At 37.3% G+C, this 72,089-nt stretch overlaps 1 protein-coding gene and 1 long non-coding RNA gene across 2 annotated transcripts; both read right to left on the minus strand.

The window, feature by feature from the left end:
* Positions 1-38,730: 38,730 nt before the first annotated feature.
* Positions 38,731-39,448, minus strand: LOC131611864 (uncharacterized). Its single transcript, XR_009287213.1, has 3 exons — positions 39,354-39,448; positions 39,157-39,259; positions 38,731-39,023 (listed from the first exon to the last, which is right to left on the minus strand). It is a non-coding gene; the product is annotated as an uncharacterized LOC131611864 (long non-coding RNA).
* A 7,161-nt stretch (positions 39,449-46,609) lies between these two features.
* Positions 46,610-56,265, minus strand: LOC131614123 (uncharacterized). Its single transcript, XM_058885750.1, has 4 exons — positions 56,075-56,265; positions 55,439-55,649; positions 54,620-54,937; positions 46,610-46,792 (listed from the first exon to the last, which is right to left on the minus strand). Exons 1-4 carry the CDS (start codon positions 56,263-56,265, stop codon positions 46,610-46,612), a joined length of 903 nt encoding a protein of 300 aa, XP_058741733.1.
* Between the last annotated feature and the right edge of the window lie 15,824 nt (positions 56,266-72,089).

A 72,089-nucleotide genomic window follows, 5' to 3' on the forward strand; every position in this document is an offset into this window, starting at 1 on the left:
GCGGAATGCTGTTAACAGATGGCCTGCGGGCATGGTTACCAGTAGGGGCTTAATGCTCGGTAATGGAATGAGCCTGAGTGGCAAGAGGTCATCAGTGGGAGCTGCGTGCTCGATGACGACAGCCTGCGGGCTTCCTGAGTGGAATAAAGTCCCAGCATAATGCTTGGCAGGTGTATTTGTCATAATGACAAGGAGGATTTTTACTCCGGATTTGGTACCACATGCATACGCATAGTCGAGTCTCATTCATCATCTTCGGTCTTTATAATTTATGTTATCATCCATGTACCGCATTATTTATATATTGATTGTGGTTGACTTATTGGATTATCTTGTTATATGACTCTTAATGATATTGTTGGAATTACTATATTGATCATGCTTTCATTATGAATTGTATTCTCACCCTTCTGCCTTAATGTTACCTACTCGTGGGTAATGTGCAGGTGATCCGCAAGTGTAGGTGCTCTCTTTGTAGTCGTCCGTTTTGGTGTCGTCCGCTCGTGATACGTAACACCTAAGGGGGGGGGATCGAACACTTATTTTGTAGATAATGCTTATAGGATCCTTTTGATGTATATTTGATCCTTTTTATGTATTCGTATTATGTATTTTGGATACCTTCTCATGCGATGTATTTTGGAAGGATGTTGTGGATATTTTGTTTACCGATGCATTTATACAAGTATGAATACATTCAGGTGTTTATGTGTATCCGTCCTCTTGATTATTTGTGTTACGCATCTTTTGCGAGTATGTTATGTTTGTTTATGTGGTTACTTAAGTGTAACGCCCTAATTGTTTTTATGAATTTAATTTTTATACTCTGATATTTGTACCTATATGCCTGGGTAGAATTGGGGTGTTACAGTGGCGACTCTGTGAATTTTCAAAAATGCGAAAGCATAAGCGATAAAAAAGAGTCAGTTCACGTATCTCTCCCGCTCAGAGGTATGGCCCGAAAAAAACGGAGGTCCACAGAACTGGCGACTCTGCTGGGGAGTCACTTTCAAAAACAAAATGTTTTCTAAAGGGGTTACCTTAAGAGAATAGATTACTTCGATGTTTTCAATTGTTTGACTTGATTTCTCTATTTTTCAAAGGTTTGTTTGGGTATTTTGCTTGTGTGAAAGATTCTAACCCGAATCTCGAGATACCTTAAGTATATGACAATAGACCAAGGAAACTGTACGACATGTACCGATACGGTTGATCTGGTAGTCATCGTTAGTGCGATACTTTGGTTTATACTGATGTCCCTTGAAAACGATCAAGGAGTATATTAGGCTTCTGAAATGTCATTAAACACTAATTTGTCTTAGAACCTTTTTAGTTGAACTTGACTTATGGCTTATTAAGTGGCTAACTTTGAAATTGATCGAAGTTAGTTATCCTCGAGGAATATTTTGATCGGCCGCTCGAGCGCCATATTGAGATGTTACTTCCAAGGATCATAGAACCCGAATACTATTCTAGGACAGGTTTTAACCAACTCAACTTCAGTGGGGAGGGTATCACCTATCAGCTCCATGCAAGCCTTTAAACCTAAGGCTATTGTTTGATTTGTTTTTGTGTGCCACATGTTTGCATCATAAGCATATCATTTTCTCACAAAACACTTCAAGGATCAAAGAGTTTACCTTTGTTTTTGCAGGTAATGGCTCCCGCCACCCGAGATTACATCCGAATCAACATCTCAACGGTACCATCTGAACTAAAAGACTTAGTGTCAGAATTCCCCAGGAATGTTCAATTCACCGAAAGGCATGGTCACCTACTCCATTTGGTTACCTCAAAATTTGAAGAAGACATGATACGGGTCCTGTTCCAGTTCTTTGACCCTGAACATCATTGCTTTACCTTTCTAGATTACCAGTTAGTACCCACTTTGGCAGAATTCTCTGAACTAATTGGATTACCTGTTCGAAATCAATTACCTTTCACTGGTTTAGAAAGGATTCCAAAACCTGAAGTCATTGCTGCTGCTTTACATCTGCGAAAATCAGAAATCGAGTCCAATTGGGAAACAAAGAGTGGAGTTAAGGGTTTGCTTGCCAAGTTCTTATTGGAAAAGGCTCGACTACTGCTAGAAAACAAAAGTTATCCAGCTTTTGAGGAGGTTATGGCCCTTTTGATCTATGGTTTGGTTTTATTCCCAAATCCCGACCAGTTCATAAGTGTACACATCATCAACCTTTTCCTAATCCGTAACCCGGTACCAACATTGCTGGGAGACATTCTACATTCTCTACACACTCGTACAATGAAGAAACGAGGAACTCTCATGTGCTGTATACCACTACCGGCTAGGTGGTTTACATTTCATCTTCCCCGATCAGTGTTGAGAAATGAACAAAGAATGCAATGGTCTCGCGGGATTATGTCTTTGTCTCATTCAGATATCCGGTGGAACAACTTCTTTCAAAGAGACATTACTATCATTGATCATTGTGGAGAGTACCCTAATGTGCCACAACTGACACTATGCATGTGGTACCAATAAACCGTGGAATTAATCCACCTAACCGATCTACGCCTCATCGAGTTACGGCCCACCGACACAATTTCCACACAATGGGAAATATGTCCACCAACGATCCAAACATCACCGGGATCCAACATCAATGCATATGAATGAATGAAACACATATAACATACTTAAAACACACCGAATCACGATGAACAACTCATCTCAACACCACATCACCGAATAAGTATGTACATGTTTTCAACATCATTCAAATAATCATGCATCCATCACAATCATAATAACAAATCACAACCAATTCATCATCACATCAAACACATTGTCACACCTATCTCATATGCACACAATGTTCAATTCTCATCAAGTAATTAAATCTAGTTTTTAAGGAAATAAAGTCGGCTATTACCAATATTCATTATCCATCTTATAAAACATTTAATTACTTGCACAACACCCAAAACGGCACTAAGAAATGATTCACGGATCAAAAGATACGTTATTTTGAAGTTTGGAAAAATTCACACACAGCAAGGTTCGCTCAGCGGAGCAAGACAGAAGCGAAATCCTTCAGACCCCCGCTCAGCGGACCTCAAGCGACGTCAAACAGGAGCGAACTACATTGGGACCTCCGCTCAGCAGACCTCAAGCGACGTCAAACAGGAGCGAACTACATTGGGACCTCCGCTCAGCGGACCCCCCTCCGCTCAGCGGACCTGCGATTTCAGCAAACCCCTAGTCTGCGACAGACCCTGCGATTTCACTCCCTTTTCACCCAAAAACGAATCCAGACATCACATACAGGCATATAATCATCATACATTCAATTATACACCATAAAACATCATCCAAACTCATTATTAACCAATTAGTTCACACAATTATCATCAATTCAATCCAATTATAACACCCTAACCTAACAATCCCAATATCTAATTGAACCAAACCATACATCAATCTACCTATCACCTAAGATCACATAAGAGATACTAAAAGGAAGAGTCCCCCCTTACCTCGATGAATTTCTTGAATGCTCTCCTTCCGGTTTCACGTTCTTGCTTCTTTCTCTTCTCTTGCTCTTTTCACGTGTTCTTCTTTTCTCCCCAAATGGTTCCTTTTTCTTATTTTATGAAAAATAAAATAAAATAAAATAACCACAACTTAGTAAAAGGCCTAACTAATTAGCACCCCTCTTTTACTATCACCACACCATAAGCCCAATAGCTCTTACTCCCTCATTTTCCAATTAAATCCAATTTAAATTCTAAAATTCCAATTATTTAATTTAAATCCAAATTAAATTAATAAACTGAAATTATGGGTGTTACAACTCTCCCCCACTAAAAGAGTTTTCGTCCTCGAAAACATACCTTAGACGAAAAGTTCCGGGTAAGAGTCCTTCATCTGGCTCTCTAACTCCCATGTAACATTTCCACCGGCTGGTCCTCCCCAAACCACTTTCACCGTTGCTATATCTTTACCTCGCAACTGCTTCACTTTACGATCTTCAATCCTCATAGGTAACGTCTCTACAGTCAGATTATCTCGCACCTCTATATCATCTACTTGAATCTCATGGGACGGATCCGCAATGTATTTCCTCAACTGAGATACGTGGAACACATCATGCAAATTAGCGAGTGCAGGCGGTAAAGCAACCTGATAAGCAACCTTTCCAATCTTCTTAGTAATCTGAAATGGACCAATGAAGCGCGGAGTTAACTTCTTCGACTTCAAAGCTTTCCCAATGCCAGTCATCGGAGTAACCCGCATGAATACATGATCTCCTTCCTTAAATTCAATATCCTTCCTTCTTTTGTCATGGTAACTCTTCTGACGACTCTAAGAAGCTCTCATCTTTTCCTGAATCATCTTGATCTTTTCTGTAGTTTGTTGCACAATCTCCGGTCCAACCACCGTATTTTCTCCAGATTCGTACCAACACAAAGGTGTTCTACATCTCCTACCATACAATGCTTCAAACGGAGCCATACCAATACTCGAATGATAACTATTGTTGTAGGTAAACTCAACCAAAGGTAAATAACTATCCCAAGCACCACCTTTTTCTAATACACAAGCTCGTAGCAAATCCTCTAACGATTGAATCGTCCTCTCCGTCTGACCATCTGTCTGCGGGTGATAAGCAGAACTCAACCTCAACTTAGTACCTAAGGCTTCCTGCAATCCTGCCCAAAACTTAGAAGTAAATCTCGGATCTCTATCCGACACAATACTAGCTGGAACACCATGCAAACTCACTATCTTCTCAACATACAACTGAGCCAACTTCTCCATCGGATAATCCATTCTTATTGGAATAAAGTGAGCAGATTTCGTCAACCGGTCTACAATAACCCAGATAGAATCACAATTCCTGCTCGTTCTAGGTAAACCAGATACAAAGTCCATAGAAATTCCATCCCACTTCCAATCCGGAACAAACAACGGTTCCATCAATCCAGACGGTTTCTGATGCTCAATTTTCGACTTCTGACAAATTAGGCAAGCATAAACAAACTCAGCAATTTCCTTCTTCATTCCAGGCCACCAAAATAACTTCTTCAAATCATGATACATCTTGGTAGCACCAGGATGAATACTCAATCCACTTCGGTGTCCTTCTTCCAGAATACTCTTTCTGATCTCAGCAACATTGGGTACACACACTCGGTCTCCAAACCTTATGACACCATTCTCGTCAATTCGGAATTCACCTCCTCGACCTTGGTTAATCAATGTCAACTTATCTACCAATCCAACGTCAGATTTCTGTCCGTTTCTAATTTCTTCAAGGATACTATTAGTTAACTTTAACATTCCCAACTTAACGCTATTAGAAGTACTTTCGCATACTAAACTCAAATCTCGGAATTGTTCAATTAAATCCAAATCTCACACCATTAGCATAGACATATGCAATGACTTCCTGCTCAATGCATCAGCAACAACATTTGCTTTACCAGGATGGTAATTCAAACCGAAATCATAGTCCTTCAAAAATTCTAACCATCTTCTCGGTCTCATATTGAGCTCTTTCTGATTGAAGAGATACTTCAGACTCTTATGATCGCTGAATACCTCAAATCGAGAACCATAGAGATAATGTCTCCACAACTTCAACACAAACACCACGGCCGCCAATTCCAAATCATGAGTTGGATAATTCCTTTCATGGATTTTCAACTGTCTTGAAGCATAGGCCACTACATGCTTATCTTGCATCAAAACACCACCTAAACCCATCAGTGAAGCATCACAGTACACATTAAAAGACTTCGCTGGATTAGGCAAAATTAAGATCGGAGAACTCGTCAACCTCTTCTTCAACTCTTGAAAACCTTTTTCACATTCTGAATCCCATACAAATACTTGTCCTTTTCTTGTTAACTTAGTCATTGGTAATGCCAACTTCAAAAATCCCTCAATGAACTTTCTATAGTAACCTGCCAGACCAAGAAAACTACGAATCTCTGAAGCATTCTTCGGCGTCTCCCACTGAGATACTGCTTCTACCTTCATAGGATCCACTGCGATACCGTCCTTCGTAATTACATGGCCAAGAAAACTTACTTCCTCCAACCAGAATTCACATTTAGACAATTTCGCATACAATTTCTTCTCCTTCAATAACTCCAACACCACTCTTAAATGATCTGCATGTTCTTCATCACTCTTCGAGTAAATCAGAATGTCGTCAATGAACACTACCACGAACTTGTCAAGATACGGGTGAAATATCCTGTTCATATACTCCATGAAAACACCAGGTGCATTAGTAACACCAAATGGCATAACAAAATATTCATAGTGTCCATACCTCGTTCGGAATGCCGTCTTCTGAATATCTTCTGCCTTCACACGAATTTGGTGATATCCAGACCTCAGATCAATCTTGCTAAACACACAAGCTCCAACCAACTGGTCCATCAAGTCGTCAATCCTCGGCAAAGCGTATCGATTCTTGATTGTCACTTTGTTTAGTTGTCTATAATCAACACATAGCCTCATTGAACCTTCTTTCTTCTTAACCAACAGTACCGGCGCACCCCACGGTGACACGCTAGGACGAATAAACTTCTTCTCCAACAATTCTTCTAACTGTTTCTTCAGTTCGGCCAATTCTGATGCCGACATGCGATACGGTGCCATCGACACAGGACTAGTTCCAGGAATCAATTCTATAGCGAACTCCACTTCTCTTTCAGGTGGCAACTCACTAACATCTTCTGGAAACACTTCCGGATACTCATTCACTACCCGTAGCTCACCAGTGCTATTGCCCCCTTTCACTTCCATCGAGGAGCACAACATAAACACCACCGCTCCATCATTGATAGCCAAATTCATCTGTTTGACTGACATAGTCAAATCCTCAACACTAACCTCTTCAGGAAAGATAACCGTCTTCGTAAAACAATTGATATGAACTCGGTTAAATTGCAACCAGTTCATCCCTAAAATGACGTCAAGTCCTTCAAGAGGAAGGCATACTAAATCCATTCCAAACTTCCTACCAAATATGTCAACAGGACAGTTCAAACAAGCACAAGAAGTAGTTACTGAACCCGACGCAGGAGTGTCAATAACCATACTTCCATGAATAACAGATATTTCTAATCCCAATCGTTTAGCACAATCCAATGAAATGAACGAATGAGTCGCTCCAGTATCTATAATAGCAACTAAAAAAGGTGTGTCATGGATAAAACACGTACCTTTAATTAGACGATCTTTTGGAGCAGTCTCTGACCCAGACAAGGCAAAGACTTTTCCACCAACCTGATCTTTCTTCGGTTTAGTGCAGTGCGGACTGATGTGACCCTCTTCGCCGCAATTGTAGTAAGTCACAATCTTCATCCTACAATCTGAAGCAATATGACCCGCCTTACCACACTTGAAGCATTTCTTATCTCCACTCTTGCACTCATTCCTTCTATGCCCGGTCTCACCACAGTTGTAGCACCTAACGGGAGCACCAGAATCTTCCCCACTAGGCCTCTTCCAATCCCCAGCTCTAGGATTTCCTCTACCATATGGCTTACCTCTATCCATAGGCTTCTTACCTTTCTTGTCAACCAACTCGCGAGAGTGAGATGACTTCAGCTTAAGGTTATCCTCTTCAAAGATCCTACTACAGTCCACCAAATCGACAAATCGCCGAATTCTCTGGTACCTGATCCCTTGCTTGATCTCATCACGAAGACCATTCTCAAACTTGATGCACTTTGAGAATTCACTAGCCTCGTCATTGTTGTAGTGAACGTAGTACTTCGCCAACTCGACAAATTTCGAAGCATACTCTGGTACCGTCATATTACCCTGAGTCAGCTCCAAAAATTCAAGCTCTTTCCTGCCTCGAACGTCTTCAGGAAAATACCTCCTCAGAAACTCTCTCTTGAACACAGCCCAGGAAACAGCTACACCATCAGCATCCAATTCAGCCCTGGTAGCCATCCACCAGTCATCAGCTTCTTCGGACAACATATGAGTACCATACCTCACTTTCAGGTTCTCAGCACAATCGATGACTCTGAAAATCCTCTCGATCTCCTTAAGCCATTTCTGAGCACCTTCAGGATCATGTGTGCCCTTGAACAACGGAGGATTGTTCCGCTGGAAACTGTTCAGCTGCCTGTCAGCACCAATACCAGCCCCATTGACATTCCCTCCCAGTACACCAGCAATCATGCCCAGAGCCTCAGCAATTGCATCGTCGTTTCTTCCTCCTCTTCCAGCCATTGTTCTGCTAAGTATAAAACAATATTCATTAGAACAAGATGTATCGATAGTGTCAACCTTACACTATTCGCATACGAGGGATTAACTGACACTAAGACTCTGACTCAAACGACCGACTATGCTTTGATACCACTATTGTAACAGCCTTCTAAACCCCACGACAATTTTTAAACAATTATATCAAAGTAAAACATAAACACAAGGGTGCCACAATTATATAAAATAAATAAACCAATCATGGTCAAGTCATGCTTCATCAGGAAATGGTTCACCAAATCGTAATTATGTTTATCACAGCGGAATAAGAAACATTATCAAATACATCCAATGGAATCATAATCCAACACCAATAAAGTAGATTAATTTCATAAAAACTCTATAACTATCGTTCCCCAGTGTTACAGATCAGAGCATGACCGACACGACCCAACATAAATGGATAAACTCTATGAGTCATCCTCACCAAGCACTAATGCCGCTACTCCTCAATCTGAAAATGACAACATGTAAGGGTGAGTCTCATTCTCAATTAGTAAATATTATGCAATTCATAAGCAACAAGCATCATAATATACCGTTCACCCAATTATACATATTCAGATTCACATCCATTATTAATTCATGCAATAATAGGTTACAACACACACTACATAAATCCATACAATCATATTATGACAGAATGCATATGACACAACTGACACTATGCATGTGGTACCAATAAACCGTGGAATTAATCCACCTAACCGATCTACGCCTCATCGAGATACGGCCCACCGACACAATTTCCACACAATGGGAAATATGTCGACCAACGATCCAAACATCACCGGGATCCAACATCAATGCATATGAATGAATGAAACACATATAACATACTTAAAACACACCGAATCACGATGAACAACTCATCTCAACACCACATCACCGAATAAGTATGTACATGTTTTCAACATCATTCAGATAGTCATGCATCCATCACAATCATAATAACAAATCACAACCAATTCATCATCACATCAAACACATTGTCACACCTATCTCATATGCACATAATGTTCAATTCTCATCAAGTAATTAAATCTAGTTTTTAAGGAAATAAAGTCGGCTATTACCAATATTCATTATCCATCTTATAAAACATTTAATTACTTGTACAACGCCCAAAACGGCACTAAGAAATGATTCACGGATCAAAAGATACGTTATTTTGAAGTTTGGAAAAATTCACACACAGCAAGGTTCGCTCAGCGGAGCAAGACAGAAGCGAAATCCTTCAGACCCCCGCTCAGCGGACCTCAAGCGACGTCAAACAGGAGCGAACTACGTTGGGACCTCCGCTCAGCGGACCCCCCTCCGCTCAGCGGACCTGCGATTTCAGCAAACCCCAAGTCTGCGACAGACCCTGCGATTTCACTCCCTTTTCACCCAAAAAAGAATCCAGACATCACATACAGGCATATAATCATCATACATTCAATTATACACCATAAAACATCATCCAAACTCATTATTAACCAATTAGTTCACACAATTATCATCAATTCAATCCAATTATAACACCCTAACCTAACAATCCCAATATCTAATTGAACCAAACCATACATCAATCTACCTATCACCTAAGATCACATAAGATATACTAAAAGGAAGAGTCCCCCCTTACCTCGATGAATTTCTTGAATGTTCTCCTTCCGGTTTCACGTTCTTGCCTCTTTCTCTTCTCTTGCTCTTTTCACGTGTTCTTCTTTTCTCCCCAAATGGTTCCTTTTTCTTATTTTATGAAAAATAAAATAAAATAAATTAACCACAACTTAGTAAAAGGCCTAACTAATTAGCACCCCTCTTTTACTATCACCACACCATAAGCCCAATAGCTCTTACTCCCTCATTTTCCAATTAAATCCAATTTAAATTCTAAAATTCCAATTATTTAATTTAAATCCAAATTAAATTAATAAACTGAAATTATGGGTGTTACACCTCTACATATCAGCCAGTAGATTTACAGAGACTAGAATATGAAGGTCCAAAAGGCGCCTCCCCACCATGGACTCCCAAGGACCTATCTCATACAAGCAGAGCTAAGTTTCTTCAAATTCTCTTTTATTTTTCTTTTACTTTCATTTATTTATGTGTTTTGTTTATTAATATTTGTTCTAAAAATCTTTTAAAATGTCCTTTTTTTCACAAGATCATTATTTTAATAATATTTATTTAATTAATTTATTCTAATAATAATAATAATAATTTTTTTTAGTTATTTATTTAATTTTAATTAATTTTATTCATTGATTAAAAAGTAACATTAGGGTTAGGATATCTAATCGAAACTTTACTTTCACTGATTTAATTAATTAGGTTTAAAAAACCAATAATTAATTAAATTTGATTTTATTTATTCTATTAACCATGATAATTTGTGCCCTAATCAGGGTTTACGAGGATCCTTCCTACATTGAAATTTCCTCTTTTCTTTGTGCAATTTCAGGGTTAGCACCAGGGTTTTCTCCGACTACGAACCATATTAGATCAAAGCTAAGTCCCCGATTCTATCTCTTTTTACAATTATTTTTGCCTTTAATTTAATTTCAATTATTTTTGCCTTTTAATTGCAATTATTTATTTTTTCCTTTCTAATCAATGAACTGGCCATACACTCACCCCTTTGTGTTTGTTTTCCCTTTTCCCAATTTTTAGGGTTAGCCAACCGTGAAAGCTCAATAGTCGGTAATCCTAAAACCTATCTGATTTATTTTCCTCAATTATTATTTATGTTAAACCTATTGCACTGCTGGTCCTCGGGTTTCTTTTCCCTTTCCCCAAAATATTTTTTTAGCTGCTTCCTGATGTATTATTTGGCCTTGAAGGCACTTAACCTGTCATTATATTATTGTGTGGTTAGTAATCCTAGGGAGTGGTAACTTTGAACTGAATTTAGAATAACTAATTATAAGATAATTTTTGAATTAATCACGTGATTGTTGCACCCACACACCTTTTATGGTACCTCTCTTGTTGCCTGTTGCCTGTTGCCTGTTGCCTGTTGCCTTGTGTTTTTTGCAGAATAACCTTGTCCCTCGAGTACGAGGATACCTTAGCAATGTTGCCCTCAGTTCATTCTCAAGGTCATAAGTCCCTAATGATGCTGCCTTCGATTCGCCAAATATGACCTCGCCCCTCGAAGTTGCCTACGAAGTGCTGAGGTATCCTCTGGTTGCCTAACGAAGATGGCTATTCTGATCCTTCCCTTAGACTACCTGCCCCTCTATGGCATGGGACAGTCTTATGGCGAACGATAATTCGACGACCCTTCAACCTCCAAATCGAAAGACTTCCTGCCCTCTTATGGTATGGATAGACCCTTTCACCCTGAAAGGCTAAAGAACATTTTTCATCTAACCAGGTAATTTGCTCCTAATTGCCTTGCTCTGGTTTAAAATCTCTTTCTACCCTTTTCTCAAAAATCTTCAAAAAGCTACGCTTATTTACAAGCTGAAGTCTTATTTCATTTCTACACTTTTGAAAACAAAAAGAGCAAAGCAATTAAGAGCCCGTGGAAAGCCATGGATGCAAAGGGTGCCTTACACCTTCCCTTTGCATAAATTACCCCCCGAACTCAAAATTTCTTTTAAAGGTTTTTTTCTGTTCTTTTAGCCTTTCTGATATTTGGATAAAATAAAAGTCGGTGGCGACTCTTGCTTACCGCGAAATTTCAATAAAGTCAGTTCACCGTATTACAGAACTGGCGATTCTACTGGGGATTTTTTGATTAAAAAGAGGGGTTACCTTAAAAGTTTAGGATTCACTTAAAATGTTTTCTATTGTTTGCTTTGTTTACTTTACTTTTCAGGGCTGTTTTGGTTATTTTGTTGTGTGAAAGATCCTAACCCGGATCTAAGTACCTTAGGTAAATGGCATGAGATCAAGGAGACTGCACAGTGTATACTGATGTGGTTGATCTAATTCCCATCGTTAGTGTGACATATTGGTTTGTCCTGGTGTTCCTTGGGATCTGACCTGAGGAAATGCTTGGCTGCCGCGTGGTGTCATTAAGCACTAATTTTCCCTTAGAACCTTAGTCGAACTTGACTTTGGCCTATTAGAAAGTAGCGAGATGGTTGGCTTTGGTTCCGACTGAAGTTGGTTGATACTCGAAGCTACACTCATATGGACTGGACTTTCAGGACCTTTTCGGTTGGCGATTCGATTGCCGAACTGAGATAAGCGCCTTCGAGAAAGGTCAATGATATGAGCTCCTTAGAACCCGATCTTTATATAGGACAGGTTTGAACCCACTAAACTTCAGGGGGAGGGTATGCACCTTTGGACTACATGCAAGCCTAACCTTAAGACAAAATTGCGTGACTTGTTTGTGTTTGTTATCTACTTGACATCATAAGCATCATAGCATAATGACTAACCGTTCGAGGACCAAAGAATTCATGTTTGTTCTATTTTGTAGGTCATGGAGACTAGAAACACCATTCGAGTTAACTTTGTGAAGATACCTTCTGAGCTGAAAGAATTGGTATTAGAGATTCCTGGAGGTTCCCGATTCACTGAAAGACATAGTCTCTTGCCCAGTTTGGTTACTTCAGGTTTTGACGAAGAGATTATGAGTGTACTGTTTCAATTCTTCGATCCCGAGCATCATTGTTTTACTTTTCCAGATTATCAGTTGGTACCTACTATGGAGGAGTTCTCCGACATGCTTGGACTCTCTATCCGAGATCAGATTCCGTTCACTGGTTTGGAAGAAATTCCAAAATTGGAAGTTATCGCTTCTGCTTTACATCTTAAGAAGTCTGATATTGAAGGTCATTGGGAAACTAGAAGTGGAGTCAAAGGATTCCTCGCTAAGTTCTTATTCGGAAAAGCTCGCATGTTTTTGAAGTCCATGAGTTATCAAGCCTTCGAAGACATATTAGCTTTACTCATTTATGGTTTAGTGCTATTTCCTAATCCTGATCAATTCATAGATGTACATGCCATAAAGATATTTCTGACACGCAATCCGGTGCCTACTTTGCTTGGAGACATCCTACACTCTCTTCACACTCGTACTATGAAGAAAAGAGGGACTTTTATGTGTTGCATACCTTTGCTATCTAAGTGGTTTATTTCGCACTTTCCTCGCTCAGTAATAAGGAATGACCAAGGGCTGAAATGGCATAAGAGGATAATGTCACTTTCTCACTCTGATATCCGTTAGCTTTCCTTGTCCAAGGAGGATGTTACTATCATCGACCATTGTGGACAATATCCTAATGTGCCTATACTTGGCATACGAGGGGGTATTACTTATAATCCTTGCTTGGCCCTACGTCAGTATGGTTACGCTCGAGGAGATGGTCCTCATCAGATGCTTATACAAGGGGTTGTGTTTGATTATGAAGATGATACTCAGAATCACCGCCGGAAATTTATACGAGCATGGGATATGGTGAACATAATTGATAGCAAGAGCTTGGGGCAAAGGAACTCCATTCCTTTAGGACCTTACCTCAGATGGGTACGCACTCGTGCTCAGCGCCTCCTCATGCCTTATCCATATGTTCGACCTGTGATTGTGGAACCTGATTGTGAGGAAAAATTTCCTCAAGTCATTGCTCATCCAGACATGCCTACTGACATCAAAGAGTTAAAGAGATCCTGGATTCAACTAAAAGAAGAAAGAGATACTTTTGAAGCTCAATTCCGTGCTAAAGAGAGGAAAGTATTAGAGCTCACAAAACTACTTCATGTGGAGCAAGGCATCAACAACTTCATTGGTTCAAAAAGGAAGCGTCCATGGGAGACTTGAAGACTTTTTATCTTTATTATTATTTTATATTATTCCTAGTTTTATGATTTTATATTATTTCTAGTTTTATGCTTTCATTATTGTAAAAGAGAATAATAAAACAATTTACAATTTTTTCCTTAAGCATTATTAATAAAGTTTCTTTTGTTTGGTTTTAAACAAATGTGAATTCCAAGGTCCTCGAAAACATTGCATATGCATAATCATATCATTCATAAAACATTGCATCACAGGTCTTCATAAAACAGGTGTCTCATCTTTCCGCTGTTTATTTCAGTGAGAAAATGGATCTCGAACAATCTGTCAAGAATCTCCAAGCTCAGAATGCCGAACTTCAAGCTTTGATCCTTAACTTAGCCAAGGGGCAAGAAGAATTGAAGACGCTTCTGATCAAGAAAGAGAGGGGTCAACATATGCAGCAAGACGGCCAAGACAAATGGAAATCCAAACCCAAGCGATCATTCGCTCCGTTGCACATTGTCGCTACCGCGAAAAATGGATCAGAGTCGCCACTAATATATTTATCCCATCGAGGGAAAGGAATACTAGGAAACCTAACTCAGAACAAGAACAAGGTCTTTCGACCAGAGAACAGGGTACGGGAGTCGGTTACGCAAGGGGAAGGTGCTAGCACCCCTCACGCCCATCGTACTCGATGGTATCCACCTATGTTTGTTTCTATCTAAAGGGTGTATATCTATGTCTAAAACCTAAATGCGAATGAATGCAAAAGAAACACGGGGAAAAGAAGGAATTATTTACATGTGTGCTCGCTTAGGCCCCGCGACCCAATGCCTCCGTATCCCTTTCAGGAATCGAAGCGACCGTAGTTCGGCTCAAGATTTTCTATGTTTTGGTGTTTTTTAGGTGAACAGAGGTTAAAGTCGCACTCCACGATGCTCGACCTTTGGAGACTTATACGCCTAATTATGGAATGGATTCAACATGTTCTTAAGAATGCCACGAGGGCGAGAGACAGAAGAGAGTTTTGGTGTTTCGAATGGATCCCTTAAGCAAGGGAGATTCGAGTTACCCTTTGGTTTATGTTTTTTAGAAATTGGGAACTTACGCTCGGATGGTTCCCTTAAGCAAGGGAGATCCAAGCACTCGAATGATTCCCTTAAGCAAGAGAGATTCAAGCTTCCATCCCCTATTTAATGATTTTCACTTTTTTATTAATGTTTTTTTTAAGTGTTTTCTTTGTATTTTTTAGAGGGATTTTATTTTGAGTATTTATTAGATGTTTTAATATTGTAAAAGAAAAAGAATTGAAATGGGGGAACTAACCTATTTTCTAACCTAATTGTCATTCTAATTCCTATTTAAGATCTAAACTAAAATCTAAAGGGAATTAACTAAGAAGAAAGTTGTTTAAGTTGACTAAAGTCAACTTTAACAACTAGGGGTATTTTAGACATTTCTCACAACATGAAAATATTCACACATAAAAAAACAAAGAAGAAAAAAAGAATTAAAGTCTAAACTAACCATGAAAACATTCATATGTACAATACTATTTTTTTATTCATTTTTAAGACTATTTTTATGAATTAAAGCTAAAAAGAAACTATGCATTTTTATTACAAGAACCAATCAAAATTCCAAGAAATCATCAATTAAAAATCTAAACAATTAAACAATTATTCCTAAAAATCTAGTTAGTCAAAAAACTATTTTTGTCACATTTTTGTTTCAATGGAAATTGAATTAATCACACAAAATTAAAAGAAAAACCATTTTAAACAAAGAAAGAAATGTAACAACACAGGGGGTGCTGAAGCAATTGTCAGTTAAACTGAATTTCAGATAGAATGGCGCATGGGCCCTAAACATGGGGGTGCGGCCAGCAACAATACTTAGCCCATCTATCCAGAATGTGTGTTGTTGTTAGTAAATGGGATGTGTAAGTCAGAAAAAAAATGCATGAGGCCCATGTCACAATCCATTCGTGGCCCAATGTTTCTTTTTGGTTATATCTATTTTCTATTTTTATTCAGCATGTGTCAAAATATTATTCAGACTATGGCTTTTGTATCAAGCAAAACGTGACATACAAGGGCACATAAGATCAATTGGTCACCACTCTCATTTAAGTCACTAAACGCCAAAATACAACCCAGCCAATCAGCATCTAACATCAATTATCCATTATTAAAAAAAACAAATTAATTGAAATAAAAAAAGATTGAACGTGGAACACCTGGCAGCAACCCTCATGAGGCTCACGTGAACAGTGCCATGAAACATCCTTCTTCTTCTCCGGTGAACAAAATGGCGGCCATGACGGCGCCGATGCGAAAGTGATCAGTAAATAAAAAAGAACCACCATTCCCACTCAATTTTCAACGTAGATTCCAAATATGCCATCGGTTTTAACATTTAAACACTCTATCATCAAGAATCACAGCACACAATATTGAATCGGAAAGTAAATCGAGAATACTATGATGCTGAGAAAGATCCAAGAAAACTTACATGTTGGCGAACCGCAAGCTTCAAAAAAACTCTACTATGGCTTTAACAATCTTAGTGCAGAGGAAGTAATGAGTCACTTACGACCTTCGTTACGTTCGCAACGGTTTCCTTGTGGTTATGAACTGAAACTTCTTGTGAATACCACTAAATCGCCAACTGAACGAAGGTGATGAATATGCAGATTTCTGAACCGTTCTTGACTCGAACATACGAAATCTCCGCAAGCTGCGATCCAATCCTCTGAATCTTGTTGATGTCGAATAGTAGAAACAAACAATGGATTACTGATGAAGATTCGAGGCTTAAACTTTATTTTTAAACCACAAGGCGATGATGATGATGTACACTAATGAAGATTGATAGAGGTGCTTGATGATGATCTACGGTCATGGAGTTTGTTACAATTTGTAGCAACTTTCGTTTGATAGAGAGAGTGAAGAGAGAGGAACGAGGGGAGATGAGTGTGAAAATCTGAGAGAAGAGAAATGAAGCGTGGTGGTTGCAGTGATGGTGATGCTATGTGTTGAGGAGATGATGAGGATGAGGATGTGATGAAGGTGGTTGTGGTGGTGTTCTGATCGGAGGGGGTTAGTTATGGTGGCCGGAAATCAGTTATGGTGGTTTGTGATGGTTGTAAAAGTTTGTTAAGAAAGTTGGTTAGGTTGTTGAGAGAGTGAAGAGAGAGAGAGAGAGAAGAGTAATGGGAAAGAGGAAGAAGAGAAGAATCATAAGAGTGTCCCCTCAAAACGTGAAGGACCTATAGCTTTTATAAGATGAGTGTGCATGGTACTTATCACGTGGTGCAAGAGTAGCATATGTAAGCTTTTCCTTGTACTGGCTGGCAGAAATTTTGAAGTGGCTTACCAAGCTAATGTGTTCAAGCTAGTAACTTCATGCCCATGCTTCTCATTCAATACTTCATCATATGACATGAGAAGGGTTTTGTATTAAAGAGGGAATATCATAGCTTAACATTGATGTTGAAGAGATTGATAAATGATTCATGAGTATGCTTGAAAATTGGAGTGAAAATTTAGATTCATCCCTGGCTACAAACATGGACAAGTGCAAGACACGATTTGGTGAAAATGATCTTTTCCAGTGACTGACTTTAGAGCATGATATCTCAATCCACATTGACCCAAAGTTCATGAAATGAAATATGGAATGGAGTAGAATAGGTTGACCTCAAATTTGGGTATGTAGGATATCTCTAGTTTCATAAAATTTGGTTTGAAAATGACACGCCACCTGTTTGATGAAATGCACACGTATGCCCTAGGAACCTGGCCCAGCTTGTCATGCAGTGGTGACTTGATGAGGACATGACTTTAAAGTTTCACAAATGATTCAATAAACACCCAATTTACTTGATTCTCGTTTCAATGGATAGAGGGCGTGGTAAAGAGTAGAAATGCCTCAAGAATGCATTCAAAAGATCTTCAGAGTTCCTTGAAATTCAATTGGAAAATTGCATGCCACGTGTTTGATCAAATGCGTCACGCTGCCCAGAATTTTGCCTTGCCAAATGACTTTCTTCAAATGAAAAGTCTCAACTTCACATCTTAATAACTCTTCAACCAAGCTTCAAATGAAGAAGTGTCCAACTATAAAGTTGTTCTCCTCCCTGAGAGAAACAACTTTGATGTTGGAAATTTCTCAAACAAATGCCTTCTGCCACGTGTAAATCGGTGTTAAAGTGGACTGCTCATCCGATGTCAAAAGCCTCAAAAAATTTCTAAGTGTTGGAATTTTCTTATTCTTTTTGGAAATTTTGTCAAACTCTCGATTTTATTTATTTCTTTGATTTTCTTTGACCGATTTTCCACCAAAAGTCCATATTTGACTATTGACCCTGATTTTGACCCAAAAGTCAACATTTCCCGATTTTTCTGATTCCAAACGAATTTCCCGATTAATCCGTTTTCGATCTAATTCTCAATCAGTTTTCGACCAAAGAAGCTCCAATGAATATTTCTTCAAGACAATCACATTTCACATTCAAAATTATCTCCTGATTAAATTTTGACCAAAACGTCAATAGAGTTGACTTTGGTCAACAACCCTAATTTGGAAATCTTGATGAACATGAGATTGTATCTTTTAATCAAAGCTTTGGCTTGGAGACGATAAAACTCTGATTTTAGGAGGATTTCAACGGGAATGAAGCTATACAATCAGACTTCAAATCTTCCCTTATTTTTTATCAGGAATTTCTTCTTCAGAAGCTCTTTTCTTATCAATTTTGGATAGTAACCATGATATGGATGGATGTAATGGATGAATGGCCTAGATGAGGTATGCACATGAATGTAATGTGAAGGCCAATTGGGGAATAAATAAGTGGGCAAATTTTGGGGTGCAACAGCTGCCCCTATTCAATCTTCTTGAACCTGAATGTACAGACATCTTGGGTTTCGAACATTTGAGGTGCGAGTGGATTGAATACCCGAAAGTACCATCAAAATTTGCATTCTATGGTACAGCAAAGAGTGTTGAGTATTAACAAAGGATACCAGCCGAAGGTGGATCTTAAACAGATTGCTAACCTTAGTTAGACTTTGAACAAAAGAGACGTAGCCGTAGGACGACTCCAAAAGGAAGAAACCAGCCGTAGGGGAATCTACCAAACTGCTAACCTTAGTTAGACTTCAAAGAGAGACACAGCCGTAGGGTGACTCAACAAGGATGAAACCAGCCGTAGGGGAATTCGATCCTGATTGCTAACCTTAGTTAGACTTGAAAAAGAGACGTAGCCGTAGGACGACTCCAAAAGGAAGAAACCGGCCATAGGGGAATCTACCAAACTGCTAACCTTAGTTAGACTTCAAAGAGAGACACAGTCGTAGGGTGACTCAACAAGGATGAAACCAGCCGTAGGGGAATCTGATCCTGATTGCTAACGTTAGTTAGACTTGAAAAAGAGAAGACACAACCGTAGTGTGGCTCCACAAGGAAGAAACCAGCCGTAGGGGGGTCTACCAAACTGCTAACCTTAGTTAGACTTCAAAAAGAGACACAGCCGTAGGGTGACTCAACAAGGATAAAACCAACCGTAGGGGAATCCGATTCTGATTTGCTAACCTTAGTTAGACTTCAAAAAGAGACACAACCGTAGGGTGACTCTAGATCTGAGAAGGTATGCCAATAATCATTGGACTTTATTGAGGAGGACTAGTAATGACTAGACTCTATGGGGATGTTAATAACGATGAATTTGAAGGCGATGCCAATAGGCATTGGGCTTCGAAGGCGATGCCAATAACCATTGGGCTTCACTGAAAGAAAGGCTAGTGACAACTAGAATCAATCAGGGGATGCCAGTAAACACTGGGCTTTCAAGAAGATATTGATGCTTGCGAAGCATAAGAATTACATGGATCCCTCAGGCCAAAGGCGGGGTGTAACCCTTCAAGGGTGGCAATTATTCGAATTGCCACACACATAGTATGGATTTCAAATGATTGAAAAATGATATGGGTTGAATGCCTACCCTCATTCGCACTCTATTATGCACACGGCATGCGGGAAAATAACCAAAACAAGACTAGTAACGACTAGACTCGACACGCGGATGACAGTAACCACTGAACATTCACGGAGATGTTGATGCTTGCGAAGCATAAAAGTTACATGGATCCCTCAGGCCAAAAGGCGGGGTGTAATCTTTAAGAGTGGCATTCATTCGAGTTGCCACACACCAAGTATGATTACCCAAATGATTGAAAAATGAGATGGGTTGAATGCCCACCCTCATTCGCACTCTAATATGCACGCGACATACGGGAAAATAACCAAGGCAAACTTGCAAGAAGTAAGAGATATCCCTTATGCAAAAGGCAGTAAGGGGACTCACAAAAAGTAAGTATAGAGAGAAGACTGGTGACGACCAGACTCTATTAGATGATGCCAGTAAACACTGGACTTTGAAAGAGGTATTGTTATTCACGGAACATAAGAACTACATGGTTCCCTCAGGCCGAGAGGCGGGGTGTAATTCTACAAGAGTGACAATCATTCGAATTGCCACACACAAAGTATGGGTTATCCAAACGATTGAGCCCAGCAAACGGGAAATAACCATAGATACAATGATCTTGACGAAGAATGACTCTGTATCCAATCCACACTGGAGAGAGAAAGTGAGACTTCTTCTGGGGATATACTATTTTGTGCCTTTGGAGAACATACAAACTTGGCTTATGCCTTGATGCATGTTTGATTTTTTCATGGCGTAATGCTCCATATTCATGGAAATGCTACGCAGTTTTGTAGATGCAAGGTGAATGCAATGATTACTATATGCAGAGATAACGAGGGCCCTTTAGAGAATATTCCACTGACTTGTCGATCGAGCTTCGTCTTTGACCTCGGGAGAGGTAAACACCAGGGAGAATCCCCTTAGTGTTAAGAACTCTGTCGGGATAGATCTTGATATTTTGGCATTAAATCGCAAGATATACTTCTTCGTTGACTTGAAGAATGACTTCTGACTTCTCACCATGTGCCATTGCTTGGAGGATTTTTGACATGAGGAGATTCTTTCTTTTCACCAAGTCGGGGATTAGAAATCCATATAAGGAACCTTGGTTGGGAGAAGCGGAACAACTCCTAGGAGAAATAAACTCCTATGCTCGAGAAGAGACAGTTTTCTAGGAGAATTAAACTCCTATACTTAAGGAATGGAATCAACTCTTAGGAGAAATAAACTCCTATGCTTGGGGAGAGTAACTTTAGGCATCTTGCTGGGGAAAAGAATTATGATACTTCTCCTCTTTGTGATGGCCAACTGAACTTTACAAGTGAATGACGGTTTCTTCAATACAAACCGAAAGAGTATGCCCCATACTGCCTGACTTGTGAAGAGATTTGGTTTACTAAGACATTTGCCTCGAAAGGATCCTTACACCGCAGTTACTTGAGATAATTCTGCCCCAGCATATTCAAGCGTTTGAAATAGTCCTTCATGGTCAACAGATCTTCGAGAGAATTGTCAAATCTCGACGCAACTGCCCCAAATTGAGTGAGCTTGAGAGATTCCTCGACGTCACTAATTCGGATTGATTGGAATCAAGAGAGAGATTCCTCGACTTGATTGACCCTGATTGGTCTAATTTGAGATGTCAAACTTTGATTTGCTTGCCCTAGATGGGATGAACTCACGAGAGAGATTCCTCGTCGTGACTGCCCCTGATTATGTACATCTTACCAGAATCCTCGAGTTTTACTTCCCTTAAGATCCCACAAATCGTGGAAGTAACTTTATCATACTCAATGCATTTACTCAATAGAGTGTTCAGATTTCTCCCCTCAGGGTAATCAATCAAAGAAGGTATCAACTGATTTGCTCAATGGAGCATTCAACCCTTTCCCTCCAGGGTAACCAATCAAGAACATTATCAAACTGATCAGGCTCAACGGAGTATTCAGGAACTTGTCCCTTAAGGATCAAACAATGAGGGCATCAAACTTCATATGCTCAATGGAGCCTTCAGACAACTTGCTTTGATAACGATTTCTTTTTACTCTACGAAGTTCTCAAGACTCTTTTACTTTGACATGATCAAGCTCTTCATGGATTCTCATCATGGAAACTTCCTTGATATTTAAGCAAATGTTTTGTATGTAAAAGAACATTAATTCTAAGAATGACAATTCTAATGCAAAGCCTATGCTAGTCTTGAAGTTTTAAAAACTTTTTATGCAATGAGGTGGCCACCTCTTGTGGATGAAATGCAAAGCGGGCATACAATACCAACATAGATATGTGTTACGCTTCATTGGGAGTCAGCTAAACGCTATCTCATTGGAGTGCGTCTTCGAAATAAACCCTACTTCAATTAGGACTTTTAAGGGTTGTAACTTGGTCTGGTTCATGGTTTTCAGAAACAAAGGATTTTTAGGCTCAAAATTATTTGGTACCCACCCCCTTCGTGATGTTCTCCACTCTTAAGTTCAATTAACTCAATATGAGTGTTCATCCCTCACAAGGAATTTTGAAATGGTTGAGGAATCAATGAGGTTTTTCGGATGTGGCAGACACTCACCTTTTATTCTTTTGATTCAGTATCACACGACTTCGTTCTTGCTTTATTTTCACCATCATTTTTCTTTTTATTGCTATATATTTTTTCTTTTCATTTTTTCATCATTTTTTCTTCTTTTTTTTTCATTCATTATTTTTTGAGCAAGTTGCGTGACCTCGCATTGTCTTTGATTTGTTGGAAGTGATTGCGACTGCATCATTCTTTAGTTGATGACAGATTACCATTGTGGCATCGTCATCTTTTGACCTCTTGATAGGTGAAGGATAACCATTGCGGTTTTGAATTTCCTCAACCTTTTGAAGGATAACCATTGTTGTATCCTTAGATGCGTATCCTTTATGAGTTTTGAACACTTGATCAAGTTAAATGAACACTACCCTGCCCCAGGGTTAAAATTAAGGGTTTTTTTTCTGAACAGAAAAGAAACTTCTACTTCAAGGCTCAAAAGGGGTTAACGAGGGTCTATCTCCCTTATATCTCCGGTGTTTGGGGATTTGAAACAATGCCTGTACATTCTCAGTAGGGTTTTATTCAAAAACACACAATTAGGGATTTTGGATTTTTTAATTGTCATCATTCTCCCTCTGCTCGTTGCCTAAGAAAGCAATTAGTAAAAGTCGGTATCGTAATGCCAAAACATTTTTATGAGTGAAAACGAATGAATTTCTTCAAGACGAACATAAGCAATGTATTATGATTTTCATTCAAAAATTAACAATTTTTTACATGCTAGCAATGCTTAAACAAACAACAAAATGTTTGGAATGAGAATGCAATAAAGATCTTAAATGAATGCCATTGTTGAGGAGACTTGACTCTGTATGGACTTCTTGCTGTTGAATGCTTTCTTCAGTATAGATACCCCATTGAGACTTCAACTTGTGCATAAAACCTCTCGGAGTGGATGTGGTTGTTCTAAAATCAACGAGGACTTGAATTCTGCCTTTGAATGTCTTACCCCCTTCAGTTGAATGGCTAGGTGCCCCAACATGGTAGCCACTTAGCATTATCATATGTTCCTTCCACACACTTTAGATTACTTCCCAGAAGAATATTCCAACAAAGGCGTACAAGAGTGGCACATTTTTGCCTTACTTTAAGGATTCGAGCAATGCAAATGATGCAATACTCAAGATAGACAATGTCTTGCTTATCCTTCGGTCGGGAGCCCCAAATATAAATGCTAGAACTGTAATCACCGTCATAATTGGAAGAAGCTAGTATGATCATCAAACTCAGGAGAGCTATATGTGGTAAGGAAGGCCCAATACACAAATCTTAACAAATTGAAATTCCGATGAATAGGGAGGCGACTGGGCACAAGGCAATAGAATCACATCAACTTATTTCCCATATTCTTTTTGTCTCTAACAAGCGAAGGCCACTGAGAAGGAAACTCCGAGAAGAGGCAACTGAGATATGAAGCAGAACCTCGAGAAAGAGAAGCCTTGTGTAGAACATTCTTGATTACCACATGGAAAGATTCTGACGAAGTCACCCGGGAATTTGTAATGCTTTAAGGGATTCGAGCAATGCGAATGATTCAATGCTCAAGATAAGAGTACGTCTTGCTTATCCCTCGATCGGGAGCCCCAAGCATAGATGTTGAAGTAGTGATCACCATCATAATTGAAAGAATATTGCATTAACATCAAACTCAAAAGAGCTATTTGTGGTGAGGAAGACCCAAAACACCAACTGAAATACCAACAATCAGGGATATAACTGAGCACAAGGCACTGAAATTACACCGATTCATTTCTCATATTCTTTCTTTCTCTGTTGACGAGCAAAGGCCACTAAGAAGAAAATTCCGGGAAGAGATCACACATGATATGAAGCAACAGCCTGAGAATGAGAAATGCCTTTGCAGAACACTCTTGATTATCACATGGCAAAATATTCCGAAAGAGTCACACAAGAATTTGTAATGCTTTAGGGATTCGAGCAATGCGAATGGTGCAATGCTCAAGATAAGAATATGTCTTGCTTATCCCTCGGTAGGGAGCCCCAAGCAATTTCCATATATGTACAAGTGATGATTACCACTTTGGCTTGCATGTCCAAACTATCCAGAGAGAATAAATGACCTTTGCAGCTCTTGACATCAAGCACTAGGCACAATCCAACAATGTCTAAATCAACGAAGTCACAATCTTTTATGGCTTTCAACCTTGTCTTCAAGAGGCGGAATCTTTTTGTTATTTCAATGATCGGAAACTTGAAGACTTCAATTCCCACCTTCTTCTCATGATGTGAAGTCTCCTTAATAGGAACAGGAATCTCAACAGTATTTCAGACATTCTGATTCATAAGACCACCCATCGGGGTGAGATTAACATCTACATTTGGCCTCTGAAGAACTTGTCTCAACTCTTCTTTTCTAAGAGAAAAAGCTTGAATAGCCTCCATACACTGATTCACATTAGTCCCCATCTATGTTCTCATCTCAGTCAAAAACCTCACAGAGTTATTCCAATACCAACTTTCGAGCGCATAGCGGTGAGAAGTCATATTTTGTTGTTGAAGTCAGAATTTGAATGGAAAGGGCCCCCATAGGCTTCTGATAGAACCATGAAATGCATGATATTATGAATGCATGTTTCATTTATGGAGAATCCTAAAGCCTTTTCACACTTTTTGTTTCTGCTTTTTTTTGCATATAGTATCTTTTCTTTTTTCTTTTCCATCTTTTATGTCTTTTCTATTTTTTTTCGTTTCCTCTTTCTTTTTTTTTGGAAATAGACTTTAGAATCCCCCACAAATGAAGTGGATAAAGTAATGATGTTATGCAATGCAAAGTGGTGAGACTAAACGTCTCGCAAATCTGGATATCTGAATTGTATTGATCTTTCTGAATGATACAGGTTCAAAATTCCGGCTTCAGATTGCAATATAGGAAATCCGGGTATGATGAAGGCTAGTATCCTGTCCCACCCCAATCTCACGGGTATGTAGTCTAGACACGGAAAAGTGGTCCCTAATGGTCACTAGGGTCTACAGTTCCCATGGGATACAAAGTGTTTGAGGCAACAAGCGTGCCAGACACAATGTTCCATGAAAGAACCTCGCCCAGTTGTGGTATCCCATGTCAAGCTCGATCATAGCAAGCGCTACGGGAGTCAACATGAGCATCCACGCTAATCCTAGGTATCACTGGCCTGGGTAGTGGGCCTTTTACCTCACACAAACCCCCACTTGTAAAACAAAGCAGAAAAATATGTGGCCCCCACGGGGACCCATAATATAGTCCAGATGCATGCGGAAAGTAAACATGATATGCAAGTAGAAAAATAGATATGATATGCAAACATATATACAAGATGTAAACATAAAAACAAACAAAGAAACACCCAATAAAAGAAACAAACAAAGGCTAGGATCGACTCGCTAGGAATGGACCAGCACAGGTCTAATATATATCCCCAGCAGAGTCGCCAGTTGTCGCTACCGCGAAAAATGGATTAGAGTCGCCACTAATATATTTATCCCATCGAGGGAAAGGAATACTAGGAAACCTAACTCAGAACAAGAACAAGGTCTTTCGACCAGAGAACAGGGTACGGGAGTCGGTTACGCAAGGGGAAGGTGCTAGCACCCCTTACGCCCATCGTACACGATAGTATCCACCTATGTCTGTTTCTATCTAAAGGGTGTATATCTATGTCTAAAACCTAAATGCGAATGAATGCAAAAGAAACACGGGGAAAAGAAGGAATTATTTACAAGTGTGCTCGCTTAGGCCCCGCGACCCAATGCCTACGCATCCCTTTCAAGAATCAGAGCGACCGTAGTTCGGCTCAAGATTTTCTATGTTTTGGTGTTTTTTAGGTGAACAGAGGTTAAAGTCGCACTCCACGATGCTCGACCTTTGGAGACTTATACGCCTAATTATGGAATGGATTCAACATGTTCTTAAGAATGCCACGAGGGCGAGAGACAGAAGAGAGTTTGGGTGTTTCGAATGGATCCCTTAAGCAAGGGAGATTCGAGTTACCCTTTGGTTTGTGTTTTTTAGAAATTGGGAACTTACACTCGGATGGTTCCCTTAAGCAAGGGAGATCCAAGCACTCGAATGATTCCCTTAAGCAAGGGAGATTCAAGCTTCCATCCCCTATTTAATGATTTTCACTTTTTTATTAATGCTTTTTTTAAGTGTTTTCTTTGTATTTTTTAGAGGGATTTTATTTTGAGTATTTATTAGATGTTTTAATGTTGTAAAAGAAAAAGAATTGAAATGGGGGAACTAACCTATTTTCTAACCTAATTGTCATTCTAATTCCTATTTAAGATCTAAACTAAAATCTAAAGGGAATTAACTAAGAAGAAAGTTGTTTAAGTTGACTAAAGTCAACTTTAACAACTAGGGGTATTTTAGACATTTCTCACAACATGAAAATATTCACACATAAAAAAACAAAGAAGAAAAAAAGAATTAAAGTCTAAACTAACCATGAAAACATTCATATGTACAATACTATTTTTTTATTCATTTTTAAGACTATTTTTATGAATTAAAGCTAAAAAGAAACTATGCATTTTTATTACAAGAACCAATCAAAATTCCAAGAAATCATCAATTAAAAATCTAAACAATTAAACAATTATTCCTAAAAATCTAGTTAGTCAAAAAACTATTTTTGTCACATTTTTGTTTCAATGGAAATTGAATTAATCACACAAAATTAAAAGAAAAACCATTTTAAACAAAGAAAGAAATGTAACAACACAGGGGGTGCTGAAGCAATTGTCAGTTAAACTGAATTTCAGTTAGAATGGCACATGGGCCCTATACATGGGGGTGCGGCCAGCAACAATACTTAGCCCATCTATCCAGAATGTATGTTGTTGTTAGTAAATGGGATGTGTAAGTCAGAAAAAAGATGCATGAGGCCCATGTCACAATCCATTCGTGGCCCAATGTTTCTTTTTGGTTATATCTATTTTCTATTTTTATTCAGCATGTGTCAGAATATTATTCAGACTATGGCTTTTGTATCAAGCAAAACGTGACATACAAGGGCACATAAGATCAATTGGTCACCACTCTCATTTAAGTCACTAAACGCCAAAATACAACCCAGCCAATCAGCATCTAACATCAATTATCCATTATTAAAAAAAACAAATTAATTGAAACAAAAAACGATTGAACGTGGGACACTTGGAAGCAACCCTCATGAGGCTCACGTGAACAGTACCATGAAACATCCTTCTTCTTCTCCGGTGAACAAAACGGCGGCCATGACGGCGCCGATGCGAAAGTGATCGGTAAATAAAAAAGAACCACCATTCCCACTCAATTTTCAACGTAGATTTCAAATATGTCATCGGTTTTAACATTTAAACACTCTATCATCAAGAATCACAACACACAATATTGAATCGGAAAGTAAATCGAGAATACTATGATGCTGAGAAAGATCCAAGAAAACTTACATGTTGGCGAACCGCAAGCTTCAAAAAAACTCTACTATGGCTTTAACAATCTTAGTGCAGAGGAAATAATGAGTCACTTACGACCTTCGTTACGTTCGCAACGATTTCCTTGTGGTTATGAAATGAAACTTCTTGTGAATACCACTGAATCGCCAACTGAACAAAGGTGATGAATATGCAGATTTCTGAACCGTTCTTGACTCGAACATACGAAATCTCCGCAAGCTGCGATCCAATCCTCTAAATCTTGTTGATGTCGAATAGTAGAAACAAAAAATGGATTACTGATGAAGATTCGAGGCTTAAACTTTATTTTTAAACCACAAGGCGATGATGATGATGTACACTGATGAAGATTGATAGAGGTGCTTGATGATGATCTACGGTCACGGAGTTTGTTACAATTTGTAGCAACTTTCGTTTGATAGAGAGAGTGAAGAGAGAGGAACGAGGGAAGATGAGTGTGAAAATCTGAGAGAAGAGAAATGAAGCATGGTCGTTGCAGTGATGGTGATGCTATGCGTTGAGGAGATGATGATGATGAGGATGTGATGAAGGTGGTTGTGGTGGTGTTCTGATCGGAGGGGGTTAGTTATGGTGGCCGGAAATCAGTTATGGTGGTTTGTGATGGTTGTAAAAGTTTGTTAAGAAAGTTGGTTAGGTTATTGAGAGAGTGAAGAGAGAGAGAGAGAGAGAAGAGTAATGGGAAAGAGGAAGAAGAGAAGAATCATGAGAGTGTCCCCTCAAAACGTGAAGGACCTATAGCTTTTATAAGATGAGTGTGCATGGTACTTATCATGTGGTGCAAGAGTAGCATATGTAAGCTTTTCCTTGTACTGGCTGGCAGAAATTTTGAAGTGGCTTACCAAGCTAATGTGTTCAAGATAGTAACTTCATGCCCATGCTTCTCATTCAATACCTCATCATATGACATGAGAATGGTTTTGTCTTAAAGAGGGAATATCATAGCTTAACATTGATGTTGAAGAGATTGATAAATGATTCATGAGTATGCTTGCAAATTGGAGTGAAAATTTAGATTCATCCCTGGCTATAAACATGGGCAAGTGCAAGACACGATTTGGTGAAAATGATCTTTTCCAGTGACTGACTTTAGAGCATGATATCTCAATCCACATTGACCCAAAGTTCATGAAATGAAATATGGAATGGAGTAGAATAGGTTGACCTCAAATTTGGGTATGTAGGATATCTCTAGTTTCATAAAATTTGGTTTGAAAATGACACGCCACCTGTTTGATGAAATGCACGCGTATGCCCTAGGAACCTGGCCCAGCTTGTCATGCAGTGGTGACTTGATGAGGACATGACTTTAAAGTTTCATAAATGATTCAATAAACACCCAATTTACTTGATTCTCGTTTCAATGGATAGAGGGCGTGGTAAAGAGTAGAAATGCCTCAAGAATGCATTCAAAAGATCTTCAGAGTTCCTTGAAATTCAATTGGAAAATGGCATGCCACGTGTTTGATCAAATGCGTCACGCTGCCCAGAATTTTGCCTTGCCAAATGACTTGCTTCAAATGAAAAGTCTCAACTTCACATCTTAATAACTCTTCAACCAAGCTTCAAATGAAGAAGTGTCCAACTATAAAGTTGTTCTCCTCCCTGAGAGGAACAACTTTGATGTTGGAAATTTCTCAAACAAATGCCTTCTGCCACGTGTAAATCGGTGTTAAAGTGGACTGCTCATCCGATGTCAAAAGCCTCAAAAATTTTCTAAGTGTTGGAATTTTCTTATTCTTTTTGGAAATTTTGTCAAACTCTCGATTTTATTTATTTCTTTGATTTTCTTTGACCGATTTTCCACCAAAAGTCCATATTTGACTATTGACCCTGATTTTGACCCAAAAGTCAACATTTCTCGATTTTTCTGATTCCAAACGAATTTCCTGATTAATCCGTTTTCTATCTAATTCTCAATCAGTTTTCGACCAAAGAAGCTCCAATGAATATTTCTTCAAGACAATCACATTTCACATTCAAAATTATCTCCTGATTAAATTTTGACCAAAACGTCAATAGAGTTGACTTTGGTCAACAACCCTAATTTGGAAATCTTGATGAACATGAGATTGTATCTTTTAATCAAAGCTTTGGCTTGGAGACGATAAAACCCTGATTTTAGGAGGATTTAAACGGGAATGAAGCCATACAATCAGACTTCAAATCTTCCCTTATTTTTTATCAGGAATTTCTTCTGCAGAAGCTCTTTTCTTATCAATTTTGGATAGTAACCATGATATGGATGGATGTAATGGATGAATGGTCTAGATGAGGTATGCACATGAATGTAATGTGAAGGCCAATTGGGGAATAAATAAGTGGGAAAATTTTGGGGTGCAACACACAGGTCGCTGTCTCAAGTTCTGCAACAACTGCTCAATCAGAACTTGATAACCCTATTACCTCCGTATTCAATTCCTACAAATCCCGCTCTTGGGTACAAGTATCATGCGAGATGTGCCTATCATTCGAATAGTCCCGGTCATGATACAGAGGATTATGGACCATTGAAGCATAAGATCCAAGATTTAATTGACGACAAGATCATTGACTTCAACTCACCTGAGAAGCCCTACATGGCTAATGTTGTGCACAACCAGAAAGGTCGAGATAAACGCAACCAGCAGGTTGGGGGAGTTCTAATTTCCACACCAACATCACAACCATAACGTAAACATAACGCGCCTAAAAGACAATTCACAAAGATCAACATGACTTTGGCTGAAGCGTTGCAACAGATGCTGAGGAAAGGGCTAATTACTTTGAGGGATCCTCCTCGGAATCCTAACACTTTGTCTCATCAGTATAATCCTAATGCAAGATGTGCTTATCACTCCGACAGCATTGGACATGACACTAATGATTGCTGACCATTAAAGAACAAGATCCAAGATATGATCGATGCTGGTGACTCATCCCAAAACTCCTGTAGTGATCACTACTCCCAGGCACAATCACGACAAGACTGATTAATGTCTGAGTGGATGAACTTTTAATCATTAGCTTTACATTCATTTGCAATTTCTATTTTGTTTGTTTAAACATTTGACTTATGATAGACATTATCTATCTTAATAATCATCATCAGTGCATTGCATATGTTTGTCTTGAATAAATTATTTCGTTATCACTCATTTTAAATTATGTCTTTACTTTACATATGTTTTGTGATATTCAACTCCTGCTAAAGTTGTATGCCTTTTGAGGGAGGATGACGAAAACGATATCGCAACCTCATACAGTATGCTTTTGAACAGACTATGCTGACGATGTACAGACATTGTTTCAATTCCTAAATAGTGGAGATATAAGGATGTTAATCCCTCGTCAACCCCTTTGAGCCTAAGGAGTAGAAGTTTCTTTCTTGTACTGATTAAAACCCTTTATCATAACCTGGGGTAGGATAATTACTCAGTTAACTGAGTTATACTAGCTGTTGTTTATACAAATAATGATGGGTTCCCGCAACAAGCAAGTCATGCAGTCAATGTCCATCAAAAGGAAAAAATGTTAAGTCAAAACCTATGAAAGAGACTTATCAAAAAAAAAGCATCCCACTGACTGTAATCACGAAATAAACAGTTTAGGCAAAAGTTAGGGATAACAAAGTCAAAAAGGAGGTTGCTAAAAATCCTCGACAAAAGAAAACATATCAAAAGCGGTCACTACAAATCCTCGACAAAAGAAAGTATTACCAGAAAGGATGACTGCCTGTCCAAAATTAAATCTCTGATACTTCGACCATCATCAAATGTCAATGTTACAACTTCAAGCTTTGCTAAGGCTTAAACGCAAAGTTAACTAAGCATAGGATCGAAGAACATCACGAAGATTGGGATGAGTATAAATAAATTTTTGAGCCATTATCCTTTGTTTCTTAAACCGTGAACCAAGCCACGCTACAACCCTTGAAAGTCCTAACTGAAGCATGGTTAGTTCGAAAGCATACTGTCACAACAAAGGTATCCTGACTCCTTAAAGATTTACCAAGAATGCTGAGTTGATATCCTGTTTTTTACAAACATCACGTTTTTATAAACATCATGCTTTTACATCTCCAGTTTTAATGTTTTTCAAAAAACTCAAGACAAACGTATGCATTGCATCTCATGAATTCATTATTAAACATATTCTGCTACATAATTTCAAATGTTAACATCAGAAAGAACTTGCACAGGGTATGACTAATGACTCAAAGTTATATCGACCAACAAAGATTATTCCAAAGAAGCAATGTCTCCTACGTATACAAGGGGCATGGCACATTTTGCCCAATCAATCTGGGGCAATCAAGTCAAGATTTCAAGAATATCTCAAGGATGCCAAAACAATCAGGGGCATGCATCCAAGTAGATCTGAAGCTACTTCTCAACCAACATAGGACATTGTCTTGGGCCTATGATTACTAGGGGCATGTCGCCCATAGTGCACATCTCATAAAGTCCTCGCGAGGCGAATCTTTTCAAAGTTCCTACTAACAGGGGCAAGTCTATGCAAGTCCAGTTTGACATCTTGACCAATACTCAGTGGTGTGTCCTAATCAAACCCAGGAATGGTAATATTGGGGATAACTTTCAAGACACCCATGTCTCCCCACAGAGCCGGGTTCACAAGATCATATCCCCACAGAGTAATCATTAAGAAGATATCTTCAAATGCTCTCGTCCCGACAAAGACATGGCTCTCCAACAGAGTTTACACCTTCAACACTACCGGTTCTCCTACACTTTGCTCTTCTCCAACATGGTTTATTAATATCTCTAATCCCCAATCAGGGTACATCAAGTTACTGCTCATCCCCAAGCAGAAATCATAAACCCCAGCTGCATATCTTCAAAACAAGATAAAGACATCAGGGTTCCGATCAAGATACTTCGTATGATATGAATCATGATCATACATCGCATACATATCCATACATTGCACATAGTATCTCATGATAAACTCATGCACAACATACAAAGTTTCTCATTTATTTTGAGGGACTCATTACGTCATACATGCATCATGACATTGCATAAAAATTGCTATACCTATTTCACAACGCAGGTACATACAAATGAACAAAATTTCCAAATCTCCAAGATCTAATTCATCTACTACGAACGGTACTGACACGGTCAACGCTCGAAGATCTAATTCATTCACCACGAACGGCGATGACACGATCATTCTCAAAGATCTAATTCAGCTACTACGAACGGTACTGACACGATCATCTTCCAAGATTTAATTCATTTACCACGAACGGTGGTGACACGATCATTTTCAAAGATCTAATTCAGTTACTACGAACGATACTGACACGGATAGAGATCTAATTCCATCATCACGAACGGTGTGGACACGATCAACTACCTCCTCAGTCTAATTCAGTTACTACGAACGGTGCTGACACGACAGAAGGATCTAATTCCATCATCACGAACAGTGTGGACACGATCTATTATCCCCTAAAGTCTAATTCAGTTTCTACGAATGGTGCTGACACGACAAGAGATATAATTCTATCATCACGAACGGTGTGGACACGATCATCTTCCCAAGATCTAATTCAGGTGCTACGAACGGTACTGACACGATCAACCCTTAAGGGTCTAATTCTATCATCACGAACGGTGTAGACACGATCATCTTTCCAAGATCTAATTCAGGTATTACAAACGGTGCTGACACGATCAACTCTCAAAGATCTAATTCATCTACTACGGACAGTAATGACACGATCAACATTCAAACAACTACTTCTCAAACACTTCAAACATAATCTAATGCATGCTCAACTGGATGGCATCTTTAAGCCCATCCCCATCATACACCTGGATGGCATCTTTAAGCCCATCTCCGGAAAGTCCCTTCATCATCAGCAAGGGCAAATTTCTTGATATTCTAGTGTTCAATCCTCTTCTACCTTCAGATTCCGACAGGCACACATGCCAATCTACATCTTCAGATATAAGAAGATTGAACAGGGGCAGCTGTCATACCCCAAAATTTGCCCACCACATTTTTACACTCAAGCTCATCCAAGTATCAACAGCTCAAGATCTAAGTGGATGCATACTCTCCTAATCAACTACCCTCCAACTATGGTTTTGATCTTCTCAAAGAAAAGTTAGGTTCTAATGCCTCAAATGAACTCCATGGCTTCTCATATGATTCAAAGTATCCTCAAGCCAAGTTGCAAGCTCTGATTCATAAGATTGCTCAATCAAAAGTTCAAATGGTCAACAGTCGACTGATTTAACCTAAAAGTCAACTGTGGTCAAAGTACAGTCAAAATTCCTGATTTTTGGTCAACATCCTTATTTTGAAGTATAATTCACCATTTGATCAAGGATTGATCATGGTTCATCAAGGAAAGATCAGAAATCAACAAATCCAAAAGTTTCTAAATTAGGGATTTCGTAGGAGAAAGTCAACTGAACTTTGACCAGCCATAACTCCTACATGGAACATCAGAAATTTTCCATTCAAAGCTCAATTTTAAGGAAATTGAACTCTCTACAAATTTGTCTCTCACATGCCAAGTCTAAAAATGCTTCATTTGAGAGATATGGACCAAAATATTATAGGTCCTTTTCAAAAGTCAACCAAAAGTCATTTTTTTCAAAAAGAGCATACGAGGAGCATGGAAAATTATTTTGACATGAAACCAAAAACATTGGTTAGAGGACTCTTTAAGGTTTCTAAAAAGTCCTAGAACTCCTCCATACCTCAAAAATTGAGGGAGATATGCCTTGTCAAAGTTGGACGATTTTGAGAAGGAAAATGTGAAGAAAAATGCTTCAAAATGAATCTTTTTGTAAAAAGACCCAATCTTTTTTGATTCAATCTTGCTCCCCAAGTTATCTAGAAGATCCAAGTCTAATGCCATGAATATTTGACAATTATTTGATTTTTATTGAATTTTTATTCATTAAAAATATGATTTAAATCAAATAATCAAAGAAATATGAAAATATTTGATTTGGTTATATATTTTAATCATCAATTACATTATGGACCATATATTTGATTGAAATTCGTGCAAAGCGAATGGATGGAAAAAAGATTGAATTTGTGCTAATTTAGAAAGATTTCATGGAGATTTTCAATCAATTTCCAATGGCATGATTCAATAGGATTCTTTGCAAAATTATCAACCTAAATTAGTCCACTATATAAACACAATGCTTCAGAGGGAAAGGGGTCGAAAATTACAAGGATTTGCAGTCAAGAAGAATTGATAAAAAACTCAAAAATTCAAGACAAAGAGCAATCTCGGATTCCGAATTTCAGCAAGATTCAAGCCAAGCACAAGGTCTCAATCAATTCCTGGGAGTCTCCTGAAGGTATTGCAACTCTCAACATTGGCCAAAACGCTCAGAACCACCATCACCATACCCTACGGTTTGTTCATATGTTTTCGAATTCAATTACATCCATACATACATCTTAAACGAATTTTGAATCCATATTTGTGTTTATATCGGTGATTGCATGATTCTGGACGTTTAATTTGATTTTGGTTGAGGTATGAAAGCTCTGCCATGTTTAGGGTTCATAGTCACGATTTTGGGGTATGCGCCTCTACATATCAGCTAGTAGATTTACAAAGACTAGAATCTGAAGGTCCAGAAGGCGCCTCCCCACCATGGACTCCCAAGGACCTATCTCATACAAGTAGAGCTAGGTTTCTTCAAATTCTCTTTTATTTTTCTTTTATTTTCATTTATTTATTTGTTTTGTTTATTAATATTTGTTCTAAAAATATTTTAAAATGTCCTTTTTTTCACAAGATCATTATTTTAATAATATTTATTTAATTAATTTATTCTAATAATAATAATAATTTGTTTTATTTATTTGTTTAATTTTAATTAATTTTATTCATTGATTAAAAATTAACATTAGGGTTAGGATATCTAATCGAAACTTTATTTTCACTGATTTAATTAATTAGGTTTAAAAAACCAATAATTAATTAAATTTGATTTTATTTATTCTATTAACCATGATAATTTGTGCCCTAATCAGGGTTTACGAGGATCCTTCCTACATTGAAATTTCCTCTTTTCTTTGTGCAGTTTCAGGGTTAGCACCAGGGTTTCCTCCGACTACGAACCATATCAGATCAAAGCTAAGTCCCCGATTCTATCTCTTTTTACAATTATTTTTGCCTTTAATTTAATATCAGTTATTTTTGCCTTTTAATTGCAATTATTTATTTTTGCCTTTCTAATAAATGAACTGGCCATACACTCACCCCTTTGTGTTTGTTTTCCCTTTTCCCAATTTTTAGGGTTAGCCAACCGTCAAAGCTCAAGAGTCGGTAATCCTAAAACCTATCTGATTTATTTTCCTTAATTATTATTTATGTCAAACCTATTGCAGTGCTGGTCCCCGGGTTTCTTTTTCCCTTTCCCCATAATATTTTTGTAACTGCTTCCTGGTGTATTGTTTGGCCTTGAAGGCACTTAACCTGTCATTATATTATTGTGTGGTTAGTAATCCTAGGGAGTGGTAACTTTGAATTGAATTTAGAATAACTAATTATAAGATAATTTCTGAATTAATCACGTGATTGTTGCACCCACACACCTTTTATGGTACCTCTCCTGTTGCCTGTTGTCTGTTGCATGTTGCCTTGTGTTTTTTGCAGAATAGCCTTGTCCCTCGAGTACGAGGATACCTCAGCAATGTTGCCCTCAGTTCATTCTCAAGGTCATAAGTCCCTAATGATACTGCCTTCGATTCGCCAAATATGACCTCGCCCCTCGAAGTTGCCTACGAAGTGTTGAGGTATCCTCTGGTTGCCTAACGAAGATGGCTATTCTGATCCTTCCCTTAGACTACCTGCCCCTCTATGGCATGGGACAGTCTTATGGCGAACGATAATTCGACGACCCTTCAACCTCCAAATCGAAAGACTTCCTGCCCTCTTATGGTATGGATAGACCCTTTCACCCTGAAAGGCTAAAGAACATTTTTCATCGAACCAGGTAATTTGCTCCTAATTGCCTTGCTCTGGTTTAAAATCTCTTTCTACCCTTTTCTCAAAAATCTTCAAAAAGCAACGCTTATTTACAAGCTAAAGTCTTATTTCATTTCTACACTTTTGAAAACAAAAAGAGCAAAGCAATTAAGAGCCCATGGAAAGCCATGGATGCAAAGGGTGCCTTACACCTTCCCTTTGCATAAATTACCCCCCGAACTCAAAATTTCTTTTAAAGGTTTTTTCTGTTCTTTTAGCCTTTCTGATATTTGGATAAAATAAAAGTCGATAGCGACTCTTGCTTACCGCGACATTTCAATAAAGTCAGTTCACCGTATTACACACGAGCAGTTGGCTTGTGCAGGGTTAGTCACAACAGGTTGGTTGTGCATGAGTTAATGGATGTTATATATGTGGATCAGATCACCGAACAGTCTATTGCAGTTAGTCACGAGTAGTTGGCTTGTGCAGGGTTAGTCACAGCAGTTGGCTGTGCAGGAGTCAATGGATGTTACTCCCTCCGTCTCATAATAAATGTCCTATTTGACCAATGCGCGGTTTTTAAGAAAATGATTGGATGTGTTGGTTTTAGTAAAAAAGTTAATGTCATTTACTAGAATACCCCTATTAATAGTAGTTGAATAACGTGAAAGTTAATAAATAGGGGTATAATAGTGGAAATATAATAATGATTGATGCATTGGAATTGTAAATGGACAATTAATTTGAGACAAAGAAAAAATGCAAATGAGACACTTATTATGAGACGGAGGAAGTATATCTGTGGATCAGATCACTGAATAGTCCATTGCAGTTAGTCGCGAGCAGTTGGCTTGTGCAAGGTTACTAGATTGATGAACATTATATCTCGCGGAGATCACTGAACGGTTCAGTCATCTAGGGGTTAGTCACTCGCGGGTAGCTTGTGCAGGGTTAGTCACAACAGTTGGCTGTGCAGGTTGTTAGTCACGACGGTTGATCGTGCAGAAGTTTGGTTATAGTGGATTAAGTCCTCTGTTGAGAGGCAAATCACCTGAGGAGGGTGGACTGGAGGTAGCCTTATTCAGAAGGTGAACTAGGATAAAAATGAATGCGTCTTTTACTTTTTGTACAATTCATTTTACTCAGAACATTCACGCAGAATGTCTTCAGAACTATACTGAGACAAGTTAGAAGTTCTGATGATATACATAAGTTAAAATGAATATCTCATTGGTTATGCAACTCCAATCCAAACATGCTTCTGCAACATTAAAGCATATCCATAAGACGAGATACTAAGAGAAAGAAAAGAATTTAGAGAAAGAGAATTTTAATTTGATAAAGAACACAATTCAGTCTCCCCCTTTCTTGTGTTTTTCTCCACCTTCATATTATGTTTTTATTAAGTGAAAAAGATTTCATAACAGGTGCAAGAAACAACTGTAGTGAAATATGGAATACATAACCACGGTTTAATGAAAGAACCGTGGTTGTTATACTTTCAATTTTTGAATAAAAAAATACGTTAAGAACTACGATGAAATGTTTCTTAATTTAATAAAATAAATTAATGTGCGTAAAAAATAAGATATTACCACGGTGAATAAATGGTCGTCGTAATATATCTTTATTGAAGGCATGTTTTGTAGTAGTTTAAAAATATTCAAGGATGCTATTGTTGAGTCAATAACCAAGCAAACATTTATATTAAAATGAGTGTAAGAAATCTATTTAGTTATTGTTATTGTTGAGGTAATCACATTAAATTAGTACAACCCTGTTATCCTAAATCTATTTAGTTGTAAATTAATTCATAAATATGCTTTATTGTGCCTTTGTTTGAGACTTACTTTATTGTATATTTCTTTTGAGACATGTTTATGAATAATAACATAACTTTTGTAGTAAATAAATTATAAGAAATACAAGAAAACCAACTATACTAAAAATCTCAAAAAAAAACAAATTAGGCATAATCCTCTACTCATCTTTCATCTTTCATCAGTGAAACTCTACTAATAGCTTCTTATAACCATAAAGTATAATCTGCATATAAAACAAGTGATGGTTAGCATCACATCACATGATATGATGGATGATAATTCAATGTAAAATATACACACTACATCATATGCTTATGCTATTAAACTAACTCAAGAATAATTATTTTTCACTTAACTGTTACCACCACCAGCACACACATACATACATAAAACACTTCATAGTTCTATTTGGAGACTCACACCTATACATGGCTTCACAATCGGAAACACAGTCCCAAGCTGTAAAGTAAAATAAGAATAAGGAAAAGTTACTGAAAAGTATGTATGAATTGTAAAGAAGAAAAAAAAATTAAAATAAGCATACAAGGCTTACCAACAATATGGAATAAAGTAAGAAACAAGGAAAGAAGAAGTATTATAGCATAAAAGTTTTTGAGAAATTTGGCCATCTATACTTTTCAACCTTTTACATGTAACAAGAAAGTTGTTGAATCACTTTATATAGTAAAACTCCCTATGTAATTAGAGTATAATAATGTGTCACATTTGTCTCTTTAGCTAAACAATTAATCACTTGATCTTAATTAGATAGTCATTATGCTTTACCAACCTTTCAATATTTCCACTTCATATCTAACCTTTCGTTACACAAAACCAAAGTGAAATTGGTATATAATGATTTGAACAAAGTTTGAGGTTGGAGTTTTATAGATGTAACAAATAGAAAATCATTCCCTCACTTTCTAATGTAAAAAATGCCTCCTTAGAATAATTATAAAATTTCTCTTATGTATTGGGTTTATACTTTTAACTCACTCTCTTTGTCGTGTCCTATAATTTCACAATAAAATGAAGTTATAGAAAGAAAAGTAAATATTTTTAAGAAATGTTATGCACTTTTGGCCAAATCGCATCTAGAAATGATGCATCTAGTGAAGAAGACTCTGGACACATGACGTTAATGGATCTGGTCTTAATCATCACTGTAAGTATCAGACTTCCCACCCAAAAAATCTTATTTTAGAAAAAAGGAATATCCAATGAAAACTAGATCATCACTCAAGTGACACATGTACATTTTGTTGACACTTCGGATTCTACAAAATTTTCTTTAGTACGAAGAGAACATCATCCGAACAAAGTAATTTTTCATTAGAATATTTAATGAAAAATAAGTTTTGGAAACTAATTGTTCTAATCATCTAAAGAAGCTTTAACTCTTAGTTCAAGATAAAGGACAAGGTTCAAAGAAAAACTCAATTAGTCATTTTTTACTAATGAATTATTTTGTGACATTCAAAAAAAAATAATGTACTATTAAATTATTTATCTTCCTATCATGAGTGTCATTTTCATTTCAATTCATAACATCTCTAAAAAATAATTAAAAATAAATAAATCTAAGAGTGACACTTCTTCTTGCAGTTTTCAACCACAAAGAGGCGAGTTGTATCACACCTAATTGAGCAGTATTTTTCAGGAATGATAGGGTTGAAGTCACGTCAAAATCTGGTATATCCTTTATTCTTTATGATGAACTATTTTTCTTTAAGTATTTTTTACTTTTGAACTATTTTCCCTTTTCCCGGCGCATTTCCTTTAATAGCCTCCTTCATGTGTAGGGCATCTTTCAGACTTTGGATCTTAAGCATTTTGATTATCAATTGATTAGGCCCAAGGAATAAACCATATTCCTTTTTATTATCCATTAGTACATGTACTAAGAGTAGTATGCAACATGTGTAAAAGATAACACATCTCATAACAAACCTCTTGTGTAGGCCGGCTATTGTAACGCTCCAAAATAACTTTTTCAAACTTTGTCCTTTAGTTCTCATTTGTATCTCTTTAGCTTTACAACTCAGCCCTAGTTAGCTTTTAAAACTTTGCCACATCAGTCATAATGTTGAGATTAAATACTTCTACCAACATCTTCTAGCCCAAGGCCTGTTGAGTAGTGGTCATAAATTTCTGACGCGACATAACTTGTCACCAGAGTTACTCTTACACATACACAAAAACACATAAAAATAAAAATAAAGAGCGCTTAATGTGTTCATTACTATTTAAACAAAAAATATACAAACACAAATAAATAACTCTAATAAAACCTAACTTTTCCATTTAATTCAAGTATTGAAGGCTTAAATATTTCACAAATAAGGAGTTATCAATATCTATCCCCCATTGCAAAAAAAGGTCAGGGTGACATTGACATATGTAATTCTGACAGGAGGCGATGTGAAATATATGTGTCTTTGGCATTGATCACATCTTTGTTTACTTGGCAATTTGGTAAACAAAGATAAGTTTCAATTTACTTAAGGAATTTAACTCGAAAAGATATCAGACATATTGTGCAAAAGTTTGTAAGTTCGAACAGTCTTGACATTAAAGTCAAAAACTATAAGAAGATAGTAAAAAAGGTACTTTAAATGCAATAAAGTAACTTGAATGCAATAAATGACTGAAAATAAAGAACTTAACTCATAAAATGGAATGCGAACACATACATTGTAGACCACTCTTTTCTCTTAACACTGATACTTTAAGTTTCTAAAGTTTGTTGTGGACCCGAAAAACATAAACAAACATTGCTTATATACTAGTCCTAATATAACCGTCTATAATGATCGACTTAGTAAACTTCACCATGTTCCCAAAGTCATGAAAACTAATTTCTGCAAACTTTGCACATGTTTTGGAATAACCCTCTGATCTTATCCAATCCTAGCCTTGTTTGACTATACACGGTTGTTTTCCACTTGGAAACCTCAAAATTTTGCCTAAGTCCAAAACATATATTTTTGGTCTTTGTGATACCACAAGTTTGACAAAAAATCATTTCGCCCTTCGAAGGGACGAATTATAAAAATGGCCGAGACTGACCATTTCGATTTAAAGTTCTACTTATTTCTCAAAATCGATTCTAATCTTTAAACCCTGAAGCCTTGGGTCAAAAATATGAGATAGCAAATTGTCCCCCTAAAATGCCATTTTTCGACTGAATTTTCATCGAAACAAGAGAAAAATGGTGTTTTTGAACTATTTTCGATACTATTCACAGTGTTCCGCTGACGTCACCTTCATCATTACAACTTCACACACGTTGTCGCTTCCGATGGATTTTTGTAGAAAATTGCATGATTACTACTTTTTTTAGGAGATTGTGGGTCTACAAATTTTGAAACCTCTACCAACTCATCCACTTCCTGATCACAAAACATCTCCAACTGCCATGCGCATGCCATTTGTCAGTTACTTTGAGAGTTAACTCTCCTTTAAATACTCACTCAGTTAATATTTTCATTCTTCTTCCATTTGTGTTCTCTAAACATACTCTTGTGCACAGAAAGAAAAACTCTCCATTTCCATCTTCCTTCAACATTGGAAGCTTCTATTTCATGCTCCAAGACAAACACCAACAAGAACCCCTTGGCCTTTGTCATCCCTTTATCAGAAGAAGAAACTATTGGAAGCTTCATTCCGAAACCACCACAAGACAAAGATAAAATCTCCGTCTAGAAATCTCAGGTACTCATACCATTTTCCATCTCCAATAAACTGCTAGCTTTTTTAGGTCTGTGTTATACTCCAAAATCACTCCTTGAAAAACTGAAAGAATTCTCTCCATGTTATCTCCCCAGAATGCCTTTTGCGTTTGAAAAACACGTGTTAGATTTAAAGTTTTTAGACCTTTTTGAATGTATTTTTCGATCAGCCCCCATGCTCAATAGTATATAGTACATTGCGTGGCTCGACAGGGTATAAAGCCAATGAAAGGAACAGTGGGACAACTTAGGAATTTTAGACCAAATCCAACTTTATAGGACTGGCCCTAGGTATAACCCATGTATGCTAATTGCTTCGATCTTCTTAGGAGAAGTATTTGATCCCACTCTAGAAACCAATTTAGAATTTAACTTCGAAAATCCTGGCTTTAAATAGTACATTATCGATCACCATGACAAAGTCAACAAAGAAGTTTCCAACATGGAACATGTCACCTTTTTTACCTTTTGGCTTTCTTCCTTATGTCTTTGCTAAGGATTTTTGCAAATAGAAAAGGGTTACATTCCTTTGGCAATTCAGCTTCATGAGGGTCGAAAAATATTCCTAGGTAAACTGCAATTGGAAGATCTGTACTTGTCATTAGGTAATGCTTCCCACAAACTGAAATATCTTTTTGAGTTAAAAAAGAAATACCTTCTTGTTGGTCCTTTATGGTTATTACAACTTTGGCTAAACGATACCTTCGAACCAAAGTTGCACGTTACCATATCATAGGAACTTATATTGGAAACACAATCTCGATATATCGAATGTAGTAGGCTTACCTTAGTCACTCCCAGGGATAACTATAGGAATATCGTTTTCTTGAGATACATTAACATGTTTCTTGAAACAATAGTGTTTGTTTCTACCACTTATTGGAAAGTATGAGGAGTTCCTAGTACTTATTGGGGAAAGTAATAAGCTTAAAGTCCACATCTCAAGTGACCTTGACACAACATATCCACCGAATTATTAAGGAATTAAGTATATATATTATTTCTCTTACATATACAACATCTCTATTTCTAGTCGATTTGAGACTTAACCACTCACACTTGAGTCCAACAATTCCCCCCTCCGGAAGTGTAAGCCACCTTTATCACTAGACATTTTCCATACTAGGATCTTACTCTCAATCCCTTACCAAGCCTCAACTGTGCTTTGTTACCACTTACTCGAGAGTGTGAGGAAAGTTAAGAGAGAGATGGGATAAACATTAAGGACACATAAGATAAATTGACACCGCATCTCCTCTTGAAATCTTAAGGTATTAGGTATATGGATCATTTCTCTTATATATTCAATATTTCGTCCATTTCTATTTAATGTTTGACATAACCATTCACACTTGAATTCAAAAATATATTCAACAAGTGAGAACCACCCTCATCACTAGTTTTGATCTGTTGAGAAACAAATGTGGGTTGCGTAAGTCTCACATTGGATGAAAAAGTGGAGGTTGAAAATTTTATGAGAGGACTCATACATCTATTGTCTTAAGGTTTTGAGTGAATATGCGGTGTCTCTCTCACTTGTTTGGGTGAGTGTTTGAACTTTAGGTGAGTCTTTGACCCAATATAAATGCATCCCCTCATGATGACCCATCACTGGTATAAGAGCTGATGGTTCGAGTAAGGGACTGACTATTTGTATCGAAAGTATTCCTGATATGATGGTGGTCAGGTGGCATTTTCCGTTGAAATGCCCGTGACGTGGTAAGGGTGTCTGTCAACGACACTACAAGTATGTGGATGAAAGGATTTTTGCTTGAGGGGGAGCATAGTGGATGGACTCACACTTAGGGGTGGTATTGAGGAAAAATGAGGTTTCGATACAACTTCAAAATTTTAAAACATCGGATATATAGTTATATCTCTTGGACATTCAATATTTTCTTTGTTACAAATTTATGGTGTAACTTAATCACACATTTGAATCAGCACAACTAAATTACCCACAAATGTAACAACATAATTGTGCGAACTTCCACGCACCTAGGAGTTTGTAAGGCTTCTTAGAGCATCTCCAATGGTGCAACTTAGTACATTTGAGTTTTTTATGGGACCCACTAAGCCACATCATATTAAAAGAATTTATTTAATTTTAACTTTAATAAAAATTTGATATGGGTCCCACAACTTTACCTCATAACTTGATTTGATTGGGTACTACAATCTTTTAGTTGTTGCATTGCAATGCAACTCTATTATGACATGACAAATTTTTTAAATATTTAATTATTAAATTAATGGTACAAGTGAAGAACTCAATAGAAAAAACTACCATTAGAGATGGTCTTAGATTTCTATGTTATAGAGAAATATTTTTTTAAAAGTTTTTTCTTTTCTCTTTACGTTTTCTTCTTGGTATTTTAGCCCCGTCTAATTGCCAAAAACGAAAGAGAATATACATAGTAAAATTCATATTAATTAACTATATCGAAGTCAAACACATGGGAACTGAAAAAATATCTAAAAATATAACATGTGCTAGTATTCAACAAAATGAAATACCTTAATTCTTAATCCAAATGTCACCTATCATAGCAAAATCTCAAATTACAAGAAGTTTTAGTTTTAACATCAATGTCGGTGTTACATAAGTAAATAGTAATTCTTGTAATATGACAATATCTTTGGCTTGAAGATACTAGGTGTGACCTACATCCAGCGGCACAGCTGCACCATAAGATCAAAACACATATATGAATTAGATAAGTAATTGAAAACATGTTATTATTACAATACAAGAGGAACACATATAGTAAAACAAACACAAAAAACAATAAAAATAAAACAAAATAAAAAAAACTTGTCAATAAGGGCATTTGCGTTGGACGTAATGGAGAATTATGGTTGAGTAAAAAATTGTTAAACTTAACTGTGAGCGCAAACACATTCATTTTCAACGCACTTCATAGAGTAATGAATGGAACATGGAAAATATAGACAATTAGCATCAGAATCACACGTTCTTGTAATCTCTTTTGGTGCAACCCTAGGAGGAACATGCCTTCTTCTTCTTCCTAAACAAAAGATAAGAATAAAAAAAATATTACAGAAAGAGATGAAGTATTGTGTATAAAAAAAAAATGAGAATATGAGTTTACCATCAACTTCGACTACAACAAGAAATATGGAAACAAAAAGGATCATAGTAAAAACATATTTCAGAATTTCAGCCATTTTTGCACCTATGCATGTAACAAAGTAGAACATTATTTTATCACTTCATATAGTAAAAGACCTTATGCTATATACTTTTATTGATTTTTTTTTTTTTTTTTGCAAGAAACCCTTCATTAAAATTAGAAAAACTATTGTTCAAAAAAATTTAAAATAATTATTGAATGTCTCCAAAGTACATTGATATCATGTTTGTCCCTTTAGCACATGTAACTGATCGATCACTTGAACTTGGAACCAAACTTACATCAAGTAATTGTTATTTTATTTTTTGTTTACCATTATTTTTTACATCTTATCTAGCCTTTTATAATCAACATAGGAAAACCTAAAGTGTATTATGTTGTTCTTTGAGAAACTGAACTCATATTCATACATTTCTTATTAAATTTTATTGATAAATAAAATGTGGCTTAAATGAAAAGACTCAAATATATGTCTCCAATAAGATTAGGGGATAACTTTTTATCAATCGCAAAAAAGTTAGATACTATATCTTTAGTGAATGACATGATATCATTTAGTTTTAACATATTTAAGTATTTATTAAATAGTACAATTATTTTGATAAAAAAAAATAGTACAGTTATTTATTGTCTTCAAAACATTTTACACTAATAGATAACCTTACTCAATTTTATAGGAGTTGGATAAATAAGAATTCACCATAAAATTAGAGTATTTCTTATTGCACGCTATATAGTTAAAAAAAAAAACCCTTTGAAAAATCGAAATTGTCCCTCAATTTCCAAAAAAATATATTTCTCGACGCACCTTATGCATCACACAAAAGAGAGCAAATTTGGTGCCACCTGACCTAGAGTCAAATTAAAAATTATTCTGGAGATATATCTTTGGGAATGTGATATAATAAATTGCTTCAAAACCATTACAAGAATAATTTCGGAGATGTAACTCCGGTAAAATCAAAAGTGAAATTGCTAAAATCAGAAACCTGCATGATCAACTTCATTTGCCATATTTTTCTTAAACCCTCTCCAAAAACCCTTCCAATCTCAATCAAGTTTTTCACTCCAAATCTCCATTCTTGTGTTTCATCAATCAAAAGATGCTAAAGGAAGTGAAATTTAAGGTAATGTTCATTCATTTCAACCCTAATTCCTCATATTAATATTGTTTTGAAACAAGGACACACTTTTACCGGAAGTGTAGTTCTAGAATTTCTATGAACTCGTTCGAAGACACATTTCTGGAAGTTATCTGTGTTGATTTACCAACAATCTTTTTCGTGTTATGGGTGTTTCTTAATTTTATGTTTTTGTTTACATTAGGAGTGGTGCATCCCGATGCTATCCTCAAACCGGTTGTGTCTCAAGATGCTTCACTTGTCCTAGTGAAGGTTGTAGATATTCATAATCATTTTATAAATGAACAAAAGTATGAATTTTGTGATGACATGTTGCAATAGATTCGTACAAAGGCCACCAAACTAGAATTTAGTGTTGTGATCGGAAGGTCTGATAGTGGTTCGAACAGAAGAAGTGCATTTGTGACATTGGGATGCAAAAAATGGTAAATATATACCTCATCTCCGGAATTTCAAACGAGATGAGACCAGTTTAAGAAAATGTGAATGCCTGTTTAAGTTGTGTGGTTATCGGTTGACAAATAATGAATAGAGATTTAATGTGATATGTGATATACATAACCATCACCTATGTGCAAAGTTAGTCGGTCATCCAATTGAATGTCGCCTCTTCTCAGATGAGACAGAATGTGTTTCCGACATGACATTGAATTTGGTACCTCCCAAAAACATACTTGCAACCTTGAAGCCCAAAAGACCCAAGAATCTCAAATATTAAGCAAGTTTACAATAGGCGCTATCAATACATTTTCGGAACGTTTTCTGTCACAAGATAGAAATTGTGAGGTCCATGTTAGCCTCCGACTACTATAAATAAGCTCACTTGACATATTGTTTCATACCAAAACACCAAAAACCAGAATGAAGATCATTTGGCATGTTAAAAATGTTCACTTTACCGACGGTATATCATCAAGAGAATTTAAGATCACCGAGTACACTCCTCTTGAAGATCTATAATACACACTACATGACCTTCTACCATATGGTGACAATCGCAAAATTATGAAGATCGAGTACCGCTCTCCATCCTTTGACAAAGACGGGAAGCTTGAGTCCAACAATCATGAGCTGAAGACGGCTGCTGATTTATGGGCTATATGGAGAACCTTCTTCTGTTTAGAATTAAAAGTTTCAATCAAGCTGGATGCGACTGTTTCAAGATCAGTCGATGATATTATCAAGATGTTACTACGTTCACCTAGATATTGAAGTGTGATGTTTGATCTATGTTAAAATCCCTTATGTATTGATGACTTTATGATATCAATGGTATTTTGATTTTGTCAAGTTGGTATTTTTCAATTATGTTTTTCTGCCTTCTTCAACGCAAAATTTTGGAAATAGCTATCCAACATTATTTCGGATATGCATCTCCAAAATAATTGGTGTTTCAATAAACGTTTGGCGTTTCCGGAGATACAATTCTAAAATCTAGAAACATTTTAATATTTTCGCGCGGTACGCTAGAAAGTCGTGAGGTGCATTAAAAAATTCCCTATGATTATTCATTGGAGATTAGTACTCTCTTCATTTTAATTTAAGTGTTCTCTTTATAATATGATATTTATTAATTAGACTCTTATATATATATATATATATATATATATATATATATATATATATATATATATATATATATATATATATATATATATATATATATATATATATATATATATATATATATATATATATATATATATATATATATATATATATATATATATATATATATATATATATATATATATATATATATATATATATATATATAGAGGAGGGATATATTTACTCCAAGAGTAAGTTATTATAACTTACTCCACATCTTGACCATTTATTCTTTTCAATCTAATGGTTAAAAATAATAAGTAATTAAATGTGGGGAGAGAAAACTACTCCTTATTATTTTTAATCATTAGATTGAAAAGAATTAATGGTGAAGATGTGGAGTAAGTTATAATATCTTACTCTTGGAGTAAATATATCCCTCCTCATATATATATATATATATATATATATATATATATATATATATATATATATATATATATATATATATATATATATATATATATATATATATATATATATATATATATATATATATATATATATATATATATATATATATATAGAACTGAAAACTTTTAATAATAACCATTAGATTTGAATTAATGGCTCAGATTTATCTCATATTTTAAATACATATTCCATAAATATCTTGTTCACTTAAACATTAATTAAATATTTTAAAATATGAGATAAATCTGAGTCATTAATTCAAATCCAATGGTTATTATTAAAAGTTCTCAGTTCTCATTATAGTCAAAGTTCTCATTTGATACGTCTTATATATATATATATATATATATATATATATATATATATATATATATATATATATATATATATATATATATATATATATATATATATATATATTACTCAATTCCAGTGATTCATTCAAGCTTGTCATCTTAGATGTTCAATCTTTTAAGGACAATAATTGATCACTAAGATGATTTCCAAGTCTTAGTTAGATCGCAAGAGGTTGAGTTCTGTTTCTCGCAAGATAATCTCCTTGTGATTAAGAAGTTAGTTCAATTGGAAGAGAGATATTTTGCGAAAGGGTTAAGGGGATGTAGGTTTAAAATCATAGTTAGCTCCAACAATGATAGAGGTTTAGGAGGAGTATTAAGAGGAATGAGAGAATGTTAGCCCGGAATCTTCACATATATTTTCTAACAATTCAAGAGGTTATGCTTAGGGAAGTGAACGATCTCTTGTGTAGTTTTTTTTTAGGAAAATTTTTAGGTAGACGCAGACATAAGAAATTCTCTTACACACAACCAATCATAAAAAATTCTAATTATTTAATAAATAAATACAAGATTTTCTCTCTCCTTTTTAATCACAACCACCCCATAAATCCAAATAAAAAAAATTTAAAATATAAAAAAATTAAAAATATTTCCCAACTCTTATTAATTATTTTTAAGAATGTGAATTTATGATTGTTTTCGTGCAACAATTCCTAGAGGTAATTCGGTATGTGGCTAGAGTTTCTCCCCTACGGTAAGTGCTATTGCTAGAATTCTCTCGATGGTGTAGTGTGAAACGGGAGGTGATCTTCTCGTTATTTGGTTCCAATAAGATTTGGAATCACTTAGCAACCATTGTTTTTCTCCAAACAAAAAAGCAAATCAAACCAAACAATACCCAAAAAATTTTTTAATAAAATCACAAGAAATGAATACAAAAATTAACATAGAACGCAACTCAGAAATATTTAATGGCACATTTCATGTTGTTTTGAAGCATTACAAGGAATTTTACCCATTCATATACAAACCAAATACCAATGATATTTTAAGAGTGTGAAGTTAGGAAACTCTCTTTCATTCGTCTAATTCTAATGTATAAATTGATTTATTTTTTTTTTTAAAATAACCATGTATTAAAGAAAATTACGCAAATAACGATGTTTCAGAAAAAATTATGCAAATAACCAGGTTTCAGAAAACCTTGACACCAAGGCGCCATGTGAGATGGCGCCACCATTGTACCAGATGAAGGGAGACGCCATTTAGGATGGCTCCTATGTGCCGCTTTTCTGCAATAAGCCATCTCAGATGGCGCCTTGGTGCATTTGTTTTTTTTTCTCTAAATAATTGAAAATGGACACCCATGTTAAGGAAACCCACCGATCTTTTGGTCTTTTTCTCCTTCTTGGTCAAGAGGGTTTTCAGTTTATCTTGCCCCTTTGACAGGTTCAAGATCAAAGCTTGGAATTGGGTATTCTGAGCCTGAATGTCTTTGATTGATTGCTCGAGATCCATTTGTGCTGAAATAAACAGCGAGGGAGGATGAGAAACCTGTGATGCGGTGTTATGATATGCACATGCAATGTTTTCAAGGATATTTAGGAATTTAGTTAGCAACATCAGAAAATGATCTAGTCACATCCTCGTTTGAAGAACTCTGACTCTTGGATGTTCTTCTAAGGGAATCAAGCTCACCATATCGAGTGGGTCATAGCCTCTGATTCGGGATACCTCTGAACTTGCAGGCGTATGGCTAGAGGAAAATAAATCCCCTTGCCCCTTTATAGGTATTGTGTCTCTAAATTGGAAGACAAATGGCCAGAGGAAAATAAATCCTCTTGCCCCTTGATAGGAATTCAGTCCTTGATAATGGCACCTGAAATTGTGCGCCCTAAATTCCTAAGATCCTTGAAAGGGTTAGTTTACATGTTATGTTATGATGTCATGATGTTATGCAAATGTAGTGAATCAGGCAAAGCGTAAGATAGGAAGGACGAGTAAGTCCTACAAACAATTCCTGCAAGGAAATCAAAGGGTTAGCAACACACACAAGCAAGTCACACAAGTTTCCTTAGGTTTAAAGGCTTACGTGAAGTCCATAGGTAAGTACCCTCCCCACTGAAGTTTAGTTGGTTCAACCTGTCCTAGATAAAGATCGGGTTCTAGGGAATCTCATATCACGGATCTTTCTCGAAAGCCTTATCTCAATCAACACTCGAACGGTTGACCGAAAATATCTTGAAAGATTGATCTCAATGAGTGTAGCTTCGAGTATTAACCAGCTTCAGTCAGAAATCCAAAGCCACCCATCTCGCTACTTCCTAATAGGCCAAAGTCAAGTTCAACTAGGGTTCTAAGGGCAAATTAGTGCTTAATGACACCACGCGGTAGCCATATGTCTCCTCGATCGTGTTCAAGGGCCATCAGGACAAACCAAAGTGTCACACTAACGGTGGCCACCAGATCAACCATATCGGGACGAGCCGTACAATCTCCTTGGTCTATTGCCACATACCTAAGGTATCTCTAGATTCGGGTTAGAATCTTTCACTCAAGAACATTCCCAAACAGTACCCTTAAGAATAAAGCAAACAAGACAAACAATTAAAAACATTTAAAGTGAATCCTAAACTTTAAGGTAACCCCTCTTTTAAATATCCTCAGCTGAGTCGCCAGTTCTGTAATACGGTGACAGAAATGACTTTTTGAAATGTTGCGGATAGCAAGAGTCGCCACCGACTTTTATTTTATCCAATTAGAAAGGCAAAAAGAACAGGATAAACCTTTGAAAAGGGATTGAGTTCGGGGGGTAGGTTATACAAAGGGAAGGTGTAAGCACCCTTTGTATCTATGGTTATCCATGGGCTCTTAATTGCTTAGCTCACTTTCCTTCAAAATAGGCTTTGGTTGGGAAATTTCTGATGTTCCATGTGAAAGTTATGGCTGGTCAAAGTTCAGTTGACTTTTAGGTCCAAAACCCTAATTTAGAAACTGAGTTTTGTTGATTTCTAAACTTTCCTTGATGAATCATGATCAACCCTTGATCAAATGATGAATGTTACTTCAAAATGTTTATGTTGATCAAAAATCAGGAGTTTTGACTGTGATTTGACCATGGTTGACTTTAAGGTCAAACTAGTCGACTGTTGACTATTTGAGCTTTTGTCTGGCAATCTTGTGAATCAGAGCTTGAAATTTTATGTGAGGATACTATGAGGCATATGAGAGGCCATGAAGTCCACTTGAAGTATCAAAAGTTGATTTTACTTGGAGAGAAGCAAAAACCCTAGTTCAGAGGTACTTGTTTAGGAAAAGATATGCATGCTTCCTTCTTGTGTAGCTTTGAGCAATTGGAGATCTTTGAGTGTAAGGAGACTGTTTGTTTTAAAATATGGTGAGCAAACTTTGGGGTTTGACAGAGCCATGCCAATGCTCAAATGGTAACTATTGTTGTAGGTAAACTCAATCAACGGTAAATAACTGTCCCACGTACCACCTTTCTCTAACACACAAGTATGCAACAAATCTTCTAATGATTGGATCGTCCTCTCAGTCTGTCCAACAGTCTACGGATGATAAGCAGAACTCAATCTCAGCTTAATTTCCAAAGCCTTCTGCAAACCTTCCGAGAACTTAGACGTAAATCTCGGATCTCTGTCAGACACGATACTCGAAGGAATACCACGCAGACTAACTATCTTTTCAATATACAATTGAGCCAACTTCTCCATCGGATAATCCATTCTTACCGGTATGACATGTGCAAACTTTGTCAACCTGTCCACAACAACCCAGATAGCCTCGCAATTCTTAACAGTCCTCGGCAAACCCGAAACAAAATCTATTGATATACTATCCCACTTCCATTCAGAAATAAACAGTGGTTGCATAAACCCAGATGGCTTCTGATGTTCAATTTTTGACTTCTGGAATGTCAAACAAGATTAACAAACTCTTCAATTTCCTTCTTCATTCCAGACCACCAAAACAACTTTTTCAAATCATGATACATCTTGGTAGCACCACGATGAATGCTCAATCCACTACGGTGTCCTTCTTCCAAAATATTTTTTCGGAGTTCAGCAACATCGGGAACACAGAGTCTATCATCAAACTTCATTATACCATTTTCGTCAATTCTGAATTCACTGCCTTTTCCTTGATTAATCAAAGTCAACTTATTGATCAATTCAACATCAGCTTTTTGACCCTCTCTGATCTCTTCAAGAATACCACTAGTCAGCTTTAGCATACCCAATTTAACACTATTAGGAGTGCCTTCACATACCAAACTCAAATCTCTAAACAGTTCAATTAAATCCAATTCTTTCACCATTAGCATAAACATATGCAAGGACTTCCTGCTCAACGCATCAGCAACCATGTTTGCCTTACCAGGATGGTAATTCAAACCAAAATCATAATCTTTAAGGAATTCTAGCCACCTCCTCTGCCTCATATTAAGCTCCTTCTGATCAAAGAGATACTTCATACTCTTATGGTCACTAAACACTTAGAATCTCGAACCATACAAATAATGTCGCCACAACTTTAAAACGAAAACCACAGCTGCTAACTCCAAATCATGAGTCAGATAATTCCTTTCATGCACTTTGAGTTGCCTCGACGCATAAGCGACCATTTGTTGATTCTGCATCAATACATCACCTAAACCCATCAGTGATGCGTCACAATATACCACAAACGATTCTGTCGGATTCGGAAAAATCAAGATAGGAGCGCTAGTCGACCTCTTCTTCAACTCTTGGAATCCTTCTTCACATTTCGAATCCCAAATAAACGCTTGACTCTTCCTTGTCAATGTAGTTAACGGTAATGCTAACTTTGAAAATCCTTCTATAAACTTTCTGTAGTAACCTGTAAGACCAAGAAAACTACGAATTTCCGAAACTGATTTCGGAGCTTCCCACTGAGATATCGCTTCTATCTTCGTAGGATCAACAACAATACCACTCTTAGAAATCACATGTCCAAGAAAACTAACTTCATCCAACCAAAACTCACACTTTGACAATTTGGCAAAAAGTTTATTTTCTTTCAACAGCTCTAACACAATTCTGAGGTGTTCCGCATGCTCCTCTTCTTTCTTAGAATATATCAGATTATCATCTATAAATACTACCACAAATTTATCAAGATAAGGATGGAAGATCCTATTCATATATTCCATGAAAACACCAGGTGCATTAGTAACCCCAAACGGCATTACCGAATACTCGTAATGACCATACCTCGTTCTAAATGTCGTCTTCTGAATATCGTCCTCCTTCACTCGAATTTGGTGATACCCAGACCTCAGATCAATCTTACTAAATACGCACGCTCCAACCAGCTGATCCATTAAATCATCAATCCTCGGGAATTGATACTGATTCTTGATAGTAAATTTGTTTAATTGTCGGTAATCTACACACAGTCTCATAGAACCCTCTTTCTTCTTTACCAACAATACCGGCGCACCCCTGGGAGAAACACTCGGATGAATGAATTTCTTTTCAAGCAACTCTTCCAATTGATTCTTCAATTCGGCCAACTCAGATGGTGACATACGATATGGTGCCACTGACACTGGACTAGTTCCTGGAACCAATTCAATAGCAAACTCTACCTCTCTTTCCGGCGGTAACTCGTTCACATCTTCTTGAAAAACTTCTGGAAAGTCTCGTACTACTGGCAGTTCATTACTCACCGTCTTCTCTTTCGAGTTCATCAACGCAAACAACATACACACTGTAGCACCGTGTTTAACGGCCTCCTTCACCTGTCTAGTAGTCATAGTCATATCATCCGCATTAATAGTCTTAGGAAATAACATCATCTTCGTAAAGCAGTTGATATGAACGCGGTTGAATTCCAACCAGTTCATTCCCAGGATTACATCAAGTTGTTTCAACGGAAGACACACTAAGTCCATTCCAAATTCCCTACCAAAAATATCGACCGGACAATTCAAACAAGCAAACGAAGTAGTTACTGAACCCGACGCAGGAGTGTCAATAACCATACTTCCATTTATATCAGTTATTTCTAAGTTCAACCTCTTAGCACAATCCAAAGAAATAAAAGAGTGAGTTGCTCTAGTATCTATAATTGCAACTAAAGGTGTGCCATGAATGAAACACGTACCTTTAATCAATCGTTCGTCAGGAGTGGTTTCCGCCCCAGACAAAGCAAAAACCTTTCCTCCAGATTGGTTCTTCTTTGGCTTAGGACACTGTGGGCTAATGTGACCCTCTTCACCACAGTTGTAGCAAGTCACAACCTTCTTCTTATAATCTGCAGCAACATGGGCCACTTTGTCACACTTAAAGCATTTCTTCTTATCAAGCTTGCATTCATTCTTATGGTGTCCAACCTCACCACAGTTGTAGCATCTGACAAGAGCACTGGAGTCTCCCCCACTAGGCTTCTTCCAGTCAACAGCTTTACCTCTACCATATGGCTTACCTCTATCCATATGCTTCTTACCTTTTCTGTCAAATTAACTCGCGAGAGTGAGATGACTTCATCTTGATATTATCTTCCCCAAATATCCTACTACAGTCAACCAAGTCAGCAAACCGTCGAATCCTCTGACATCTGATACCTTGCTTAATCTCATCATGGAGACCATTCTCGAATTTGATGCATTTCGAGAACTCACCAGCCTCGTCATTGTTGTACGGAGTGTAATACTTTGCCAACTCTACAAACTTGGCAGCGTACTCAGGAACTGTCATATCACCTTGTCTCAACTCCAGAAACTCAATCTCTTTCCTTCCTCAGACATCTTCAGGAAAGTACTTCCTCAAAAATTCCCTCTTGAATATAGCCCAAGTCTATACCATCAGCGTCCAGCTCAGCTCTCGTAGTAACCCACCAGTCATCAGCTTCTTCCGACAACATGTGAGTACCATACCTCACTTTCAGGTCTTCAGCATAATCAATGACTCTGAAAATCCTTTCGATCTCCTTCAGCCACTTCTGCGCACCTTTCGGATCATGAGTGCCCTTGAACAATGGAGGATTGTTCCTTTGAAAATTTCCCAATTGCCTGTCAGCTCCAATCCCATCTCCATTGGGTTTTCCTCCCAGCACACCAGCAATCATGCCCAAGGCCTCAGCAATTGCATCATCGTTTCTTCCACCTCTTCCAGCCATTGCTCTGCTTAAATCAAAAAACAATTTAGTCAGAACAAAAGTATCGACAGTGTTTAACCCGTACTAGTCGCATACACAGGGAAGACTGACACAAGACTCTGGTCACAACGACCGACTATGCTCTGATACCACTATTGTAACACCCTTCTAATGTAACACCCTTCTAAACCCCGCGGAAATTAATAAAATAATTCAGAGTAAAACATGAAAACAAGGGTGCCACAATTCAATTTAAAACAATTTATCATAAATTCATTGTCATGCTTTCACTAAGGAACAATTCATCATAATACATAAACATCTCATGTTAACACAGCGGAAATTCACCATACGGATAAGCATAACATCATCTATGCAATATCCCACAGAATTAATACAATAACAACAAAATAGAGTATCATCATCAACTCTAAACTAGCGTTTCTCCCAGTGTTACAATATCAGAGCATGACACCGACGCTATACTAAACAAACTGACTCATGAGCTAATCCTCACCGAGCCAAAAGCCGCTATCCTCAATCTGAAAATATCAACAGTAAGGGTGAGTCTCATTCACAATTAACAAATGTTATCGAATCATAAACAATAACACATCATAGTCACATTATTCATCCAATTTCATTATATTCAGATTGTCAGGAAGTACTCATCAACACACAACAACAAATGGAATACGTTACTAAGAGACAACACCATCATTCATCCAAACAAATCATAACCATTACACAATCATCACATATTATAACATTGGACAATCTTCCATTCATGTTATAATAACACAAGTAACCTAATGCCAATGCAACTATATGCATGTGGTACCAAATCTGGGATAACCCATCTCACCGATCCACCATCGTCAAGGATACGACAACACCCACTCACTAATTCCACACAATGGGAATTAGCTACCACTGATCCACCATCGTCAAGGATCAGCCACATAATGATTATGAATGCATGTATCAACCATAACATGCTTATCACCCACATAAATCAACCAAATGTCATAATCATCAACCACCACAATTATCAATAGCCATACACAGTTATGCTATTTCTCAACCACAATAAAATACATATTTTACATCAACAATATATGTATAACAAACACCAATTACAACCACAACATCATAACAGGTAAATCATTCATTATACAGTGCAACAACAATAACACCCCTCACAATCGTGTACCAAGTACAACAAAGCAACTCATCAACGACAGAGTATTTACCACATCATTCCTCAAAATAAATGATAACCATATTTACCATGAACAACACTCATTTGCACAATTAACAGAAGCAACCACATTATCACAACATACATCATTGCACATATTCAATTATGCACACAACAACCATTGCACCTCATCAGCTATGCAAAACCAGAATAAACCACATTTGAAGAAAATGATACTTTTTAAAATAAAATCAAGTTGTTATTGTTTTATTCATTTCATATGGTAGAACATTCAATTTAAGGAACAACGTCCAAAACGGCGTCTAAAACGGACTTACGGTTTGAAAGTTACACATCTTTAACTTTTTACAAGAAAACAGTTATCGCTACAGCACGCGGCGCAACCAAAGTTCGCGGCGCGACCTGAAGCACACAAACACGTTCGCGGCGCCAACCTATGCACGCGGCGCGATGCGAGAAAACAAGTACGCCTTCGCGGCGCGCACCTACCTTCGCGGCGCGAACTGGCAAAAGTCAGAGCTTTCATCGCATTTGACAACATTACGGGATTTACCCCAAAATCCCCAAAATCAAACCAAATTATGTTATGAACCTCAAATACCACCATATCAGCCACATACATGTTATAACACAAATATAACACACAAAGAGGATCATTTAATCATCATAACAATCATATAATCATACAATTCATCAAATCATACAATTCCCCTCAAAATCATCCCAAAACCCCAATCCATCATATAACCAATTGACACAAACAATGCATCTAAATCAGTCCTATTATCTATGATACGATAAAAGATATTAACCGGAAGAGTCCCCCCTTACCTTAGCCAAGGATCTTGATTAGCCCTCTTCCTCTTCCGTTCCTCTTTCACGTATCAGCACTTCTACTCTTTTGTTCCTCTTTCACATCTATTTTCTTTTTTCCCAATTTTCCTTATTTCCTTTATTTTATGAAAACATAAAATAATTAGTAATGGGCTTACTCACTTAGCATCCCCATACTACTAATTCACCATTCCAGCCCAATGGCCCTTAATCCATAATTCTCCAATAATTCAACAAAATACCAAATAATTCTAAATAATAATTTAATTTCCGATTAAATTAAAATTAGAAAATGTGGGGTGTTACAACTCTCCCCCACTAGAAGAGTTTTCGTCCTCGAAAACATACCTCAAGTAACCAGCTCGTATAAGAGTCCTTCACCTGACTCTCCAGCTTCCAATCAACATTACCATCAGTCAATCCTAAAAATCCATCTGACATAACCAACAGGAAACATGTTTCATACATTCAAATCCTAGTTCTTACGTCGCATTTGACTATCCAAAAGTATACCACTCGCTTTATCTCCAAAAGGTTAACAACAACAGAACATTGAGGTACAACCTATACAATACGCTCAACAAACGAGTAATACAATTACACCATTTATAGTATGATCACACTTGATCAACAATACATTAATGTATTCCATCTACCAAACGTACCAACCTTAGACGCACTCTTCCATCTGAGCGATAAAATAACACTTACACTTTTCACCAACTGCTTCCTTCAAGAAACTCAATACTCGTATTCCCATACCATTGAATTCCAATTATCTGACTCCTCTTAAGTCACACCATCAATTATCCAACACATTACATTCCGCTTTTTCCGCACTACTTTGATTACTCATCACAATCATCCATACCAAATAGATTTCTGATTTTTACCCGATTCTGACTCTCTTTTAAGAATTAAATCAATTTCTCCCTTCATAGATTATAATTCCTCATTATATCTGGAATCTACAATGTCGCCTTGATAACAATACAAAATTGTTACAGCATCATATAGTATCAACTCTTCATTTTAATTTCGCCGAATACATACTTGTTAACTACGTACAACCGTAATAACATTTCATCATCTCGGTAATTATTCAAAAGAGTTATAATTCTTCGACACGACATCCTTACATCCACTGGGTTCTAAATCCAACATATAGATCAATACATATTCCCTATGTAGGCTTCCGACATATTAATTCCTCACTACCCACGAGTAGTACTTGCACACTACTCCACATCACACTTTCACTGCGCGACTCTGATTACCCGTCTTAAGTCATCATCCAATATATTGCACTCTTTCGTATTCGCTTCTTCATAAGTCCACACAACATAGTGAGTGATTATTCTCACGGCTTAGTATTCATCACATCTTATACCATTAAGGTAACAAAACAAGTTCATCTCATTTATATGATTTCCGTCTACTACCAACAAGAGATTAAGGGTGATCAAGTCCTCAATTTGTCAATAGATAGCCGACAACCATATGTAAGCATAAAACGTCGTTACGTACTACATAATAGTGTCTTTTCCGAGTTTGCACTCAAACTCAATAACATCGTCATAGTTCAATAATCCACTTTGAGTCTTTACAACTCGCACACTTCCCTCTTATGGAATCTTGTCGGTGAGACACCAACGTCCAAACATTTCACACAATCCGCTTCATAGTCAATTAGCATCACACATTTGTTAAGTACTTCCAAACTTCATAATCACTACTATACTCGTACATTACTATTCATCCCATCCCAAATCAAAATTCTTCTCTTAGCAAAAGACCGCGACAACATTCATAACTCGTGGTTTTACTCCCAATTCCGTGACGTCTTTCACATCCCAATATCATCCACTCGGAATCTCAACAAGTCTCCCTCGCATCAATAGGTGTTAGAAATTCTCTACAATTCTTCTTTTATACCTGTCGTTACTTTGGCATCACAATTACGACTTCAACTGTTCCCAAAGTTTATTTCACCTTTCCTACTAATTAACTCCTCACTAAAATCCATCGGCACTCAAATCATCTTTATTGTCGAACATCTCATCAACCTATTCATCAACAACATGTTCCACTCAATTTTGTTTCAAACAATCCCGATAGTAGGCATTCTTATTCAACAAGTTTCACACTTCCGTAACCGACTTTAAAATATCTCCTCATAGGATCACCCTACTGTATTTATAACTCTCCCATAAGGTAGAACATAATTTCACCTCTTCGTAGGCTCAAACGGCACATTAATCCGACACTCGGAACTCAAGATATGAATTTTCCAATCGTTGTCCGAAAATGAACACCGACATCATGCAGCGACACTCTATACGATATATCCAAAACTCCTCAATTGATACATTCAATTATTAAAATTACTTCTTAACAAACCTTCTAACTATTCCTTCAATCCGTTCATTACTGACACTGACATCCCGTGCAGTAATAATAAACAAGTCTAGTTCTAAAAACAAGAGTAACCGCAACTTTACCTCTTTCCAACATCACCCTGTCACATTTAAATTTGTTACAGCTGCTGCCACCATTTTTATAACAAAGTTTATCTCGTTAGCTTTCCGACGCTTCAAAAGGAACTCAAATCGGATGTCCAGAACTCCAGTTATGAATTTTCGAAGTTCTGCAGTTATTCAGCAATTTTCCTGCGTTTTGGTTACGAAAATCACACTCGAAAACTCATTCTCTTCAACTCGATCACATTCCAAACAGCCCCTCATCGTATCTCTTCACTTCCAAACGTTCTTATAACTTAAGCGACACATTCCCCCGCCGAAGTCCACTTTCTGAAACATCACGACATCAATCCTCCTTGCAAACTCATAACTGAACCTCTTCCGAGACGCAAGGCTACTCAACTGACAACTTCGCAGCACACCAGCAGAGCTGACACATCGCAACTTTCTAATTCTTCCGTCTCTTACAATAACTGTCAATTACCTCTAATCATCTTCCTTCAAGATGTTCCAACTCAATTCCCAGTGAAGTCTTAATTCCAAGTCACCTTCAACTCGGGAAACAACAAACTCCGACAACGCTCGCTCTGTTGCCAACAACTGCCTACTGAATCAATCTTCTTACAACTGAAACATAACCGAGAAGCGAAGCTTCTCCCCCACTTGTTTCAATCCAACACCTGCAACAAACAACCAAGTACCGACAGTGATTCACTCACATGTCGCGTACCAAGGAATAAAATGCCGACAATATACAACTGTCGCGCAACTCAACTGACTCAATAATTGGCCGGACGGACCGACCTGCTCTGATACCACTATTGTAACACCCTTCTAATGTAACACCCTTCTAAACCCCGCGGAAATTAATAAAATAATTCAGAGTAAAACATGAAAACAAGGGTGCCACAATTCAATTTAAAACAATTTATCATAAATTCATTGTCATGCTTTCACTAAGGAACAATTCATCATAATACATAAACATCTCATGTTAACACAGCGGAAATTCACCATACGGATAAGCATAACATCATCTATGCAATATCCCACAGAATTAATACAATAACAACAAAATAGAGTATCATCATCAACTCTAAACTAGCGTTTCTCCCAGTGTTACAATATCAGAGCATGACACCGACGCTATACTAAACAAACTGACTCATGAGCTAATCCTCACCGAGCCAAAAGCCGCTATCCTCAATCTGAAAATATCAACAGTAAGGGTGGGTCTCATTCACAATTAACAAATGTTATCGAATCATAAACAATAACACATCATAGTCACATTATTCATCCAATTTCATTATATTCAGATTGTCAGGAAGTACTCATCAACACACAACAACAAATGGAATACGTTACTAAGAGACAACACCATCATTCATCCAAACAAATCATAACCATTACACAATCATCACATATTATAACATTGGACAATCTTCCATTCATGTTATAATAACACAAGTAACCTAATGCCAATGCAACTATATGCATGTGGTACCAAATCTGGGATAACCCATCTCACCGATCCACCATCGTCAAGGATACGGCAACACCCACTCACTAATTCCACACAATGGGAATTAGCTACCACTGATCCACCATCGTCAAGGATCAGCCACATAATGATTATGAATGCATGTATCAACCATAACATGCTTATCACCCACATAAATCAACCAAATGTCATAATCATCAACCACCACAATAATCAATAGCCATACACAGTTATGCTATTTCTCAACCAAAATAAAATACATATTTTACATCAACAATATATGTATAACAAACACCAATTACAACCACAACATCATAACAGGTAAATCATTCATTATACAGTGCAACAACAATAACACCCCTCACAATCCTGTACCAAGTACAACAAAGCAACTCATCAACGACAGAGTATTTACCGCATCATTCCTCAAAACACATGATAACCATATTTACCATGAACAACACTCATTTGCACAATTAACAGAAGCAACCACATTATCACAACATACATCATTGCACATATTCAATTATGCACACAACAACCATTGCACCTCATCAGCTATGCAAAACCAGAATAAACCACATTTGAAGAAAATGATACTTTTTAAAATAAAATCAAGTTGTTATTGTTTTATTCATTTCATATGGTAGAACATTCAATTTAAGGAACAACGTCCAAAACGGCGTCTAAAACAGACTTACGGTTTGAAAGTTACACATCTTTAACTTTTTACAAGAAAACAGTTATCGCTACAGCACGCGGCGCAACCAAAGTTCGCGGCGCGACCTGAAGCACACAAACACGTTCGCGGCGCCAACATATGCACGCGGCGCGATACGAGAAAACAAGTACGCCTTCGCGGCGCGCACCTACCTTCGCGGCGCGAACTGGCAAAAGTCAGAGCTTTCATCGCATTTGACAGCATTACGGGATTTACCCCAAAATCCCCAAAACCAAACCAAATTATGTTATGAACCTCAAATACCACCATATCAGCCACATACATGTTATAACACAAATATAACACCCAAAGAGGATCATTTAATCATCATAACAATCATATAATCATACAATTCATCAAATCATACAATTCCCCTCAAAATCATCCCAAAACCCCAATCCATCATATAACCAATTGACACAAACAATGCATCTAAATCAGTCCTATTATCTATGATACGATAAAAGATATTAACCGGAAGAGTCCCCCTTTACCTTAGCCAAGGATCTTGATTAGCCCTCTTCCGTTCCTCTTTCACGTATCAGCACTTCTACTCTTCTGTTCCTCTTTCACATCTATTTTCTCTTTTCCCAATTTTCCTTATTTCCTTTTTTTTATGAAAACATAAAATAATTAGTAATGGGCTTACTCACTTAGCATCCCCATACTACTAATCTCACCATTCCAGCCCAATGGCCCTTAATCCATAATTCTCCAATAATTCAACAAAATACCAAATAATTCTAAATAATAATTTAATTTCCGATTAAATTAAAATTAGAAAATGTGGGGTGTTACATCTAAACCCCGCGACAATTAAATAAATTATTCAGAGTACATGAAAACAAGGGTGCCATAATTCAAATTTAAAAACAAACATCATACGTCTATGTCATGCATTCACTGAGGAAATTCAACACAATTCATAACTACTCATGTTAACACAGCGGAAAATCAGTTATACGGAATAGTTCAACATCTTTAGAAACTATAACCCACCAAAAACTCAAATGAAATAAATAGAGTGATAAACTCAAAATATCATGTTCCCCAGTGTTACAATATCAGAGCATGAAACCTGACGCTAAACTAAACGCACTGACTCATGAGCTAATCCTCACCAAGTCGTACAAGCCGCTATCCTCAATCTAAAAATGACAACTTGTAAGGGTGAGTCTCATTGCAATTAACAAATATTATTGCATCGTAAATAATAACACATCATATTTATATCATTTACCCAATTGTATCACACTTAGACAATTCAACAAATACACAAATAACACATCATTGATTCATAACACTGAAACACATTCAATCATGTTATGAAAATCATGAATATGAATGAACTGACACTATGCATGTGGTACTGTTAGCTGAAGATTTCATTTAGAAAGAATATCCTTTGAAGAGTTACAATTCGAAGGAAGATGGTTACTAATGACCATTTCTGAGTTTAAAAAATGGCTACTGATGGCCATGTTTCGAGAATGTTTGTTTGAGTTGGAGTAAAAATGGTTAGACTTGGAGCTAATTCGAAGAAGATTATCTTTAAAGACTTAAACGTTTTTTGCGAAATACATAAAGTACTGAAGCTTAACGTGTTTTCGTGGCATTCTCAATTCTGATCACGTTGCCACGCATCGAAAGAGGATTCAGGCGGGAGGATTGAATTTCGAAGTAGTTTGTGTAACTGCATAAAGACAGATGGCATCCCAGGGATTCTTGTGGGCAAGGTGGCATCAGATTAGTGTAGGATCGTTAGGGTCGAATTTAGTATAAATAAGGGTCTTAATGTTAGGATTCCGTGTGTTCATTTTGTACAAATCACTCACAAACCACTCAAGTATCAAGTGTTTAGAGAACGAGTTCGCTGAGAAATGTACGTATGACACCAACACCAGTTTAATACATTTTTATTTTTCTTTATTCAAGCATCTTTTCATTATTACTGCTTTCGTTTACTTTCTGTTATTTACATTCCTGCACTTCTTTATTTCGTCTAACATTCATTTCGAAGCACTTTATATTTCTGCATTTTTGCATTCTTGCACGTTACATTCCTGCACTTTACATTTCTGCAGTTTATACGCTTTTATTTATATTTCTTTGTCGAAAGACATACTTATGTGTATAACAAGTGTTGTTTTTAAGTAAACATTCACATGACCATAAACAAGTTTTCTCGAAGCCAGAACAAACAAGCATGAATCAAATCATATCGAAAGACAATTGTTTGACTATGTCCTAGGATCAATCTAATCGATCCTGCAAGTAACCAAAGTATACTTTATAGTTTGGAGGACTAGCGGTTGTTTACCGGAAATCACCGTAAACAGGTACCAAACATCATCAATGGGAATAACCCACTGACCGATCCAACATCTTCAAGATACGGCCCTTCCAGCACAAATTCCACATAATGGGAATTATGCCCTTCGCTGAATCCACACATCATTCGGATTCAGCCCTCAAACGTATAATTATGAATGAATGCAAACATATACAACATACTTATAACATCGTCGATCCGATGAACATCATCGTCTCATCTCTTACCATCATCATCATTATCAAGCATGTTTAAATATATATTAGCATCATTCAAATACCATCCAATTGTCATCATCATACAACTCATAAATCATCACATGATTACTACTTCAAACATAGCATGTATTAACACATCTCATCACATATGTGTACAATACATCATTCATCTAACAATAAACTCATGATTCCAATTTAATTGAAAGTTACACCTGATTTCATCATTTAAACACATAGGTTATCTCATAAGGTTCATCATGCTCGAAACGGCACTAAAAACGGATATACGATTTGAAAGTTATGACCTTCTGGAAATTTGTAAAAATTTGTATGTTGTGAGTCGACTCACAACTTCTTCAGGTCGAGACACAGAAATTCCTGTCCCCCTCGGGTTTGCTCAGGTCGACCCATGAGTCGACTCATGCTGGTCTTTTAAGAACCTATAGGTCGACGCATGTTGCGTTTATGCAGAATTTTTCTGCGATTTTTGTCATCTTTCCTCTTCCAATTTCAATCTAATCGCACCACAACAGTTCCCACACCAAAATATCATCAATTTACATAATATACTACAATTATAACACATTTTAGAGGTCATCTAACACCAAAACCATTCATCAATTACATTAATTCAACAAAATAACCTAAATCTCCCAAAACCTAAACATACAATCCAATTGACCTAAATAATATTCCTAATCAGTATTATCATCTAAAATACGATAAGAGATGCTAATCGGAGAGTCCCCTTACCTTAGTCAAGAATTCTTGGTTGGTCCTCTTCCTCTTCTGCTCCTCTTTCACGTATTTTCCTTTCTCCTATTTTGCTTCTATTTTTCTTCCTTTCTCAACTTCTCTATTTTATGAAAGAATAAAATTCACTTAGTATCGGCTTATCACTTAGCACCCCTCTCTTACTCATCACAACACCAAGCCCAATAACTCCTTTTTCCATAATTCTTCAATTAAATTCAGTCAAATGCCAAATGATTCTAATAAATAATTTAATTCCAATTTAAATTAATTAAGGAAAATATGGGGTGTTACAACAACCACTCCATGAATTCAAATAAAAAATAAATTTAAATTTAAAAAAATTTCTGCAAGTCAATTATTTTCCCCAGGACCATCATCCACCTTCGAAGGATGGAGACCCAACAATCCATATGGAATGCCATATTCATATATGACAGGATTACGAGGACCAGGGCCTACATACACTACAAATAACCCGACGACATTTTCGCCGAATGTCAGTTCGATAGGTCGAAGCGCACAGAATACTGGTTTCTCTGCCCAAATACCCCCTTTCACTACAAATAGTCAAGCAGCATTTCGACAAGAAATGGATGCAAGTAACCATGATATGTTAGGAACCCTTGCTAAAGAATTGGGGTCGATTTTGAATCCATTAGCAACAAACATTGCCAGGACTAACCAGGATAATGTGGAAACTTTCTAGAAAATATCATCTCAAATAAATCGAATGGCGGATTTTTTTAGGAGTTCCACAAAATAGGCGAAGAAACAACCAATCAACCTATCAGGAAGGGGAACCCATTCTAGAACCAGTTCGAACCGCAATACAGCCACCTAGGCCAACACCAGTCGAACGAAACCAAGTGATAGATTTAGAAACTCGAAGTCAAACGACTAACGTTGGCCAACAAGCAGTTGCCCAGCAACAGCCTAATGTAGTTGTAGTAAGAAGGAACGAACATCCTGACGAAGTTATGCATAGGGTTAGGAGAGACAATTTGGCAACAGAGAACAATCTCACTGCCATGATAGAGAGAATAATGGCTAACAATGGCCTCAATACTGGACTCCGACGTCCAAATTATACATCCCCCATAGCAGAATATGTTATGCAAACAGAATTGCCAAGGGGTACCAAAGTACCAAAATTCACTAAATTTTCAGGGGACACAAATGAATCAACGGTGGAACACATAGCCAGATATCTAACAGAAGCAGGGGATCTAGCGGGGAACGAAGATTTGAGAATTAAATACTTCCCTAGTTCGCTAACAAAGAATGCTTTTGTTTGGTTCACCACCTTACCCCCAAATTCCATAGATGCATGGGCACACTTGGAGAGATTATTCCATGAACAGTTTTACATGGGTCAAACCAAGATAAGTCTGAAAGAACTGGCTAGCATCAAGAGGAAGTTCACGGAGAATATAGATGATTAATTAAATAGGTTCCGTTTGTTGAAATCAAGATGCTTCACGACTGTTCCAGAGCACGAATTAGTCGAAATGGCTGCAGGCGGTTTAGATTATTCAATTCGAAAGAAATTGGATACTCAATATCTAAGGGACATGGCCCAGTTGGCAGACAGGGTTCGACAAGTCGAACGAATAAAAGCAGAAAAGGCCAGAGCAAATAAAAGTTAAAAGAAAGAAAAAATAGCATACGTCGAGGCTGAAGACGTCGACGGTGAATCTTTCAAAGATTCATACAGCATGGAAGAGGTCGAAATAGACCTAGCGGAGTTAAAAGAAGCGCCACCTTATTCTTGCAAATTGCTCACACCGGCCAATGGAAAAAAATCCAGTAGAGAATGATAAAAGCGATAGATTTCCTAAGAAAACTTATACATTTGACGTCACTAAATGTGACGAAATATTTGATTTGTTAGTAAAAGATGGCCAGATGATAGTGCCTCCTAATTCCAAAGTTCCTCCGTTAGAACAACGGAAGAAACGAGGCTTTTGCAAATATCATGGTTTTTTAGGCCATAAAACCTCACAATGTTTTCTTTTCAGGGATCTAATTCAGAATGCTATCAAGGACGGACGTCTGAAATATGCTGACAAAACCAAGAGTCATATGAAGGTTGACACAGACCCTTTGAATGTTGCTGCCACTAACCTGTGTGAACCACTTGACGTCAACATGGTGGAAGTGTCTGAAGTAGATGTTGCTGAATCGGAGACAATTTCAACTAGAAAGCAGGCTACTAAAAGCCTAAATGACAACAAAGTCTTCAATACTGATGTTGAAGAATCTTTCGATGCAGCTATGACAGAAGATCTGAAAGGAAAAACTAGCGAGGCCACTGAAGACCTCAGGGTGAAACTTCAGCAGATACAGATTTCTGAAGCTCCTCCGGCAGTTGTTAACATGGTCAATGTTAGGCGTCCTTTGTCTGAAATAGAAGAAATAGAAAAATGGCTGATAAGGGAGAAAGGAAACATTGAAATCCCACCAAGAGGGGAAATCTTGAAAGATTATCTCTGGAATTGTCATGAGAAAAACGGTGGAAAAATGCTGATGTGCCCAAGATGTTCAATCATGCTGAATCAAAGGGTTCAGGCTAATTTCGAAATGGCCTTACGAGAAAGATTGGAACAACCCTGGAGAGGAGGAAACCCATTGCTAAAGGTGTATCCAAGGATGGAAGAAAGCTTGGTGGGTTTCTTGGTCAAGTGTCATAAGGAAAACACTGAGATTGCATCGTGTCCCAGATGTGGAGCAGTCTATGACGAATTGCTAGCACGATCATTCGAAAGGGTATATTTCTACATGGGTCGAGAAACCCAGGGGCTTCGTCCTAACCTGTATGGGTTCGACATATGGACCCCATCGAAGAGGCCTGACAGCCCACACCCTAGAGCTCGAAGAGTCACGTTCAAAGTCCCTGCAGACATACCCAGGGATAGATGGATGCAAGCTGGTGCAAGAACCAACAAATGGCGAAGTTGGGACCAAGGGGGAAGGACTGCAATGGCATACAGGAAGCAATTTCACACCTCAAATCGAGATATGTACAGGTTGGAGAATTACAAAGGCAAAAATCCTATGTCCAGATCTCAATGGAGAAGGCATCAGAGGATGAAGAAGGCCCAAAGAGAATACAAACCAAGGGAGATTGAAGAGTCTAGTAGCAACCAAGTCCAAACCCAGGGGGCAAGGATAAGTAAACCTCCAGTAGAACGCAAATTGTTCGACTCTGAAAATGAGAAGGAAGAAGAGAAGATGCATTCCAGCCCTTGGAAAGAAGACGATAAAATGACAAACGATTTCGACTCAGATGGAGTATCGTCCATAAACCTCAATTGCAATGTTGTGTCAGTGCTCCCTCATGAGTTTAATCAAGAAACAGAAGCTGAAGATTGTGGGGAAGCTGATATGGAAGAGATGGCAAGACACAAACCTGTGTGTTATTATGTGCTAAACAACGGGGCAGTTGAAGAGCAGAATGCATTCTTCGAGAGGCTAGATGAAGGTATGAGAAATCATCTAAAACCACTCTTCATAAGGGCTAAGATTGAAAATGTTGGCATTAACAAAGTCCTGGTAGATGGAGAGGCAGCAGTGAACCTAATGCCCTAGTACATGTTAAAGAGAATTGGTATGTTCGACACTGATATAAGGCCACATAATATGGTCTTGTCTAACTATGAAGGCAAAATCGGGCAAACTCTCGGTGTCATTCAAGTGAATTTAACTGTGGGTTCGGTCACTAGACCAACGATGTTCATGGTGATACCAGCGAAGGTAAACTACAATCTTTTGCTAGGAAGAGAGTGGATCCATGGAGTTGCTGCGGTGCCTTCGACAATGCATCAAAGATTAACCATTTGGAGGGAAGATGGTATAGTAGAGAACATTGAAGGGGATCAGAGTTACTACATGGCTGAAGTTAATCAAGTCAATAAAACCAGTTTCGACAGGAATTTGGCAAACATAGGGCCTTGCCATGCTGCAGAAGATATATACACCCCAAATAAGAATGCTTTATACTATTTGTCTTTGCACCCAAATGGGTTCCAATGGAATAGAGAAATAATGGACGGTCTAGAAGATACTGCACCAATAGAACATTTTCCAACAATACGGCCAACAGGCTGGGACGACGACGTTGATGATGCCTGAATCATCCTTCTTCGAAAAGATTTCGGCTTACATAGCCGAGAAAAAAAGAAAGACATCTCTCAAAGCCGAATTATCAAACATGATTGTTGATACAATTTAAAGAAAGGAAGAAACGACAGATTCTGGTATGCGTTCGATCCCTCAATTCCTTGAAGATACAGTTCAAGCTGAAAGATTTCAGATGAAGAGTTGAGTCAAAGGCTGGATGCAATCTACGACGAAGAACCTTTGGGATTTGAGAAAGACCCAATGGGGGCAAATATCAAAATGTTAGCCCAAGATCCACTCGAAGAAGTAAATCTTGGAGACGGAGATCAGAAGAGGGTAACATATGTCAGTGCAAAATTAGAGCCAGCATTGAAATCTAGAGTCATTAAATTATTGAAAGAAAACAAAGATTGCTTTGCATGAGATTACGAGGAGATGCCTGGTTTAGGAAGAGACTTGATCGGATTAAAGCTGCCCATAAAAGAGGGGAAAAAGCCCATCAAACAGACTCCTAGGAGGTTCGCACCAGAAATTCATTCGAAGATCAAAGCAGAGGTCGAGAGACTTCTACGATGCAAATTCATCAGAACCACAAGGTATGTTGAATGGATTGCTAATATTGTGCCAGTTATTAAAAAGAATGGTTCATTAAGAGTGTGCATAGATTTTTGTGATCTAAATGCAGCAACGCCTAAGGATGAATATCCCATGCCTGTGGCAGAAATGCTAGTAGATTCAGCCGCAGGCTTCGAATATCTAAGTATGTTGGATGGATATTCTGGGTATAACCAGATCTTTATTGCAGAAGAAGATGTGTCCAAAACAGCTTTTCGTTGCCCAGGGGCAATAGGCACCTACGAGTGGGTTGTAATGCCTTTTGGCTTAAAAAATGCTGGGGCAACTTATCAAAGAGCAATGAATTCTATATTCCATGATTTTATAGAAACTTTCATGCAAGTATACATAGATGACATTATTGTAAAGTATCTTTCAAATAACAGTCATCTCGACCATCTGAGCCAATCATTCGAGAGAATGAGAAAACATGGCTTAAAGATGAAGCCCCTTAAATGTGCTTTATTTGTGCAGGCTTTATTTGGTCCATAAGAAGGGAATAGAAATAAATCAAAATAAAACAAAAGCTATTATGGAAACAAAGCCTCCATCCACGAAGAATGAGTTACAGTCTTTACTGGGAAAGATAAACTTCTTGAGAAGATTTATCTCAAACTTGAGTGGACGCACGCAAGCCTTTTCCCCTTACTGCGGCTCAAGCAAGGAAAGTTCGAATGGCGTGTTGAACACCAAGAAGCTTTTGAAAAAATCAAGCAATACTTGATGCATCCACCAATATTGTCTCCCCCAGATGGGAAGAAGCATATGCGCCTGTATATCTCAGCTTCAGATAATACAATAGGCAGCATGCTAGCAAAAGAAGATGACAATGGTGTTGAAAGAGCTATTTATTATTTAAGTATAGTACTCAATGATGCAGAGACTAGGTATATGTCATACCCCAAAATTTGCCCATCCTCATGTCATCTTCAATGACTCAAGGTTCAAGGGTTTTCTCAAATCATTCTCTCTTGTTCAAAACTAGGGTTTGCA

Source organism: Vicia villosa, linkage group LG6, assembly GCF_029867415.1.
Source record: "Vicia villosa cultivar HV-30 ecotype Madison, WI linkage group LG6, Vvil1.0, whole genome shotgun sequence".
Taxonomy (NCBI): Eukaryota; Viridiplantae; Streptophyta; class Magnoliopsida; order Fabales; family Fabaceae; genus Vicia; species Vicia villosa.

Bases quoted from the DNA above. Each gene is read 5' to 3' on its own strand.
- LOC131614123 (XM_058885750.1), bottom strand. From the start codon at position 56,265: ATGATTGCTGGTGTGCTGGGAGGAAAACCCAATGGAGATGGGATTGGA. The intron at 55,650-56,074 runs GTATGGTACTCA...TTAATTTGACAG, and splicing joins GCTGAAGACCTGAAAGTGAG to AAAAGGTAAGAAGCATATGG. The intron at 54,938-55,438 runs GTTGTGACTTGC...ACTACTAGACAG, and splicing joins CTGCAGATTATAAGAAGAAG to GTGAAGGAGGCCGTTAAACA.